The sequence below is a fragment of the Coenobita brevimanus genome, chromosome 63, assembly GCF_032717465.1.
Source record: "Coenobita brevimanus isolate Jiangsu-jjx chromosome 63, ASM3271746v2, whole genome shotgun sequence".
NCBI lineage: Eukaryota > Metazoa > Arthropoda > Malacostraca > Decapoda > Coenobitidae > Coenobita > Coenobita brevimanus.
The window spans coordinates 23,956,875-24,028,963 of record NC_137016.1 but is presented as its reverse complement, the minus strand read 5'-3'; positions in this window follow the sequence as shown (position 1 = coordinate 24,028,963).

Sequence of the window (72,089 nt, the reverse complement as noted above, 5' to 3'; positions counted from 1 at the left end):
AATACCTTTGGGGTAGTAAAGCGACATATTACATTATCTGTTATTGCCTTTGCTACTGTCTCTGCTGTCTTATCTTTAATTGGAGCTAAAATGACATAACGGGAAAAATGATCCGTTGCTACGAATAAGTATAGGTTATTATTGTATGATAATGGCATCTTGAGTAAATCAACAGCGACAACGTCCCATGGTTGATGTGGTACAGGGTAATTACCCATCGGTGCGGGTGTGATTGGGTATCCTTTGTGTTTCGCACATGATTCGCATCTGTCTATATGATTGTTTATATCTCTTCGTAATGAAGGCCAGTAATATAATAGCTGGGCTTGGTTGAATGTCTTATCCTTTCCAGGATGTCCTGCATGTGGGCTGTCGTGTATCATTCGTAATACTTGGGGTATCATGTCATTAGGTACTACCAACAGGTTAGTATTTCTTTGGCGTTTTGGTTGTTTAGAGTTAATTTTCTATAATGTATTATTGACCATTGTGAATTGTTCAAGTGGGAGTGGAAGTTTGACCCACACTGGGTCAAGTCTTTGTGCCTTTGCGATATCCTCGTGGTTTGGGATATTTCCTTTGAGATCTAACGCCGCGACCTGAATTGTGTTCGGGTTCCTAGATAATGCGTCAGCTACTATGTTCATTTTACCTTGTATATAATGAAATTGTACATTGTAGTTTTCAACTGTACATTTCCATCTTGCTCTCCTCCCAGAAAGGAGTTTTTCTTTAAACATACCCACCAGTGGTTTATGGTCGGTGTATAAGTGGATTTCGTAACCATATACCAAATCTCGAAACTTTTTCTATCTATCTATTTATCTATCTATCTATTATGTAGTCCTATACACCTACCCCTACCCACACACTCCCAAAACAGCAAATATTTTTAATGTGAGAGTTGAGTCTGCGATGCCATGGAAACCACTCGTTTTCCAGCCAACAGAGCGACGCCCGTCATCCTGTCTCCTCGGTGGCCAACATAAAAATGACGATATTTTCATTATTTTATCTTTTACGGCTGTTTCTTTGGTGCAGGAAGGTAGGTGTATGGATAGTACAATACTTCTATCTATCTATCTATTGCCAGACGCCTCAGTCCCGTTTGGGGTGGCCACAAACAAATCGCCTCCAAGTCGCCCTGTCCCCCGCCATATCACTCCCCTGCTCCCAACTCACACCCCACTCTCTCATATACCTCTCCACCCCATCCCTCCATCTCATCCTCGGCCTCCCCCTCCCTCTTTCCCCCTCCACCTCACTCACATACACTCTCTTCGTCAGTCTTTCACCCTCCATCCTCTCCACATGGCCAAACCACCTCAGTATGTTCCTCATAACGCTTCCTATCACATCCACATCAACACCACAACGCTCCTTTATATCCTCATTCGTCAGCCTGTCTCTCCATGTGACTCCACAGGCTCCTCTTAAATAACTCATTTCCACTGCTCTCACTCTTGACTTGTGTCCTTCCAACAACGTCCAAGCTTCACTTCCGTACGTTAGAGTTGGTATCACAATACTGTCATGTAGTAACTTTTTCACTTCCATGCTCACTTCCCTGTTTCTTATCACTGCTTTCAAAGAACCAGCAACCTTTCTTCCCTGCTGTACCCTTTCAAGCACTTCACCCTCCAAACCTCCATCCTTACTCATCACACTACCCAAGTACTTAAACGTACTCACATTTTCCAATTCCTCACCATCCAACCTCGCTGTCCATTCACTGACTTCACCTCTCTCAAAGACCATCACTTTACTCTTCCCTACATTCACCTTTAGATTCCGTTTCTTACACACTCTCCCAAACTCATCCACCAAGCCTTGCAGCTCCCCTTCGTCTTCACTCAACAACACAGTATCATCTGCAAACAACAGCACAGGGAGTTTCCAAACACTATCCTCTCTCACCAGGGCCACTCCAACATCCACTACCCTACCTTGTACCTCTTTTATTACCCCATCCATGTACAGATTGAACAACCATGGAGACATGACATCCCTGTTTCAACCCAACTTTCAAAGAGAAAAATTCACTTAGTTCACCATCCACACGCACTGCAGCCTTCGCACCATCGTACATACTCTTCACAGCATTCAACAACTTCCCATCTACTCCATATATTCTTAACACTTTCCACAATCCTAGTCTATCCACCCTGTCATATGCTTTCTCCAAATCCATGAAAGCCGCATACAATTTCTTTCCCTTCTCTAGAAACTTTTCCACTAAAGATCTGAGAATGAATATCTGATCTACACAACCTTTTCCCTTCCTAAAGCCTCCCTGTTCTTCTCCAACAATACTTACACCACTTATTTATTGCAGTCGTTGCGGATAAAGATTATTTACAGCAAAATAATATGCTACACAGTGTTCTCAAGTATAATAAGACCAGTAGCCTGCCGATTCAATCTTAACTCATAGCAAAATTACTGAGGCTGCTTGTTTTTAGTCAACTTAGGGTTCATGAAAATTTAATATTTTCAATAATGACTATTTTTATGCCATTTCCCTTAATTGTATAACTACTCATATTATAATAAAATCAAATTTGGTAAATGGCTAGCACACCTAGATCTGGGAACTGCGTGGTGTTGTGAGACCTCGAGGTGTTGGTTGAACTGACAAATGTCTTTGGTCGAGCTGATTCATTGATTCAGTTCAACGAGGTTAGATAACCTGCGTGTTTGAACTACACTCTCCTATGACTTTATTTTCACTAACACAGCCACAACAGCACATCAGTACGGTTAATTATCATATATTATCAGCGACAAACACCTCAAGCAGCGTTAAAAAACAACCCCTGTTCTGGATCTTGCTGCTGAAATTATGAAGCTAGAATCTGCAGTCTTTGGCATCCATGTTGGGCCAGGGAGACCAACGCAACACAGAAATTACAAGAGTGATATCTTTACCTCTTCCCTTCCTAAAGCCTTTCTGTTCTTCTCCAACTAATTCCTCTGTTCTTTCTCTAACTTTGTCATTAAGTATCCTACCATACACTTTTCCATTATACTAAGAAGACAAATGCCCCTATGATTACCACACACTTCTTTTTCCCCTTTTCCTTTGTACAAGGGAATAATTATACCTGACTTCCAATCCTTCGGGACTCTACCTTCCTCCCAGGCCAATCTGCACATCTTCCACATCCATTCGGCTACTATCTCTCCCTCATGCTTCAGCATTTCACCACACACTTCATCAATTCCTGGGGCTTTCCCCAGTTTAACTTTCTTCATTGCATCCACAACTTCTGTCCTACTAATTTCTTCCTGTCTTCTTCTAGGTGTAGGGTTTTTTAAGATGGTGTTGGATGGTGTAGGTAAGAGTGGGTGGGTGTAGGTTGGTGAGGTTTAATGTGATTAGTTATGCAGTACATGGGTGTAGGTAATTGTGGGTGTAGGTGGTATATGATAAGTGTACGTAACTATGATACTGTGTTGGTGGGACTGAGTGGGTGTGGGCAATTGTGGGTGACTGAGGTTGCATTTGGATGGGTGGGGATGCATATACTGTACAGTAAGTGGGTGTCGATGGCTATTATGTCGGTGTGGTTGGGTGTAGGTGATGGCCCCGCCTTGCCCCCCCCCCCTAGATTAGGACTTGGCCCCACCTTGCCCCCCAGAGATTAGGAAATGGCCCCACCTTGCCCCCCAGATTAGGACATGGCCCCACCTTGCCTCCCAGATTAGGACATGGTCCCACCTTGCCTCCCAGATTAGGACATGGCTCCACCTTGCCCCCCAGATTAGGACATGGCCTCACCTTGCCCCCCAGATTAGGACATGGCCCCACCTTGCCCCCCAGATTAGGACATGGCCCCACCTTGCCTCCCAGATTAGGACATGGTCCCACCTTTGCCTCCCAGATTAGGACATGGCTCCACCTTGCCCCCCAGATTAGGACATGGCCTCACCTTGCCCCCCAGATTAGGACATTTGCCCATCTTGCCTCCCAGATTAGGACATGGCCCCACCTTGCCACCCAGATTAGGACATTTCTCCACCTTGCCTCCCAGATTAGGACAAGGCTCCACCTTGCCTCCCAGATTAGGACATGGTCCCACCTTGCCTCCCAGATTAGGACATGGCTCCACCTTGCCGCCCAGATTAGGACATGGCCTCACCTTGCCCCCAGATTAGGACATGGTCCCACCTTGCCTCCCAGATTAGGACATGTCTCCACCTTGCCCCCCAGATTAGGACATGGCCTCACCTTGCCCCCCAGATTAGGACATGGCCCAACTTGCCCCCCAGATTAGGACATGGCCCCACCTTGCCTCCCAGATTAGGACATGGCTCCACCTTGCCTCCCAGATTAGGACATGGCTCCACCTTGCCCCCCAGATTAGGACATGGCCTCACCTTGCCCCCCAGATTAGGACCTGGGCCCATCTTGCCTCCCAGATTAGGACATGGCCCCACCTTGCCTCCCAGAATAGGACATGACCCCACCTTGCCTCCCAGAATAGGACATGACCCCACCTTGCCTCCCAGATTAGGACATGGCTCCACCTTGCCTCCCAGATTAGGACATGGCCCCACCTTGCCTCCCAGATTAGGACATGGCCCCACCTTGCCTCCCAGATTAGGACAAGGCTCCACCTTGCCTCCCAGATTAGGACATGGCCCCACCTTCCCTCCCAGATTAGGAGATGGCCTCACCTTGCCCCCCAGATTAGGACATGACTCCACCTTGTCTCCCAGATTAGGACAAGGCTCCACCTTGCCTCCCAGATTAGGACATGGCCCCACCTTGCCTCCCAGATTAGGAGATGGCCTCACCTTGCCCCCCAGATTAGGACATGGCCCCACCTTGTCTCCCAGATTAGGACATGGCTCCACCTTGCCTCCCAGATTAGGACATGGCCCCACCTTTCCCCCCAGATTAGGACATGGCCCCACCTTGCCTCCCAGATTAGGACATGGCCCCACCTTGCCTCCCAGATTAGGACATGGCTCCACCTTGCCTCGCAGATTAGGACATGGCCCCACCTTTCCCCCCAGATTAGGACATGGCCCCACCTTGGCCCTCCCAACTATGAAGACCTGCTCCGCCACTGGTCTGACGCTGCATACTGTCAGCAGTGGCCTCGGCTAAACGACTTTTAGAAGCTTTTGTCCCTACTCAGTAACGACCCTGCTTCCCACGGCTCACCACCTCCATCTCATCAGTTCTCTTGCATCTTGTTTCTCCATCTCCTTCTTACTCTTCTTTTCATTTTTTCCACAACCACCTCGCGTTAGCACACTCGTAGTCAGTTTGTCATATACACTTTGTTCTTCGGCTCCCTCTCTTTCTTCCCCCAAACTCCCCACTCTGTAAGCACGCCTACACACCTACTTCCAACTACACCCAGCCATACCCACCATTCCTCACCCATACCCACCTACAACTTATAACTACCCACGCCAAACTACATCCACCTATGCCCTCCCACAGCGACCTACGCCCTCCATACTAACCTACATCTACCTTCATCCATCTACACTCCCTACACTCGTCCATATGCAACTGTACCCAGATACAGACATTTACGCCTACCTACACCAATTTACACCAGTCTACATCCACCCACGCCCACGAACTACCACTCTCACTTACCCATAAACACCCACATCCATCAATGCCCATCTCAGCACTCCTACACCCACTCACACTCATCTACCCCCACCCACACTGACATACACCCATCAGCTCCCATCTACACCTACCCCTACCCACACACTCCCAAAACAGCAAATATTTTTAATGTGAGAGTTGAGTCTGCGTTGCCATGGAAACCACTCGTTTTCCAGCCAACAGAGCGATGCCCGTCATCCTGTCTCCTCGGTGGCCAACATAAAAATGACGATATTTTCATTATTTTATCTTTTACGGCTGTTTCTTTGGTGCAGGAAGGTAGGTGTATGGATAGTACAATACTTACACCACTTATTTATTGCAGTCGTTGCGGATAAAGATTATTTACAGCAAAATAATATGCTACACAGTGTTCTCAAGTATAATAAGACCAGTAGCCTGCCGATTCAATCTTAACTCATAGCAAAATTACTGAGGCTTCTTGTTTTTAGTCAACTTAGGGTTCATGAAAGTTTAATATTTTCAATAATGACTATTTTTATGCCATTTCCCTTAATTGTATAACAACTCATATTATAATAAAATCAAATTTGGTAAATGGCTAGCACACCTAGATCTGGGAACTGCGTGGTGTTGTGAGACCTCGAGGTGTTGGTTGAACTGACAAATGTCTTTGGTCGAGCTGATTCATTGATTCAGTTCAACGAGGTTAGATAACCTGCGTGTTTGAACTACACTCTCCTATGACTTTATTTTCACTAACACAGCCACAACAGCACATCAGTACGGTTAATTACCATATATTATCAGCGACAAACACCTCAAGCAGCGTTAAAAAACAACCCCTGTTCTGGATCTTGCTGCTGAAATTATGAAGCTAGAATCTGCAGTCTTTGGCATCCATGTTGGGCCAGGGAGACCAACGCAACACAGAAATTACAAGAGTGATATCTTTGCGATTTCTTTCATTTAAGAGATAATTTTGTGATATTGCTTGTATAGGCCAAGAGGCCAGTGTGTACCATCTTCAGGCGGACTACCAGCCTCCAGAATGACCTAATAATGATACAAGAGACAGCCATTAAACTTAGATCAGCCAATTAGTTACTTGTAAGGGTTTCTCTTCTTAGTGTTACAACTTGACACTCTCACCAACAACACCCTAAAAATGACATCAGAATTAAAATAATTTTACCTTAGCGCCGTTGATCTATTTTGTATTATTATTATCAACTGATGTGACTGAGAAACTTGCCAATTTGGGTGTAGTAATGTAGTGAAGTTAAGCCAAACATCAAGTGCACATTAGCACCACATTAGCTGACGTGACACATTAAGTTGTAACAAAATATGACGTAATATTCATAACATTTCTCACCTTTACCTGTGTACAGGAGCCTTTTGTTTTCACTGGTATATCCCCCAAACACTTCACAACCATACCAGGCTGAATATTTAGCTGGAAATACCTCCATACACACCGATTTCTGATACCGATTTACTTCCGTAAAGGAATATTTATCGTAAGAAATGGTTAAGATCATTTACGACTACGGTGCTACAGCCATGGCATCCTCGCATCACCCCACATAGTTGCCAGATCACAGGGTGTCTCCAGAAATTGCATGTTATAAATTCAGTTAACAGAGAGACACGAGTATCTCACAGAATGGTTTTGAATTATGACCGCTAAGACAGCAAGGACGAAATATGTAAGAGAAACTAACAGTCTTTATAATATCCCTTTAATCTGGAACCGAAATCAGAGGCCAAGGGTACTTTTACTGTTGGTAACATTGGTATGCACATCATTTTAGCTTTAAATACAATTATTCGACTATACAGGCGAGAACTAAGCTATGTGGGTATTGTAATATCGGTACAGCCACCCGTCTGCACCAAGGAAACAGTCCTACGCGATAAAGCAGTGGAAATATCGTCATTTTTATGTCGGCCACCGAGGCCAGAGGGTGGCTGGGAAGTCGCTCCAGCGGACAGGGAAACAAATGGTTGCCATGGCAACGCAGACGCTGGACTGTATTATTGTTTACATTTCTATAGCGATTTGTTCTGCTCATCACACTCCAGCATCTGCTTAGATTATATCAGTACAAATAATTCCAGTATCAAAATGATATTAATGTCATAGAAGAGAATAATTAGTTAAAATACGAGAAATATATTGCTAAGGAAGAGGTGCGAGGGAAGAGGGTTGGAGTAAGTGGATGTAGGTGGGAGTGGATAGGTCTATCTGTCTATCTATTGCCAGACGCCTCAGTCCCGTTTGGGGTGGCCACAAACAAATCGCCTCCACGTCGTCCTGTCCCCCGCCATTTCACTGCCCTGCTCCCAACTCACACACCCCCTCTCTCATATACCTCTCCACCCCATCCCTCCATCTCATCCTCGGCCTCCCCCTCCCTCTTCCCCTCTCCACCTCACTCATATACACTCTCTTCGTCAGTCTTTCACTCTCCATGCTCTCCACATGGCCAAACCACCTCAGTGTGTTCCTCATAACACTTCCTATCACATCCACATCCACACCACAACGCTCCTTTATATCCTCATTCGTCAACCTGTCTCTTCATGTGACTCCACAGGCTCGTCTTAAATAACTCATTTCCACTGCTCTCACTCTTGACTTGTGTCCCTCCAACAATATCCAAGCTTCACTTCCATACTTTAGAGTTGGTATCATAATACTGTCATGTAGTAACTTTTTCACTTCCATGCTCACTTCCCTGATTCATATCACTGCTTTCAAAGAACCAGCAACCTTTCTTCCCTACTGTACCCTTTCAAGCACTTCACCCTCCAAACCTCCATCCTTACTCATCACACTGCCCAAGTACTTAAACGTACTCACATTTTCCAATTCCTCACCATCCAACCTCGCTGTCCATTCACTGACTTCACCTCTCTCAAAGACCATCACTTTACTCTTCCCTACATTCACCTTTAGATTCCGTTTCTTGCACACTCTCCCAAACTCATCCACCAAGCCTTGCAGCTCCCCTTCGTTTTCACTCAACAACACAGTATCATCTGCAAACAACAGTACAGGGAGTTTCCAAACACTATCCTCTCTCACCAGGGCCACTCCAACATCCACTACCCTACCCTGTACCTCTTTTATTACCCCATCCATGAACAGATTGAACAACCATGGAAACATGACACATCCCTGTTTCAACCCAACTTTCAAAGAGAAAAATTCACTTAGTTCACCATCCACACGCACTGCAGCCTTAGCACCATCATACATACTCTTCACAGCATTCAACAACTTTCCATCTACTCCATATATTCTTAACACTTTCCACAATTCTTGTCTATCCACCCTGTCATATGCTTTCTCCAAATCCATGAAAGCCGCATACAGCTTCTTTCCCTTCTCTAGATACTTTTCCACTAAAGATCTAAGAATGAATATCTGATCTACACAACCTCTTCCCTTCCTAAAGCCTTCCTGTTCTTCTACAACTAATTCCTCTTTCTTTCTCTAACTTTGTCAATAAGTATCCTACTATACAGTTTTCCATTATACTAAGAAGACAAATGCCCATATGATTACCACACACTTCTTTTTCCCCTTTTCCTTTGTACAAGGGAATAATTATACCTGACTTCTAATCCTTCGGGACTCTACCTTCCTCCCAGGCCAATCTGCACATCTTCCACATCCATTCGGCTACTATCTCTCCCTCATGCTTCAGCATTTCACCACACACTTCATCAATTCCTGGAGCTTTCCCCAGTTTAACTTTCTTCATTGCATCCACAACTTCTATCCTACTGATTTCTTCCTGTCTTCTTCTAGGTGTAGGGTTTTTTAAGATGGTGTTGGATGGTGTAGGTAAGAGTGGGTGGGTGTAGGTTGGTGAGGTTTAATGTGATTAGTTATGCAGTACATGGGTGTAGGTAATTGTGGGTGAGGTTAGGTGGGTGTAGGTGGTATATGATAAGTGTACGTAACTATGATACTGTGTTGGTGGGACTGAGTGGGTGTGGGCAATTGTGGGTGACTGAGATTGCATTTGGATGGGTGGGGATGCATATACTGTACAGTAAGTGGGTGTCGATGGCTATTATGTCGGTGTGGTTGGGTGTAGGTGATGGCCCCGCCTTGCCCCCCCCCCTAGATTAGGACTTGGCCCCACCTTGCCCCCCAGAGATTAGGAAATGGCCCCACCTTGCCCCCCAGATTAGGACATGGCCCCACCTTGCCTCCCAGATTAGGACATGGTCCCACCTTGCCTTCCAGATTAGGACGTGGCTCCACCTTGCCCCCCAGATTAGGACATGACCTCACCTTGTCCCCCAGATTAGGACATGGTCCCACCTTGCCTCCCAGATTAGGACATGGTCCCACCTTGCCTCCCAGATTAGGACATGGCTCCACCTTGCCCCCCAGATTAGGACATGGCCTCACCTTGCCCCCCAGATTAGGACATGGCCCCACCTTGCCTCGCAGATTAGGACATGACCCCACCTTGCCTCCCAGATTAGGACATGGCCCCACCTTGCCTCCCAGATTAGGACATGGCCCCACCTTGCCTCCCAGATTAGGACAAGGCTCCACCTTGCCTCCCAGATTAGGACATGGCTCCACCTTGCCTCCCAGATTAGGACATGGCCTCACCTTGCCCCCCAGATTAGGACATGGCCCCACCTTGCCTCCCAGATTAGGACATGGCTCCACCTTGCCTCCCAGATTAGGACATGGCCCCACCTTTCCCCCCAGAGTAGGACATGGCCCCACCTTGCCTCCCAGATTAGGACATGGCTCCACCTTGCCTCCCAGATTAGGACATGGCCCCACCTTTCCCCCCAGATTAGGACATGGCCCCACCTTGGCCCTCCCAACTATGAAGACCTGCTACGCCGCTGGTCTGACGCTGCATACTGTCAGCAGTGGCCTCGGCTAAACGACTTTCAGAAGATTTTGTCCCTACTCAGTAACGACCCTGCTTCCCACGGCTCACCACCTCCATCTCATCAGTTCTCTTGCATCTTGTTTCTCCATCTCCTTCTTACTCTTCTTTTCATTTTTTCCACAACCACCTCGCTTTAGCACACTCGTAGTCAGTTTGTCATATACACTTTGTTCTTCGGCTCCCTCTCTTTCTTCCCCCAAACTCCCCACTCTGTAAGCACGCCTACACACCTACTTCCAACTACACCCAGCCATACCCACCATTCCTCACCCATACCCACCTACAGCTTATAACTACCCACGCCAAACTACATCCACCTATGCCCTCCCACAGCGACCTACGCCCTCCATACTAACCTACATCTACCTTCATCCATCTACACTCCCTACACTCGTCCATATGCAACTGTACCCAGATACACACATTTACGCCTACCTACACCAATTTACACCAGTCTACATCCACCCACGCCCACGAACAACCACTCACACTTACCCATAAACACCCACATCCATCAATGCCCATCTCAGCACTCCTACACCCACTCACACTCATCTACCCCCACCCACACTGACATACACCCATCAGCTCCCATCTACACCTACCCCTACCCACACACTCCCAAAACAGCAAATATTTTTAATGTGAGAGTTGAGTCTGCGTTGCCATGGAAACCACTCGTTTTCCAGCCAACAGAGCGACGCCCGTCATCCTGTCTCCTCGGTGGCCAACATAAAAATGACGATATTTTCATTATTTTATCTTTTACGGCTGTTTCTTTGGTGCAGGAAGGTAGGTGTATGGATAGTACAATACTTACACCACTTATTTATTGCAGTCGTTGCGGATAAAGATTATTTACAGCAAAATAATATGCTACACAGTGTTCTCAAGTATAATAAGACCAGTAGCCTGCCGATTCAATCTTAACTCATAGCAAAATTACTGAGGCTTCTTGTTTTTAGTCAACTTAGGGTTCATGAAAGTTTAATATTTTCAATAATGACTATTTTTATGCCATTTCCCTTAATTGTATAACAACTCATATTATAATAAAATCAAATTTGGTAAATGGCTAGCACACCTAGATCTGGGAACTGCGTGGTGTTGTGAGACCTCGAGGTGTTGGTTGAACTGACAAATGTCTTTGGTCGAGCTGATTCATTGATTCAGTTCAACGAGGTTAGATAACCTGCGTGTTTGAACTACACTCTCCTATGACTTTATTTTCACTAACACAGCCACAACAGCACATCAGTACGGTTAATTACCATATATTATCAGCGACAAACACCTCAAGCAGCGTTAAAAAACAACCCCTGTTCTGGATCTTGCTGCTGAAATTATGAAGCTAGAATCTGCAGTCTTTGGCATCCATGTTGGGCCACGGAGACCAACGCAACACAGAAATTACAAGAGTGATATCTTTGCGATTTCTTTCATTTAAGAGATAATTTTGTGATATTGCTTGTATAGGCCAAGAGGCCAGTGTGTACCATCTTCAGGCGGACTACCAGCCTCCAGAATGACCTAATAATGATACAAGAGTCAGTCATTAAACTTAGATCAACCAATTAGTTACTTGTAAGGGTTTCTCTTCTTAGTGTTACAACTTGACACTCTCACCAACAACATCCTAAAAATGACATCAGAATTAAAATAATTTTACCTTAGCGCCGTTGATCTATTTTGTATTATTATTATCAACTGATGTGACTGAGAAACTTGCCAATTTGGGTGTAGTTATGTAGTGAAGTTAAGGCAGACATGAAGTGCACATTAGCACCACATTAGCTGACGTGACACATTAAGTTCTAACAAAATATGACGTAATATTCATAACATTTCTCACCTTTACCTGTGTACAGGAGCCTTTTGTTTTCACTGGTATATCCCCCAAACACTTCACAACCATACCAGGCTGAATATTTAGCTGGAAATACCTCCATACACACCGATTTCTGATACCGATTTACTTCCGTAAAGGAATATTTATCGTAAGAAATGGTTAAGATCATTTACGACTACGGTGCTACAGCCATGGCATCCTCGCATCACCCCACACAGTTGCCAGATCACAGGGTGTCTCCGGAAATTGCATGTCATAAATTCAGTTAACAGAGAGACACGATTATCTCACAGAATGGTTTTGAATTATGACCGCTAAGACAGCAAGGACGAAATATGTAAGAGAAACTAACAGTCTTTATAATATCCCTTTAATCTGGAACCGAAATCAGAGGCCAAGGGTACTTTTACTGTTGGTAACATTGGTATGCACATCATTTTAGCTTTAAATACAATTATTCGACTATACAGGCGAGAACTAAGCTATGTGGGTATTGTAATATCGGTACAGCCACCCGTCTGCACCAAGGAAACAGTCCTACGCGATAAAGCAGTGGAAATATCGTCATTTTTATGTCGGCCACCGAGGCCAGAGGGTGGCTGGGAAGTCGCTCCAGTGGACAGGGAAACAAATGGTTGCCATGGCAACGCAGACGCTGGACTGTATTATTGTTTACATTTCTATAGCGATTTGTTCTGCTCATCACACTCCAGCATCTGCTTAGATTATATCAGTACAAATAATTCCAGTATCAAAATGATATTAATGTCATAGAAGAGAATAATTAGTTAAAATACGAGAAATATATTGCTAAGGAAGAGGTGCGAGGGAAGAGGGTTGGAGTAAGTGGATGTAGGTGGGAGTGGATAGGTCTATCTGTCTATCTATTGCCAGACGCCTCAGTCCCGTTTGGGGTGGCCACAAACAAATCACCTCCACGTCGTCCTGTCCCCCGCCATTTCACTGCCCTGCTCCCAACTCACACCTCCCCTCTCTCATATACCTCTACACCCCATCCCTCCATCTCATCCTCGGCCTCCCCCTCCCTCTTCCCCTCTCCACCTCACTCATATACACTCTCTTCGTCAGTCTTTCACTCTCCATGCTCTCCACATGGCCAAACCACCTCAGTGTGTTCCTCATAACACTTCCTATCACATCCACATCCACACCACAACGCTCCTTTATATCCTCATTCGTCAACCTGTCTCTTCATGTGACTCCACAGGCTCGTCTTAAATAACTCATTTCCACTGCTCTCACTCTTGACTTGTGTCCCTCCAACAATATCCAAGCTTCACTTCCATACTTTAGAGTTGGTATCATAATACTGTCATGTAGTAACTTTTTCACTTCCATGCTCACTTCCCTGATTCTTATCACTGCTTTCAAAGAACCAGCAACCTTTCTTCCCTACTGTACCCTTTCAAGCACTTCACCCTCCAAACCTCCATCCTTACTCATCACACTACCCAAGTACTTAAACGTACTCACATTTTCCAATTCCTCACCATCCAACCTCGCTGTCCATTCACTGACTTCACCTCTCTCAAAGACCATCACTTTACTCTTCCTTACATTCACCTTTAGATTCCGTTTCTTGCACACTCTCCCAAACTCATCCACCAAGCCTTGCAGCTCCCCTTCGTCTTCACTCAACAACACAGTATCATCTGCAAACAACAGTACAGGGAGTTTCCAAACACTGTCCTCTCTCACCAGGGCCACTCCAACATCCACTACCCTACCCTGTACCTCTTTTATTACCCCATCCATGAACAGATTGAACAACCATGGAGACATGACACATCCCTTTTTCAACCCAACTTTCAAAGAGAAAAATTCACTTAGTTCACCATCCACACGCACTGCAGCCTTAGCACCTTCATACATACTCTTCACAGCATTCAACAACTTTCCATCTACTCCATATATTCTTAACACTTTCCACAATTCTTGTCTATCCACCCTGTCATATGCTTTCTCCAAATCCATGAAAGCCGCATACAACTTCTTTCCCTTCTCTAGATACTTTTCCACTAAAGATCTAAGAATGAATATCTGATCTACACAACCTCTTCCCTTCCTAAAGCCTTCCTGTCCTCCAACTAATTCCTCTGTTCTTTCTCTAACTTTGTCAATAAGTATCCTACTATATACTTTTCCATTATACTAAGAAGACAAATGGACCTATGATTACCACACACTTCTTTTTCCTCTTTTCCTTTGTACAAGAGAATAATTATACCTGACTTCCAATCCTTCGGGACTCTACCTTCCTCCCAGGCCAATCTGCACATCTTCCACATCCATTCGGCTACTATCTCTCCCTCATGCTTCAGCATTTCACCACACACTTCATCAATTCCTGGAGCTTTCCCCAGTTTAACTTTTTTCATTGCATCCACAACTTCTATCCTACTGATTTCTTCCTGTCTTCTTCTAGGTGTAGGGTTTTTTAAGATGGTGTTGGATGGTGTAGGTAAGAGTGGGTGGGTGTAGGTTGGTGAGGTTTAATGTGATTAGTTATGCAGTACATGGGTGTAGGTAATTGTGAGTGAGCTTAGGTGGGTGTAGGTGGTATATGATAAGTGTACGTAACTATGATACTGTGTTGGTGGGACTGAGTGGGTGTGGGCAATTGTGGGTGACTGAGGTTGCATTTGGATGGGTGGGGATGCATATACTGTACAGTAAGTGGGTGTCGATGGCTATTATGTCGGTGTGGTTGGGTGTAGGTGATGGCCCCGCCTTGCCCCCCCCCCCTAGATTAGGACTTGGCCCCACGTTGCCCCCCAGAGATTAGGAAATGGCCCCACCTTGCCCCCCAGATTAGGACATGGCCCCACCTTGCCTCCCAGATTAGGACATGGTCCCACCTTGCCTCCCAGATTAGGACATGGCTCCACCTTGCCCCCCAGATTAGGACATGGCCTCACCTTGCCCCCCAGATTAGGACATGGCCCCACCTTGCCCCCCAGATTAGGACATGGCCCCACCTTGCCTCCCAGATTAGGACATGGTCCCACCTTGCCTCCCAGATTAGGACATGGCTCCACCTTGCCCCCCAGATTAGGACATGGCCTCACCTTGCCCCCCAGATTAGGACATTTGCCCATCTTGCCTCCCAGATTAGGACATGGCCCCACCTTGCCACCCAGATTAGGACATGGCTCCACCTTGCCTCCCAGATTAGGACAAGGCTCCACCTTGCCTCCCAGATTAGGACATGGTCCCACCTTGCCTCCCAGATTAGGACATGGCTCCACCTTGCCGCCCAGATTAGGACATGGCCTCACCTTTGCCCCCCAGATTAGGACATGGTCCCACCTTGCCTCCCAGATTAGGACATGGCTCCACCTTGCCCCCCAGATTAGGACATGGCCTCACCTTTCCCCCCAGATTAGGACATGGCCCCACCTTGCCTCCCAGATTAGGACATGGCCCCACCTTGCCTCCCTGATTAGGACATGGTCCCACCTTGCCTCCCAGATTAGGACATGGCTCCACCTTGCCGCCCAGATTAGGACATGGCCTCACCTTGCCCCCCAGATTAGGACATGGTCCCACCTTGCCTCCCAGATTAGGACATGACCCCACCTTGCCTCCCAGATTAGGACATGGCTCCACCTTGCCTCCCAGATTAGGACATGGCCCCACCTTGCCTCCCAGATTAGGACATGGCCCCACCTTGCCTCCCAGATTAGGACAAGGCTCCACCTTGCCTCCCAGATTAGGACATGGCCCCACCTTCCCTCCCAGATTAGGAGATGGCCTCACCTTGCCCCCCAGATTAGGACATGACCCCACCTTGTCTCCCAGATTAGGACAAGGCTCCACCTTGCCTCCCAGATTAGGACATGGCCCCACCTTGCCTCCCAGATTAGGAGATGGCCTCACCTTGCCCCCCAGATTAGGACATGGCCCCACCTTGTCTCCCAGATTAGGACATGGCTCCACCTTGCCTCCCAGATTAGGACATGGCCCCACCTTTCCCCCAGATTAGGACATGGCCCCACCTTGCCTCCCAGATTAGGACATGGCCCCACCTTGCCTCCCAGATTAGGACATGGCTCCACCTTGCCTCGCAGATTAGGACATGGCCCCACCTTCCCCCCACGAGTAGGACATGGCCCCACCTTGGCCCTCCCAACTATGAAGATCTGCTACGCCACTGGTCTGACGCTGCATACTGTCAGCAGTGGCCTCGGCTAAACGACTTTCAGAAGCTTTTGTCCCTACTCAGTAACGACCCTGCTTCCCACGGCTCACCACCTCCATCTCATCAGTTCTCTTGCATCTTGTTTCTCCATCTCCTTCTTACTCTTCTTTTCATTTTTTCCACAACCACCTCGCGTTAGCACACTCGTAGTCAGTTTGTCATATACACTTTGTTCTTCGGCTCCCTCTCTTTCTTCCCCCAAACTCCCCACTCTGTAAGCACGCCTACACACCTACTTCCAACTACACCCAGCCATACCCACCATTCCTCACCCATACCCACCTACAACTTATAACTACCCACGCCAAACTACATCCACCTATGCCCTCCCACAGCGACCTACGCCCTCCATACTAACCTACATCTACCTTCATCCATCTACACTCCCTACACTCGTCCATATGCAACTGTACCCAGATACACACATTTACGCCTACCTACACCAATTTACACCAGTCTACATCCACCCACGCCCACGAACAACCACTCTCACTTACCCATAAACACCCACATCCATCAATGCCCATCTCAGCACTCCTACACCCACTCACACTCATCTACCCCCACCCACACTGACATACACCCATCAGCTCCCATCTACACCTACCCCTACCCACACACTCCCAAAACAGCAAATATTTTTAATGTGAGAGTTGAGTCTGCGTTGCCATGGAAACCACTCGTTTTCCAGCCAACAGAGCGACGCCCGTCATCCTGTCTCCTCGGTGGCCAACATAAAAATGACGATATTTTCATTATTTTATCTTTTACGGCTGTTTCTTTGGTGCAGGAAGGTAGGTGTATGGATAGTACAATACTTACACCACTTATTTATTGCAGTCGTTGCGGATAAAGATTATTTACAGCAAAATAATATGCTACACAGTGTTCTCAAGTATAATAAGACCAGTAGCCTGCCGATTCAATCTTAACTCATAGCAAAATTACTGAGGCTTCTTGTTTTTAGTCAACTTAGGGTTCATGAAAGTTTAATATTTTCAATAATGACTATTTTTATGCCATTTCCCTTAATTGTATAACAACTCATATTATAATAAAATCAAATTTGGTAAATGGCTAGCACACCTAGATCTGGGAACTGCGTGGTGTTGTGAGACCTCGAGGTGTTGGTTGAACTGACAAATGTCTTTGGTCGAGCTGATTCATTGATTCAGTTCAACGAGGTTAGATAACCTGCGTGTTTGAACTACACTCTCCTATGACTTTATTTTCACTAACACAGCCACAACAGCACATCAGTACGGTTAATTACCATATATTATCAGCAACAAACACCTCAAGCAGCGTTAAAAAACAACCCCTGTTCTGGATCTTGCTGCTGAAATTATGAAGCTAGAATCTGCAGTCTTTGGATCCATGTTGGGCCAGGGAGACCAACGCAACACAGAAATTACAAGAGTGATATCTTTGCGATTTCTTTCATTTAAGAGATAATTTTGTGATATTGCTTGTATAGGCCAAGAGGCCAGTGTGTACCATCTTCAGGCGGACTACCAGCCTCCAGAATGACCTAATAATGATACAAGAGACAGCCATTAAACTTAGATCAGCCAATTAGTTACTTGTAAGGGTTTCTCTTCTTAGTGTTACAACTTGACACTCTCACCAACAACACCCTAAAAATGACATCAGAATTAAAATAATTTTACCTTAGCGCCGTTGATCTATTTTGTATTATTATTATCAACTGATGTGACTGAGAAACTTGCCAATTTGGGTGTAGTTATGTAGTGAAGTTAAGGCAAACATCAAGTGCACATTAGCACCACATTAGCTGACGTGACACATTAAGTTGTAACAAAATATGACGTAATATTCATAACATTTCTCACCTTTACCTGTGTACAGGAGCCTTTTGTTTTCACTGGTATATCCCCCAAACACTTCACAACCATACCAGGCTGAATATTTAGCTGGAAATACCTCCATACACACCGATTTCTGATACCGATTTACTTCCGTAAAGGAATATTTATCGTAAGAAATGGTTAAGATCATTTACGACTACGGTGCTACAGCCATGGCATCCTCGCATCACCCCACATAGTTGCCAGATCACAGGGTGTCTCCAGAAATTGCATGTTATAAATTCAGTTAACAGAGAGACACGAGTATCTCACAGAATGGTTTTGAATTATGACCGCTAAGACAGCAAGGACGAAATATGTAAGAGAAACTAACAGTCTTTATAATATCCCTTTAATCTGGAACCGAAATCAGAGGCCAAGGGTACTTTTACTGTTGGTAACATTGGTATGCACATCATTTTAGCTTTAAATACAATTATTCGACTATACAGGCGAGAACTAAGCTATGTGGGTATTGTAATATCGGTACAGCCACCCGTCTGCACCAAGGAAACAGTCCTACGCGATAAAGCAGTGGAAATATCGTCATTTTTATGTCGGCCACCGAGGCCAGAGGGTGGCTGGGAAGTCGCTCCAGCGGACAGGGAAACAAATGGTTGCCATGGCAACGCAGACGCTGGACTGTATTATTGTTTACATTTTTATAGCGATTTGTTCTGCACATCACACTCCAGCATCTGCTTAGATTATATCAGTACAAATAATTCCAGTATCAAAATGATATTAATGTCATAGAAGAGAATAATTAGTTAAAATACGAGAAACATATTGCTAAGGAAGAGGTGCGAGGGAAGAGGGTTGGAGTAAGTGGATGTAGGTGGGAGTGGATAGGTCTATCTGTCTATCTATTGCCAGACGCCTCAGTCCCGTTTGGGGTGGCCACAAACAAATCGCCTCCACGTCGTCCTGTCCCCCGCCATTTCACTGCCCTGCTCCCAACTCACACACCCCCTCTCTCATATACCTCTCCACCCCATCCCTCCATCTCATCCTCGGCCTCCCCCTCCCTCTTCCCCTCTCCACCTCACTCATATACACTCTCTTCGTCAGTCTTTCACTCTCCATGCTCTCCACATGGCCAAACCACCTCAGTGTGTTCCTCATAACACTTCCTATCACATCCACATCCACACCACAACGCTCCTTTATATCCTCTTTCGTCAACCTGTCTCTTCATGTGACTCCACAGGCTCGTCTTAAATAACTCATTTCCACTGCTCTCACTCTTGACTTGTGTCCCTCCAACAATATCCAAGCTTCACTTCCATACTTTAGAGTTGGTATCATAATACTGTCATGTAGTATCTTTTTCACTTCCATGCTCACTTCCCTGATTCTTATCACTGCTTTCAAAGAACCAGCAACCTTTCTTCCCTACTGTACCCTTTCAAGCACTTCACCCTCCAAACCTCCATCCTTACTCATCACACTACCCAAGTACTTAAACGTACTCACATTTTCCAATTCCTCACCATCCAACCTCGCTGTCCATTCACTGACTTCACCTCTCTCAAAGACCATCACTTTACTCTTCCTTACATTCACCTTTAGATTCCGTTTCTTGCACACTCTCCCAAACTCATCCACCAAGCCTTGCAGCTCCCCTTCGTCTTCACTCAACAACACAGTATCATCTGCAAACAACAGTACAGGGAGTTTCCAAACACTGTCCTCTCTCACCAGGGCCACTCCAACATCCACTACCCTACCCTGTACCTCTTTTATTACCCCATCCATGAACAGATTGAACAACCATGGAGACATGACACATCCCTTTTTCAACCCAACTTTCAAAGAGAAAAATTCACTTAGTTCACCATCCACACGCACTGCAGCCTTAGCACCTTCATACATACTCTTCACAGCATTCAACAACTTTCCATCTACTCCATATATTCTTAACACTTTCCACAATTCTTGTCTATCCACCCTGTCATATGCTTTCTCCAAATCCATGAAAGCCGCATACAACTTCTTTCCCTTCTCTAGATACTTTTCCACTAAAGATCTAAGAATGAATATCTGATCTACACAACCTCTTCCCTTCCTAAAGCCTTCCTGTCCTCCAACTAATTCCTCTGTTCTTTCTCTAACTTTGTCAATAAGTATCCTACTATACACTTTTCCATTATACTAAGAAGACAAATGCCCCTATGATTACCACACACTTCTTTTTCCTCTTTTCCTTTGTACAAGAGAATAATTATACCTGACTTCCAATCCTTCGGGACTCTACCTTCCTCCCAGGCCAATCTGCACATCTTCCACATCCATTCGGCTACTATCTCTCCCTCATGCTTCAGCATTTCACCACACACTTCATCAATTCCTGGAGCTTTCCCCAGTTTAACTTTCTTCATTGCATCCACAACTTCTATCCTACTGATTTCTTCCTGTCTTCTTCTAGGTGTAGGGTTTTTTAAGATGGTGTTGGATGGTGTAGGTAAGAGTGGGTGGGTGTAGGTTGGTGAGGTTTAATGTGATTAGTTATGCAGTACATGGGTGTAGGTAATTGTGAGTGAGTTTAGGTGGGTGTAGGTGGTATATGATAAGTGTACGTAACTATGATACTGTGTTGGTGGGACTGAGTGGGTGTGGGCAATTGTGGGTGACTGAGGTTGCATTTGGATGGGTGGGGATGCATATACTGTACAGTAAGTGGGTGTCGATGGCTATTATGTCGGTGTGGTTGGGTGTAGGTGATGGCCCCACCTTGCCTCCCAGATTAGGACTTGGCCCCACCTTGCCCCCCAGAGATTAGGAAATGGCCCCACCTTGCCCCCCAGATTAGGACATGGCCCCACCTTGCCTCCCAGATTAGGACATGGTCCCACCTTGCCTCCCAGATTAGGACATGGCTCCACCTTGCCCCCCAGATTAGGACATGGCCTCACCTTGCCCCCCAGATTAGGACATGGCCCCACCTTGCACCCCAGATTAGGACATGGCCCCACCTTGCCTCCCAGATTAGGACCTGGTCCCACCTTGCCTCCCAGATTAGGACATGGCTCCACCTTGCCCCCCAGATTAGGACATGGCCTCACCTTGCCCCCAGATTAGGACATGGGCCCATCTTGCCTCCCAGATTAGGACATGGCCCCACCTTGCCACCCAGATTAGGACATGGCTCCACCTTGCCTCCCAGATTAGGACAAGGCTCCACCTTGCCTCCCAGATTAGGACATGGTCCCACCTTGCCTCCCAGATTAATACATGGCTCCACCTTGCCCCCCAGATTAGGACATGGCCTCACCTTGCCCCCCAGATTAGGACATGGTCCCACCTTGCCTCCCAGATTAGGACATGTCTCCACCTTGCCCCCCAGATTAGGACATGGCCTCACCTTGCCCCCCAGATTAGGACATGGCCCCACCTTGCCCCCCAGATTAGGACATGGCCCCACCTTGCCCCCCAGATTAGGACATGGCCCCACCTTGCCTCCCAGATTAGGACATGGCTCCACCTTGCCCCCCAGATTAGGACATGGCCTCACCTTGCCCCCCAGATTAGGACCTGGGCCCATCTTGCCTCCCAGATTAGGACATGGCCCCACCTTGCCTCCCAGATTAGGACATGACCCCACCTTGCCTACCAGATTAGGACATGGCTCCACCTTGCCTCCCAGATTAGGACATGGCCCCACCTTGCCTCCCAGATTAGGACATGGCCCCACCTTGCCTCCCAGATTAGGACAAGGCTCCACCTTGCCTCCCAGATTAGGACATGGCCCCACCTTCCCTCCCAGATTAGGAGATGGCCTCACCTTGCCCCCCAGATTAGGACATGACCCCACCTTGTCTCCCAGATTAGGACAAGGCTCCACCTTGCCTCTCAGATTAGGACATGGCCCCACCTTGCCTCCCAGATTAGGAGATGGCCTCACCTTGCCCCCCAGATTAGGACATGGCCCCACCTTGTCTCCCAGATTAGGACATGGCTCCACCTTGCCTCCCAGATTAGGACATGGCCCCACCTTTCCCCCCAGATTAGGACATGGCCCCACCTTGCCTCCCAGATTAGGACATGGCCCCACCTTGCCTCCCAGATTAGGACATGGCTCCACCTTGCCTCGCAGATTAGGACATGGCCCCACCTTTCCCCCCAGATTAGGACATGGCCCCACCTTGGCCCTCCCAACTATGAAGATCTGCTACGCCACTGGTCTGACGCTGCATACTGTCAGCAGTGGCCTCGGCTAAACGACTTTCAGAAGCTTTTGTCCCTACTCAGTAACGACCCTGCTTCCCACGGCTCACCACCTCCATCTCATCAGTTCTCTTGCATCTTGTTTCTCCATCTCCTTCTTACTCTTCTTTTCATTTTTTCCACAACCACCTCGCGTTAGCACACTCGTAGTCAGTTTGTCATATACACTTTGTTCTTCGGCTCCCTCTCTTTCTTCCCCCAAACTCCCCACTCTGTAAGCACGCCTACACACCTACTTCCAACTACACCCAGCCATACCCACCATTCCTCACCCATACCCACCTACAACTTATAACTACCCACGCCAAACTACATCCACCTATGCCCTCCCACAGCGACCTACGCCCTCCATACTAACCTACATCTACCTTCATCCATCTACACTCCCTACACTCGTCCATATGCAACTGTACCCAGATACAGACATTTACGCCTACCTACACCAATTTACACCAGTCTACATCCACCCACGCCCACGAACTACCACTCTCACTTACCCATAAACACCCACATCCATCAATGCCCATCTCAGCACTCCTACACCCACTCACACTCATCTACCCCCACCCACACTGACATACACCCATCAGCTCCCATCTACACCTACCCCTACCCACACACTCCCAAAACAGCAAATATTTTTAATGTGAGAGTTGAGTCTGCGTTGCCATGGAAACCACTCGTTTTCCAGCCAACAGAGCGACGCCCGTCATCCTGTCTCCTCGGTGGCCAACATAAAAATGACGATATTTTCATTATTTTATCTTTTACGGCTGTTTCTTTGGTGCAGGAAGGTAGGTGTATGGATAGTACAATACTTACACCACTTATTTATTGCAGTCGTTGCGGATAAAGATTATTTACAGCAAAATAATATGCTACACAGTGTTCTCAAGTATAATAAGACCAGTAGCCTGCCGATTCAATCTTAACTCATAGCAAAATTACTGAGGCTTCTTGTTTTTAGTCAACTTAGGGTTCATGAAAGTTTAATATTTTCAATAATGACTATTTTTATGCCATTTCCCTTAATTGTATAACAACTCATATTATAATAAAATCAAATTTGGTAAATGGCTAGCACACCTAGATCTGGGAACTGCGTGGTGTTGTGAGACCTCGAGGTGTTGGTTGAACTGACAAATGTCTTTGGTCGAGCTGATTCATTGATTCAGTTCAACGAGGTTAGATAACCTGCGTGTTTGAACTACACTCTCCTATGACTTTATTTTCACTAACACAGCCACAACAGCACATCAGTACGGTTAATTACCATATATTATCAGCGACAAACACCTCAAGCAGCGTTAAAAAACAACCCCTGTTCTGGATCTTGCTGCTGAAATTATGAAGCTAGAATCTGCAGTCTTTGGCATCCATGTTGGGCCACGGAGACCAACGCAACACAGAAATTACAAGAGTGATATCTTTGCGATTTCTTTCATTTAAGAGATAATTTTGTGATATTGCTTGTATAGGCCAAGAGGCCAGTGTGTACCATCTTCAGGCGGACTACCAGCCTCCAGAATGACCTAATAATGATACAAGAGACAGCCATTAAACTTAGATCAGCCAATTAGTTACTTGTAAGGGTTTCTCTTCTTAGTGTTACAACTTGACACTCTCACCAACAACACCCTAAAAATGACATCAGAATTAAAATAATTTTACCTTAGCGCCGTTGATCTATTTTGTATTATTATTATCAACTGATGTGACTGAGAAACTTGCCAATTTGGGTGTAGTTATGTAGTGAAGTTAAGGCAAACATCAAGTGCACATTAGCACCACATTAGCTGACGTGACACATTAAGTTGTAACAAAATATGACGTAATATTCATAACATTTCTCACCTTTACCTGTGTACAGGAGCCTTTTGTTTTCACTGGTATATCCCCCAAACACTTCACAACCATACCAGGCTGAATATTTAGCTGGAAATACCTCCATACACACCGATTTGTGATACCGATTTACTTCCGTAAAGGAATATTTATCGTAAGAAATGGTTAAGATCATTTACGACTACGGTGCTACAGCCATGGCATCCTCGCATCACCCCACACAGTTGCCAGATCACAGGGTGTCTCCGGAAATTGCATGTCATAAATTCAGTTAACAGAGAGACACGAGTATCTCACAGAATGGTTTTGAATTATGACCGCTAAGACAGCAAGGACGAAATATGTAAGAGAAACTAACAGTCTTTATAATATCCCTTTAATCTGGAACCGAAATCAGAGGCCAAGGGTACTTTTACTGTTGGTAACATTGGTATGCACATCATTTTAGCTTTAAATACAATTATTCGACTATACAGGCGAGAACTAAGCTATGTGGGTATTGTAATATCGGTACAGCCACCCGTCTGCACCAAGGAAACAGTCCTACGCGATAAAGCAGTGGAAATATCGTCATTTTTATGTCGGCCACCGAGGCCAGAGGGTGGCTGGGAAGTCGCTCCAGCGGACAGGGAAACAAATGGTTGCCATGGCAACGCAGACGCTGGACTGTATTATTGTTTACATTTCTATAGCGATTTGTTCTGCTCATCACACTCCAGCATCTGCTTAGATTATATCAGTACAAATAATTCCAGTATCAAAATGATATTAATGTCATAGAAGAGAATAATTAGTTAAAATACGAGAAATATATTGCTAAGGAAGAGGTGCGAGGGAAGAGGGTTGGAGTAAGTGGATGTAGGTGGGAGTGGATAGGTCTATCTGTCTGTCTATTGCCAGACGCCTCAGTCCCGTTTGGGGTGGCCACAAACAAATCGCCTCCACGTCGTCCTGTCCCCCGCCATTTCAATGCCCTGCTCCCAACTCACACCCCCCCCTCTCTCATATATCTCTACACCCCATCCCTCCATCTCATCCTCGGCCTCCCCCTCCCTCTTCCCCTCTCCACCTCACTCATATACACTCTCTTCGTCAGTCTTTCACTCTCCATGCTCTCCACATGGCCAAACCACCTCAGTGTGTTCCTCATAACACTTCCTATCACATCCACATCCACACCACAACGCTCCTTTATATCCTCATTCGTCAACCTGTCTCTTCATGTGACTCCACAGGCTCGTCTTAAATAACTCATTTCCACTGCTCTCACTCTTGACTTGTGTCCCTCCAACAATATCCAAGCTTCACTTCCATACTTTAGAGTTGGTATCATAATACTGTCATGTAGTAACTTTTTCACTTCCATGCTCACTTCCTGATTCTTATCACTGCTTTCAAAGAACCAGCAACCTTTCTTCCCTACTGTACCCTTTCAAGCACTTCACCCTCCAAACCTCCATCCTTACTCATCACACTACCCAAGTACTTAAACGTACTCACATTTTCCAATTCCTCACCATCCAACCTCGCTGTCCATTCACTGACTTCACCTCTCTCAAAGACCATCACTTTACTCTTCCTTACATTCACCTTTAGATTCCGTTTCTTGCACACTCTCCCAAACTCATCCACCAAGCCTTGCAGCTCCCCTTCGTCTTCACTCAACAACACAGTATCATCTGCAAACAACAGTACAGGGAGTTTCCAAACACTGTCCTCTCTCACCAGGGCCACTCCAACATCCACTACCCTACCCTGTACCTCTTTTATTACCCCATCCATGAACAGATTGAACAACCATGGAGACATGACACATCCCTGTTTCAACCCAACTTTCAAAGAGAAAAATTCACTTAGTTCACCATCCACACGCACTGCAGCCTTAGCACCTTCATACATACTCTTCACAGCATTCAACAACTTTCCATCTACTCCATATATTCTTAACACTTTCCACAATTCTTGTCTATCCACCCTGTCATATGCTTTCTCCAAATCCATGAAAGCCGCATACAACTTCTTTCCCTTCTCTAGATACTTTTCCACTAAAGATCTAAGAATGAATATCTGATCTACACAACCTCTTCCCTTCCTAAAGCCTTCCTGTCCTCCAACTAATTCCTCTGTTCTTTCTCTAACTTTGTCAATAAGTATCCTACTATACACTTTTCCATTATACTAAGAAGACAAATGCCCCTATGATTACCACACACTTCTTTTTCCTCTTTTCCTTTGTACAAGAGAATAATTATACCTGACTTCCAATCCTTCGGGACTCTACCTTCCTCCCAGGCCAATCTGCACATCTTCCACATCCATTCGGCTACTATCTCTCCCTCATGCTTCAGCATTTCACCACACACTTCATCAATTCCTGGAGCTTTCCCCAGTTTAACTTTCTTCATTGCATCCACAACTTCTATCCTACTGATTTCTTCCTGTCTTCTTCTAGGTGTAGGGTTTTTTAAGATGGTGTTGGATGGTGTAGGTAAGAGTGGGTGGGTGTAGGTTGGTGAGGTTTAGTGTGATTAGTTATGCAGTACATGGGTGTAGGTAATTGTGGGTGAGTTTAGGTGGGTGTAGGTGGTATATGATAAGTGTACGTAACTATGATACTGTGTTGGTGGGACTGAGTGGGTGTGGGCAATTGTGGGTGACTGAGGTTGCACTTGGATGGGTGGGGATGCATATACTGTACAGTAAGTGGGTGTGGATGGCTATTATGTCGGTGTGGTTGGGTGTAGGTGATGGCCCCACCTTGCCTCCCTCCCCCCCAGAGAATAGGACATGGCCCCACCTTGCCCCCCAGAGATTGGGAAATGGCCCCACCTTGCCCCTCAGATTAGGAAATGGCCCCACCTTGCCCCCCAGATTAGGACATGGTCCCACCTTGCCTCCCAGATTAGGACATGGCTCCACCTTGCCCCCCAGATTAGGACATGGCCTCACCTTGCCCCCAGATTAGGACATGGCCCCACCTTGCCCCCCAGATTAGGACATGGCCCCACCTTGCCTCCCAGATTAGGACATGGTCCCACCTTGCCTCCCAGATTAGGACATGGCTCCACCTTGCCCCCCAGATTAGGACATGGCCTCACCTTGCCCCCCAGATTAGGACATGGGCCCATCTTGCCTCCCAGATTAGGACATGGCCCCACCTTGCCACCCAGATTAGGACATGGCTCCACCTTGCCTCCCAGATTAGGACAAGGCTCCACCTTGCCTCCCAGATTAGGACATGGTCCCACCTTGCCTCCCAGATTAGGACATGGCTCCACCTTGCCGCCCAGATTAGGACATGGCCTCACCTTGCCCCCAGATTAGGACATGGTCCCACCTTGCCTCCCAGATTAGGACATGTCTCCACCTTGCCCCCCAGATTAGGACATGGCCTCACCTTGCCCCCCAGATTAGGACATGGCCCCACCTTGCCCCCCAGATTAGGACATGGCCCCACCTTGCCTCCCAGATTAGGACATGGCCCCACCTTGCCTCCCAGATTAGGACATGGCTCCACCTTGCCCCCCAGATTAGGACATGGCCTCACCTTGCCCCCCAGATTAGGACCTGGGCCCATCTTGCCTCCCAGATTAGGACATGGCCCCACCTTGCCTCCCAGAATAGGACATGACCCCACCTTGCCTCCCAGATTAGGACATGGCTCCACCTTGCCTCCCAGATTAGGACATGGCCCCACCTTGCCTCCCAGATTAGGACATGGCCCCACCTTGCCTCCCAGATTAGGACAAGGCTCCACCTTGCCTCCCAGATTAGGACATGGCCCCACCTTCCCTCCCAGATTAGGAGATGGCCTCACCTTGCCCCCCAGATTAGGACATGACTCCACCTTGTCTCCCAGATTAGGACAAGGCTCCACCTTGCCTCCCAGATTAGGACATGGCCCCACCTTGCCTCCCAGATTAGGAGATGGCCTCACCTTGCCCCCCAGATTAGGACATGGCCCCACCTTGCCTCCCAGATTAGGACATGGCTCCACCTTGCCTCCCAGATTAGGACATGGCCCCACCTTGCCTCCCAGATTAGGACATGGCCCCACCTTGCCTCCCAGATTAGGACATGGCCCCACCTTGCCTCCCAGATTAGGACATGGCTCCACCTTGCCTCCCAGATTAGGACATGGCCCCACCTTGCCTCCCAGATTAGGACATGGCCCCACCTTGGCCCTCCCAACTATGAAGACCTGCTACGCCACTGGTCTGACGCTGCATACTGTCAGCAGTGGCCTCGGCTAAACGACTTTCAGAAGCTTTTGTCCCTACTCAGTAACGACCCTGCTTCCCACGGCTCACCACCTCCATCTCATCAGTTCTCTTGCATCTTGTTTCTCCATCTCCTTCTTACTCTTCTTTTCATTTTTTCCACAACCACCTCGCTTTAGCACACTCGTAGTCAGTTTGTCATATACACTTTGTTCTTCGGCTCCCTCTCTTTCTTCCCCCAAACTCCCCACTCTGTAAGCACGCCTACACACCTACTTCCAACTACACCCAGCCATACCCACCATTCCTCACCCATACCCACCTACAGCTTATAACTACCCACGCCAAACTACATCCACCTATGCCCTCCCACAACGACCTACGCCCTCCATACTAACCTACATCTACCTTCATCCATCTACATTCCCTACAATCGTCCATATGCAACTGTACCCAGATACACACATTTACGCCTACCTACACCAATTTACACCAGTCTACATCCACCCACGCCCACGAACAACCACTCACACTTACCCATAAACACCCACATCCATCAATGCCCATCTCAGCACTCCTACACCCACTCACACTCATCTACCCCCACCCACACTGACATACACCCATCAGCTCCCATCTACACCTACCCCTACCCACACACTCCCAAAACAGCAAATATTTTTAATGTGAGAGTTGAGTCTGCGTTGCCATGGAAACCACTCGTTTTCCAGCCAACAGAGCGATGCCCGTCATCCTGTCTCCTCGGTGGCCAACATAAAAATGACGATATTTTCATTATTTTATCTTTTACGGCTGTTTCTTTGGTGCAAGAAGGTAGGTGTATGGATAGTACAATACTTACACCACTTATTTATTGCAGTCGTTGCGGATAAAGATTATTTACAGCAAAATAATATGCTACACAGTGTTCTCAAGTATAATAAGACCAGTAGCCTGCCGATTCAATCTTAACTCATAGCAAAATTACTGAGGCTTCTTGTTCTTAGTCAACTTAGGGTTCATGAAAGTTTAATATTTTCAATAACGACTATTTTTTTGCCATTTCCCTTAATTGTATAACAACTCATATTATAATAAAATCAAATTTGGTAAATGGCTAGCACACCTAGATCTGGGAACTGCGTGGTGTTGTGAGACCTCGAGGTGTTGGTTGAACTGACAAATGTCTTTGGTCGAGCTGATTCATTGATTCAGTTCAACGAGGTTAGATAACCTGCGTGTTTGAACTACACTCTCCTATGACTTTATTTTCACTAACACAGCCACAACAGCACATCAGTACGGTTAATTACCATATATTATCAGCGACAAACACCTCAAGCAGCGTTAAAAAACAACCCCTGTTCTGGATCTTGCTGCTGAAATTATGAAGCTAGAATCTGCAGTCTTTGGCATCCATGTTGGGCCACGGAGACCAACGCAACACAGAAATTACAAGAGTGATATCTTTGCGATTTCTTTCATTTAAGAGATAATTTTGTGATATTGCTTGTATAGGCCAAGAGGCAAGTGTGTACCATCTTCAGGCGGACTACCAGCCTCCAGAATGACCTAATAATGATACAAGAGACAGCCATTAAACTTAGATCAGCCAATTAATTACGTGCAAGGGTTTCTCTTCTTAGTGTTACAACTTGACACTCTCACCAACAACACCCTAAAAATGACGTCAGAATTAAAATAATTTTACCTTAGCGCCGTTGATCTATTTTGTATTATTATTATCAACTGATGTGACTGAGAAACTTGCCAATTTGGGTGTAGTTATGTAGTGAAGTTAAGGCAGACATTAAGTGCACATTAGCACCGCATTAGCTGACGTGACACATTAAGTTCTAACAAAATATGACGTAATATTCATAACATTTCTCACCTTGACCTGTGTACAGGAGCCTTTTGTTTTCACTGGTATATCCCCCAAACACTTCACAACCATACCAGGCTGAATATTTAGCTGGAAATACCTCCATACACACCGATTTGTGATACCGATTTACCTCTATAAAGGAATATTTATCGTAAGAATTGATTAAGATCATTTACGACTACGGTGCTACAGCCATGGCAGCCTCGCATCACCCCACACAGTTGCCAGATCACAGGGTGTCTCCGTAAGTTGCATGTCAGTAATTCAGTTAACAGAGAGACACGAATGTCTCACAGAATGGTTTTGAATTATGACCGCTAAGACATCAAGGACGAAATATGGAAGAGAAACTAGCAGTCTTTATAATATTCCTTTAATCTGGAACCTAAATCAGAGGCCAAGGGTACTTTTACTGTTGGTAACATTGGTATGCATATTGTTTTAGCTTTAAATACAATTATTCGACTATACAGGCGAGAACTAAGCTATGTGGGTATTGTAGTATCGGTACAGCCACCCGTCTGCACCAAGGAAACAGTCCTACGCGATAAAGCAGTGGAAATATCGTCATTTTTATGTCGGCCACCGAGGCCAGAGGGTGGCTGGGAAGTCGCTCCAGTGGACAGGGAAACAAATGGTTGCCATGGCAACGCAGATGGTGGACTGTATTATTGTTTACATTTCTATAGCGATTTGTTCTGCTCATCACACTCCAGCATCTGCTTAGATTATATCAGTACAAATAATTCCAGTATCAAAATGATATTAATGTCATAGAAGAGAATAATTAGTTAAAATACGAGAAATATATTGCTAAGGAAGAGGTGCGAGGGAAGAGGGTTGGAGTAAGTGGATGTAGGTGGGAGTGGATAGGTCTATCTGTCTATCTATTGCCAGACGCCTCAGTCCCGTTTGGGGTGGCCACAAACAAATCACCTCCACGTCGTCCTGTCCCCCGCCATTTCACTGCCCTGCTCCCAACTCACACCTCCCCTCTCTCATATACCTCTACACCCCATCCCTCCATCTCATCCTCGGCCTCCCCCTCCCTCTTCCCCTCTCCACCTCACTCATATACACTCTCTTCGTCAGTCTTTCTCTCTCCATGCTCTCCACATGGCCAAACCACCTCAGTGTGTTCCTCATAACACTTCCTATCACATCCACATCCACACCACAACGCTCCTTTATATCCTCATTCGTCAACCTGTCTCTTCATGTGACTCCACAGGCTCGTCTTAAATAACTCATTTCCACTGCTCTCACTCTTGACTTGTGTCCCTCCAACAATATCCAAGCTTCACTTCCATACTTTAGAGTTGGTATCATAATACTGTCATGTAGTAACTTTTTCACTTCCATGGTCACTTCCCTGATTCTTATCACTGCTTTCAAAGAACCAGCAACCTTTCTTCCCTACTGTACCCTTTCAAGCACTTCACCCTCCAAACCTCCATCCTTACTCATCACACTACCCAAGTACTTAAACGTACTCACATTTTCCAATTCCTCACCATCCAACCTCGCTGTCCATTCACTGACTTCACCTCTCTCAAAAACCATCACTTTACTCTTCCTTACATTCACCTTTAGATTCCGGTTCTTGCACACTCTCCCAAACTCATCCACCAAGCCTTGCAGCTCCCCTTCGTCTTCACTCAACAACACAGTATCATCTGCAAACAACAGTACAGGGAGTTTCCAAACACTATCCTCTCTCACCAGGGCCACTCCAACATCCACTACCCTACCCTGTACCTCTTTTATTACCCCATCCATGAACAGATTGAACAACCATGGAGACATGACACATCCCTGTTTCAACCCAACTTTCAAAGAGAAAAATTCACTTAGTTCACCATCCACACGCACTGCAGCCTTAGCACCATCATACATACTCTTCACAGCATTCAACAACTTTCCATCTACTCCATATATTCTTAACACTTTCCACAATTCTTGTCTATCCACCCTGTCATATGCTTTCTCCAAATCCATGAAAGCCGCATACAACTTCTTTCCCTTCTCTAGATACTTTTCCACTAAAGATCTAAGAATGAATATCTGATCTACACAACCTCTTCCCTTCCTAAAGCCTTCCTGTTCTTCTACAACTAATTCCTCTGTTCTTTCTCTAACTTTGTCAATAAGTATCCTACCATACACTTTTCCATTATACTAAGAAGACAAATACCCCTATGATTACCACACACTTCTTTTTCCCCTTTTCCTTTGTACAAGGGAATAATTATACCTGACTTCCAATCCTTCGGGACTCTACCTTCCTCCCAGGCCAATCTGCACATCTTCCACATCCATTCGGCTACTATCTCTCCCTCATGCTTCAGCATTTCACCACACACTTCATCAATTCCTGGGGCTTTCCCCAGTTTAACTTTCTTCATTGCATCCACAACTTCTATCCTACTGATTTCTTCCTGTCTTCTTCTAGGTGTAGGGTTTTTTAAGATGGTGTTGGATGGTGTAGGTAAGAGTGGGTGGGTGTAAGTTGGTGAGGTTTAATGTGATTAGTTATGCAGTACATGGGTGTAGGTAATTGTGGGTGAGTTTAGGTGGGTGTAGGTGGTATATGATAAGTGTACGTAACTATGATACTGTGTTGGTGGGACTGAGTGGGTGTGGGCAATTGTGGGTGACTGAGGTTGCATTTGGATGGGTGGGGATGCATATACTGTACAGTAAGTGGGTGTCGATGGCTATTATGTCGGTGTGGTTGGGTGTAGGTGATGGCCCCGCCTTGCCCCCCCCCCCTAGATTAGGACTTGCCCCCACCTTGCCCCCCAAAGATTAGGAAATGGCCCCACCTTGCTCCCCAGATTAGGACATGGCCCCACCTTGCCTCCCAGATTAGGACATGGTCCCACCTTGCCTTCCAGATTAGGACATGGCTCCACCTTGCCCCCCAGATTAGGACATGGCCTCACCTTGCCCACCAGATTAGGACATGGCCCCACCTTGCCTCCCAGATTAGGACATGGTCCCACCTTGCCTCCCAGATTAGGACATGGCTCCACCTTGCCCCCCAGATTAGGACATGGCCTTACCTTGCCCCCCAGATTAGGACATGGCCCCACCTTGCCTCCCAGATTAGGACATGGCCCCACCTTGCCTCCCAGATTAGGACATGGCCCCACCTTGCCTCCCAGATTAGGACATGGCCCCACCTTGCCTCCCAGATTAGGACATGGCCCCACCTTGCCTCCCAGATTAGGACATGGCCCCACCTTGCCTCCCAGATTAGGAAATGGCCCCACCTTGCCTCCCAGATTAGGACAAGGCTCCACCTTGCCTCCCAGATTAGGACATGGCCCCACCTTGCCTCCCAGATTAGGACATGGCCTCACCTTGCCCCCCAGATTAGGACATGGCCCCACCTTGCCTCCCAGATTAGGACATGGCTCCACCTTGCCTCCCAGATTAGGACATGGCCCCACCTTTCCCCCCAGAGTAGGACATGGCCCCACCTTGCCTCCCAGATTAGGACATGGCTCCACCTTGCCTCCCAGATTAGGACATGGCCCCACCTTTCCCCCCAGATTAGGACATGGCCCCACCTTGGCCCTCCCAACTATGAAGACCTGCTACGCCGCTGGTCTGACGCTGCATACTGTCAGCAGTGGCCTCGGCTAAACGACTTTCAGAAGCTTTTGTCCCTACTCAGTAACGACCCTGCTTCCCACGGCTCACCACCTCCATCTCATCAGTTCTCTTGCATCTTGTTTCTCCATCTCCTTCTTACTCTTCTTTTCATTTTTTCCACAACCACCTCGCTTTAGCACACTCGTAGTCAGTTTGTCATATACACTTTGTTCTTCGGCTCCCTCTCTTTCTTCCCCCAAACTCCCCACTCTGTAAGCACGCCTACACACCTACTTCCAACTACACCCAGCCATACCCACCATTCCTCACCCATACCCACCTACAGGTTATAACTACCCACGCCAAACTACATCCACCTATGCCCTCCCACAACGACCTACGCCCTCCATACTAACCTACATCTACCTTCATCCATCTACATTCCCTACAATCGTCCATATGCAACTGTACCCAGATACACACATTTACGCCTACCTACACCAATTTACACCAGTCTACATCCACCCACGCCCACGAACAACCACTCACACTTACCCATAAACACCCACATCCATCAATGCCCATCTCAGCACTCCTACACCCACTCACACTCATCTACCCCCACCCACAGTGACATACACCCATCAGCTCCCATCTACACCTACCCCTACCCACACACTCCCAAAACAGCAAATATTTTTAATGTGAGAGTTGAGTCTGCGTTGCCATGGAAACCACTCGTTTTCCAGCCAACAGAGCGATGCCCGTCATCCTGTCTCCTCGGTGGCCAACATAAAAATGACGATATTTTCATTATTTTATCTTTTACGGCTGTTTCTTTGGTGCAAGAAGGTAGGTGTATGGATAGTACAATACTTACACCACTTATTTATTGCAGTCGTTGCGGATAAAGATTATTTACAGCAAAATAATATGCTACACAGTGTTCTCAAGTATAATAAGACCAGTAGCCTGCCGATTCAATCTTAACTCATAGCAAAATTACTGAGGCTTCTTGTTCTTAGTCAACTTAGGGTTCATGAAAGTTTAATATTTTCAATAACAACAATTTCTTTGCCATTTCCCTTAATTGTATAACAACTCATATTATAATAAAATCAAATTTGGTAAATGGCTAGCACACCTAGATCTGGGAACTGCGTGGTGTTGTGAGACCTCGAGGTGTTGGTTGAACTGACAAATGTCTTTGGTCGAGCTGATTCATTGATTCAGTTCAACGAGGTTAGATAACCTGCGTGTTTGAACTACACTCTCCTATGACTTTATTTTCACTAACACAGCCACAACAGCACATCAGTACGGTTAATTACCATATATTATCAGCGACAAACACCTCAAGCAGCGTTAAAAAACAACCCCTGTTCTGGATCTTGCTGCTGAAATTATGAAGCTAGAATCTGTAGTCTTTGGCATCCATGTTGGGCCAGGGAGACCAACGCAACACAGAAATTACAAGAGTGATATCTTTGCGATTTCTTTCATTTAAGAGATAATTTTGTGATATTGCTTGTATAGGCCAAGAGGCCAGTGTGTACCATCTTCAGGCGGACTACCAGCCTCCAGAATGACCTAATAATGATACAAGAGACAGCCATTAAACTTAGATCAGCCAATTAGTTGCTTGCAAGGGTTTCTCTTCTTAGTGTTACAACTTGACACTCTCACCAACAACACCCTAAAAATGACGTCAGATTTAAAATAATTTTACCTTAGCGCCGTTGATCTATTTTGTATTATTATTATCAACTGATGTGACTGAGAAACTTGCCAATTTGGGTGTAGTTATGTAGTGAAGTTAAGGCAGACATCAAGTGCACATTAGCACCACATTAGCTGACGTGACACATTAAGTTCTAACAAAATATGACGTAATATTCATAACATTTCTCACCTTTACCTGTGTACAGGAGCCTTTTGTTTTCACTGGTATATCCCCCAAACACTTCACAACCATACCAGGCTGAATATTTAGCTGGAAATACCTCCATACACACCGATTTGTGATACCGATTTACCTCTATAAAGGAATATTTATCGTAAGAATTGATTAAGATCATTTACGACTACGGTGCTACAGCCATGGCAGCCTCGCATCACCCCACACAGTTGCCAGATCACAGGGTGTCTCCGTAAGTTGCATGTCAGTAATTCAGTTAACAGAGAGACATGAATATCTCACAGAATGGTTTTGAATTATGACCGCTAAGACATCAAGGACGAAATATGGAAGAGAAACTAGCAGTCTTTATAATATTCCTTTAATCTGGAACCTAAATCAGAGGCTAAGGGTACTTTTACTGTTGGTAACATTGGTATGCACATCATTTTAGCTTTAAATACAATTATTCGACTATACAGGCGAGAACTAAGCTATATGGGTATTGTAATATCGGTATAGCCACCCGTCTGCACCAAGGAAACAGTCCTACGCGATAAAATAGTGGAAATATCGTCATTTTTGTGTCGGCCACCGAGGCCAGAGGGTGGCTGGGAAGTCGCTCCAGTGGACAGGGAAACAAATGGTTGCCATGGCAACGCAGACGCTGGACTGTATTATTGTTTACATTTCTGTAGCGATTTGTTCTGCTCATCACACTCCAGCATCTGCTTAGATTATATCAGTACAAATAATTCCAGTATCAAAATGATATTAATCTCATAGAAGAGAATAATTAGTTAAAATACGAGACATATGTTGCTAAAGAAGACGTGCGAGGGAAGAGGGTGGGTGTAAGTGGGTGTAGGTGGGAGTGGATAGGTGTAGGGTTTTTTTTTAAGATGGTGTTGGATGGTGTAGGTAAGAGTGGGTGGGTGTAGGTTGGTGAGGTTTAGTGTGAGTGGTTATGCAGTAAATGGGTGTAGGTAATTGTGGGTGAGTTTAGGTGGGTGTAGGTGGTATCTGTTAAGCGTACGTAACTATGATTTGGTGTTGGTGAGACTGAGTGGGTGTGGGCAATTGTGGGTGACTGTGGTTGCACTTGGATGGGTTGGGATGCATATACAGTAAGTGGGTGTGGGTGGCTATTACTGTATGTCAATGTGGTTGGGTGTAGCTGATGGCCCCCCCCCCCCCAAGATTAGGACTTGGCCCCACCTTGCCCCCCCAAGATTAGGACATGGCCTCACCTTGACCCCCCCCCCCAGATTAGGACTTGGCCCCACCTTGCCCCCCCCAGATTAGGACTTGGCCCCACCTTGCCCCCCCCCCCAAGATTAGGACTTGGCCCCACCTTGCCCCCCCCCTCTCAACCCAAGATTAGGACATGGCCTCACCTTGCCCCCTCCTCTCAACCCAAGATTAGGACATGGCCTCACCTTGACCCCCCCCCTCTCAACCCAAGATTAGGACATGGCCTCACCTTGACCCCTCTCTCAACCCAAGATTAGGACATGGCCCCACCTTGCCTCCCCCAAGATTAGGACATGGCCTCACCTTGCCCTCCCCCTCTCAACCCAAGATTAGGACATGGCCCCACCTTGGCCCGCCAGATTAGGACATGGTTCCACCTTGTCCCCCCAGATTAGGACATGGCCCCACCTTGGCCACACCAGATTAGGACATGGCCCCACCTTGGCCCCCAGATTTGGACATGGCCCCACCTTGGCCCCCCAACTGTGATGACTTGAGCCTCGCCACTGGTCTGACGCTGCATGCTGTCAGCAGTGGCCTCAGCTAAACGACTTTCAGAAGCTTTTGTCCCTACTCAGTAACGACCCTGCTTCCCACGGCTCACCACCTCCCTCTCATCAGTTCCCCCGCATCTTGTCTCTCCATCTCCTTCTCACTCTTCTTTTCATTTTTTCCACAACCACCTCGCTTTAGCACACTCCTAGTCAGCTTGTCATTTACACCTCGTTCCTGGGCTCCCTCTCCTTCCCCCAAACACCCCACTTCATAACAGGCCTACACTTACCCACTCCCAACTACACTCAGCCATACCCACCATTCCTCACCCATACCCACGTACAGCCTATAACTACCCACACCAACCTACATCCTAAGGAAGTAGCTGACTATTTTAATAATTACTTTGGCAGTGTTGGTAAGAAACTTGCTGAGTCTGTTGGAGAGTCTGAGGTTAATTTCTATTCATATTTACGCAATAGGTAAGACAGTGTATTCGTTTTGTCACCTACTACTGAACATGAAGTTACTCAGACTATAAAAAATCTACGGAATGTTGGTCCCGGATATGACGATATCCCTATGTCCATCATTAAGGAAATAATGGCCTATCTAGTTCCTGTACTTGTCTTCCTCTTTAATTTATCTTTTGAAACTGGAAAGTTTCCTGACATGTTGAAATTGGCCAAAGTCATTCCAGTTTTTAAAGCTGGTGATCGTAAGCTGTTAAGCAATAATCGCCCTATCTCAGTCCTGCCAGCAATCAGTAAGATAATAGAGAAATTGGTTTATGGTAGGTTAATTCAATTTTGCACCAACAACACTGATTCACAATTTGGATTTAGGGAAAAATTGTCTACCGAGAGTGCTTTGCTGGTTCTACCGAGAGTGCTTTGCTGTCATTCACCAAGGACGTGCTGACTTCATTTGATGAAAATAAATTTACTATGGGTGTATTTCTAGATCTGGCCCACTCTTGTTTATTTTGTACGTAAATGACATCGTGTACGCTACCTCACATATGAAGCCAGTACTATTTGCTGATGATAGTACCTTTTATGCCAGCACCAAAATCTCAATGAACTATCAAATGTTGTAAATAGCAGCCTAACAGATATTAAAAAATGGATAACAAGCAACAAACTCACGCTAAACGTAAGCAAATCTCATTACATTATATTTAGAAGGAAAGAAAGCACTGCAAATCAACCCAACATCTACATAGGTGCCCAGTCAATTGAAAGAGTGGACAGTATAAAATTCCTTGGTGTTATAATTGATGCACGTTTGTCATGGCATTTACATATCCAGTATCTCCATACAAAGATTAGCAAACAGTGTGGTATCATGTACCAAATTCGTAATCAACTAACAACACGGTCTTTTAAGCTCATTTATTACTCGCTGATTTTTCCTTTATTGTTTTAATGTAACAATGTATGGAGTGGTGCTTATAAGACACAACTAAACCGCTTATTTATAGCCCAAAAGAAATCGGTCCGTATAATGGAAAACTTACGCAAATATGACCACACTAATCCATCTATCAAGAAATTGGGTATCCTAAAATTGCCTGATATAAAGTCCTACTGCACTGCTTTGTTTACAAGTCTCTGCACAACATGTCATTTAACAATTACTTTGATTTTAATATGAGTGATCGTTATAATCTCCGAAATAACTGTAATCTAAAAATACCGCTCATGGCTTCAACCCAGTCCCAGTCACATATCACTTATCAGGGACCCAAAGTTTGGAACGGTATCCCAATGGCCATTCGGGAACTAAGCCAGGCTGTATTTTTCAAATCTGCTTATAAATCCTACTTACTATCAAAGTACTAATTCTTTAAATTAGTTGACTTTCATTATTATTATTATTATTATTGTTATTGTTATTGTGGTAGTTATTAATATTGTTACTAGTATTACTGGTATTAATATAAAATTACCTCTGTTTTGTTGTACTGCTATCTTATATATACCCTTTATTAAAATCTTAAACTATTGTCATTCGGGGATGACCATTATTACTTAAAAGTCATGCAGCTGATTTAGTCAAATCGTAGTTTTAGCCTTACTAGACAGTTGATGTTTACCTAAAGTGCAAGAAATACAAAGTGCCTTTAAAGAGAGTTCCTGGACTGTCAAAAGGCTCAGCCGCTAGTAGACTAAGTGTTATGTCAACTATTGTAATCTCTATGGCTAAATAAACATTTGAATTTGACTTTGAACATCCACCTCTGCCCTCCCACACCGACCTACACCCCCCACACTAACCTACACCTACCTTCGTCCATCTACACTCCCTACACGCGTCCATATGCAACTGTACGCAGTTACACACATTTACACCTACCTACACCCATTCACATTAGTCTGCATCCACCCACGCCCACCAACAACCACTCACCCACACCCACAAACACCCACATCCATCACCGCCCATCCCAGCACTCCTACACCCACTCACACCCATCTAACACCACCTACACTGACATACACCCATCAACTCCCATCTACACCTACCCCTACCCATACACTCCCAAAACAGCAAATATTTAGTATGTGCCAGTTGAGTCTGCGTTACCATGGAAACCACTCGTTTTCCCGCCAACCATAGCGACCTCCATGTCCTCTCTCCTCTGTGGCCAACATAAAAATGACGATATTTCCATTATTTTATCTTTCTCGGCGGTTTCTGTGGGGCAGGAGGGTGGGTGTATGGATAGTACAATACTTACACCACTTATTTATTGCAGTCGTTGCGAATAGAGATTATTTACAGCAAAATAATATGCTACACATTGTTCTCAAGTATAATAAGACCAGTAGCCTGCCGAGTCAATCTTAACTCATAGCAAAATTACTGAGGCTTCTTGTTTTTAGTCAACTTAGGGTTCATGAAAGTTTAATATTTTCAATAATGACTATTTTTATGCCATTTCCCTTAATTGTATAACAACTCATATTATAATAAAATCAAATTTGGTAAATGGCTAGCACACCTAGATCTGGGAACTGCGTGGTGTTTTGAGACCTCGAGGTGTTGGTTGAACTGACAAATGTCTTTGGTCGAGCTGATTCATTGATTCAGTTCAACGAGGTTAGATAACCTGCGTGTTTGAACTACACTCTCCTATGACTTTATTTTCACTAACACAGCCACAACAGCACATCAGTACGGTTAATTATCATATATTATCAGCGACAAACACCTCAAGCAGCGTTAAAAAACAACCCCTGTTCTGGATCTTGCTGTTGAAATTATGAAGCTAGAATCTGTAGTCTTTGGCATCCATGTTGGGCCAGGGAGACCAACGCAACACAGAAATTACAAGAGTGATATCTTTGCGATTTCTTTCATTTAAGAGATAATTTTGTGATATTGCTTGTATAGGCCAAGAGGCCAGTGTGTACCATCTTCAGGCGGACTACCAGCCTCCAGAATGACCTAATAATGATACAAGAGACAGCCATTAAACTTAGATCATCCAATTAGTTACTTGTAAGGGTTTCTCTTCTTAGTGTTACAACTTGACACTCTCACCAACAACACCCTAAAAATGACATCAGAATTAAAATAATTTTACCTTAGCGCCGTTGATCTATTTTGTATTATTATTATCAACTGATGTGACTGAGAAACTTGCCAATTTGGGTGTAGTTATGTAGTGAAGTTAAGGCAGACATCAAGTGCGCATTAGCACCACATTAGCTGACGTGACACATTAAGTTCTAACAAAATATGACGTAATATTCATAACATTTCTCACCTTTACTTGTGTACAGGAGCCTTTTGTTTTCACTGGTATATCCCCCAAACAATTCACCACCAAACCAGGCTGAATATTTAGCTGGAAATACCTCCATACACACCGATTTCTGATACCGATTTACTTCCGTAAAGGAATATTTATCGTAAGAAATGGTTAAGATCATTTACGACTACGGTGCTACAGCCATGGCAGCCTCGCATCACCCCACACAGTTGCCTGATCACAGGATGTCTCCGGAAGTTGCATGTCATAAATTCAGTTAACAGAGAGACACGAATATCTCACAGAATGGTTTTGAATTATGACCGCTAAGACAGCAAGGACGAAATATGGAAGAGAAACTAACAGTCTTTATAATATTCCTTTAATCTGGAACCGAAATCAGAGGCCAAGGGTACTTTTACTGTTGGTAACATTGGTATGCACATCATTTTAGCTTTAAATACAATTATTCGACTATACAGGCGAGAACTAAGCTATGTGGGTATTGTAATATCGGTACAGCCACCCGTCTGCACCAAGGAAACAGTCCTACGCGATAAAGCAGTGGAAATATCGTCATTTTTATGTCGGCCACCGAGGCCAGAGGGTGGCTGGGAAGTCGCTCCAGTGGACACGGAAACAAATGGTCGCCATGGCAACGCAGACGGTGGACTGTATTATTGTTTACATTTTCTCTAGTGATTAATTCTGCACGTATTTGTTTGTATGATATTGATGCAAATGATCCTAGTATCAAAATGATATTAATGTCGTGGAAGAGATTAATGAGCTGAATTACGAGAAATATATTGTTAAGGAAGAGGTGCGAGGGAAGAGGGTGGGTGTAAGTGGGTGTAGGTAGGAGTGGCTAGGTGTAGGGTTTTTATAAGACTGAATTACGTGTTGGCCAAGTCTGGATTTTACCACCAGGATAATAAGAAAATAAAGGAGATATACCATAGGAAATATAGTTACTTGTAATATTAACACCATACAAACCATCACTTTATTACAAACTAGGAAGTAAAGCCGTTTTTATTTGTCTTAAGAGTGTAACTGGGATGGTACGTTTCCTCCTTATATTGACAATACTGAAAGAATATTATTTTTGGCCTAAATAATGTTGTTCAGGTACACAGGCGATACATAAGTGATCCAGTGTTGTAATAACCATATACACACACCCGCCTGTACCAAAAACACACAGCTGGCAGGTGAAGTTAGTGAAATATCGCCATTTTTATGCTGGTCACCGCGGAGTGACGATGACAGCGACTTTGCTCGTGTCAGACGTGGGGTAAGAGTAATATGTAATAGTAATAGTAATAGACTATTACAGGGTTTTCAAAGTAATAGTAATAATAGAGCACAAGTTCCTGGCTGTAATAGTAATTGTAATAGTAATAGAAGGCATAGTAATGGATAATTGTATATTACTTTCCCATTACAGACACTTCTTCAATACCGTTTACCCTAATCAGTCATAACAGCCTTCTCACCTTGGTTACCTGTTGGCTGCTCTCCAAGCTGCAGGTACACCACAGGAGACCGTGCAGAATGGAGAGTGGTCAACAGGCCATCAGGTGATCTAGACACACTTGTGCCTTCAGTGCAACAGCCTCCCAACGATAATGAAAATAAAAAACATTGTCAATTTAATTAATACCGTTATAATAGATAATATGTTAATAGTAATAGTAATACTCTTAGATGACCAAGTCATAGTAATAGTAATAGATGACTACTAAAGTAATTATAGTAGTAATATAATAGAGAGCAATTGATATTAATAGTAATAGTAATAGAAACCCAGTAGTAGACCCCATGTCTGGCTCGTGTGAGGGGTAAGACCAGTGGTATCCATGGCAACGCAGACTCACCCTTGTATTCCTAGTGGACCTGGAGATTCGTAACACGCTTTCCTTAGCCATTTATTCTGCACATTACACCTCAGTAGCATCTCTAATGTTACTGACGCAGCCTATATCTACACAAAAATGATAAATAGCATGTTTAGTTCTAATACATTTAATTCGTAAAGTTTCCTCGGTGGCGATTTACTCTGTTCATTTTGCCTCATTATCTTGTCATGTTAATACAAGCATTGATGTCGAAAGAGATAAATTACTTAAAAAAAAAAAAGGCTGAGATGTAATAGTGGAATAAGTCGCTGTGAAAAATGTTACAAGACCTAAAGGAAGACCTGCCCCAGTAACAAGTACAAACATTTGAAGTTAGCAAGAGTAAAGTAAATGCTACGTTATAGTAGTACTTGTATTATTTATCTTTAGTGATAGTAAAGTAAATGCTACGTTATAGTAGTACTTGTATTATTTATCTTTAGTGATAGTAAAGTAAATGCTACGTTATAGTAGTACTTGTATTATTTATCTTTAGTGATATAAGCTTACAGCAGCCTGGGTTAGCAAGAGTAAAGTAAATGCTACCTTATAGTAGTACTTGTATTATTTATCTTTAGTGATATCAGCTTACAGCAGCCTGGGTTGGACTCCCCTAACACTGTATATTACGAGTACTTGGCCTGTGTCTCCTGGCATGTCTTTATCTGTGTCTACATCTATCTATGTCTAATTATCTATCTGTATCGCTACACGCTGGATTGCCATCAAGGTTGGCCACAAACGCATTATCCTCTGCCATCTGACTGGCCTCTCTCCAGCTCACATATCCCCTTCTCGTCTGTATGCCATCCCTCCGTCTCATCCTGGGTCTGCCCTTCCCTGTCCCTCCCGTGTCACCTTACTTACACACTCCTAGTCAGTGTCTTTTTCTCCGTCCTCTCCACTTGGCCAAACCATCTCAAAATCTATCTTTTCCTGTGCGTACCACCTCCACATCAAGACCTCTACGCTCCTTCACTTCTCAGTCGTCTCTCTCACGTAAGGGTGTGCACAGATATTTTGTTATTGCTATTTCCCTTACTTATTTAGTTTAGGCCAGACATTTGGTGCTGAAGGAGTGGCATACAGTCTACATCAACCCTTGTACTAATCAAAGACTCCTTAACTAGTGTGCTGGTAGGACGAGTCAGGTAACGAAACACATGATGAGGCATAAACAGCATGCAATAGGGTGTTAAGGTGTGTGTGTGTGTGTGTGTGTGTGTGTGTGTGTGTGTAATTAATAGGTATATAATTTACTATTGCCTCATTTCAGCACCCGCACTGCCACACCCACGCCCACACCAGCAGACTAAGCCGCCCTGGAACACAACACACCTCTAGGTGAGTTGCCTCCTTCCTCCTCAGTGCCAACCTCCAAATCCTAATCCTACCCACTCTCAGTGCCAACCTCCTCCTCCTCCTCCTCTCCCTCAGTGCTAGCTTCCTCCTCCTCCTCTCCCTGAGTGCCAACCTCCTCCTCCTCCTCCTCTCCCTCAGTGCCAACCTCCTCCTCCTCTCCCTCAGTGCCAACTTCCTCCTCCTCCTCTCCCTCAGTGCCAACCTCCTCCTCCTCCTCCTCTCCCTCAGTGCCAACTTCCTCCTCCTCCTCTCCCTCAGTGCCAACCTCCCCCTCCTCCTCCTCTCCCTCAGTGCTAGCTTCCTCCTCCTCCTCCTCCTCTCCCTCAGTGCTACCTTCCTCCTCCTCCTCTCCCTCAGTGTCAGCCTCCTCCTCCTCTCCCTCAGCGTCAACCTATTTCTCCTCTCCCTCAGTGCCAGCCTCCTCCTCCTCTCCCTCAGTGCCAACCTCCTCCTCCTCTCCCTCAGTGTCAACCTCCTCCTCCTCCTCTCCCTCAGTGCCAACCTCCTCTTCTCCCTCAGTGCCAGCCTCCTTCTCCTCCTCTTCTCCCTCAGTGCCAACCTTCTCCTCTTCTCCCTAAGTGCCAACTTCCTCCTCCTCCTCTCCCTCAGTGCCAACCTCTTCCTCCTGTTCTCCCTCAGTGCCAGCCTCCTCCTCCTCTTCTCCCTCAGTGCCAAGCTTCCTCCTCTTCTCCCTCAGTGCCAACCTTCCTCCTCTTCTCCCTCAGTGCCAACCTTCCTCCTCTTCTCCCTCAGTGCCAACCTTCCTCCTCTTCTCCCTCAGTGCCAGCCTCCTCCTCCTCTTCTCCCTCAGTGCCAACCTCCTCCTCCTCCTCTTCTCCCTCACTGCCAACCTCCTCCTCCTCCTCTTCTCCCTCACTGCCAACCTCCTCCTCCTCCTCTCCCTCAATGCCAACCTCCTCCTCCTCCTCTCCCTCAGCGCCAACCTCCTCCTTCTCTCCCTCAGTGCCAACCTCCTCCTCCTCCTCTCCCTCAGTGCCAACCTCCTCCTCCTCCTCCTCCTCTCCCTCAGTGCCAACCTCCTCCTCCTCCTCTCCCTCAGTGCCAACCTCCTCCTCCTCCTCTCCCTCAGTGCCAACCTCCTCCTCTTCTCCCTCGGTGCCAACCTTCCTCCTCCTCCTCTTCCTCCACCTCTCAGTGCCAACTTCCTCCCCCTCTTCCCCTTCTCATCGTCCCCCCTCCCCATCTCCTCCTCCTCCTTGTCTCCCCTCCCCCTTCTCTTCTTCCCCCCATCCCCATCTCCTCGTCCTCCTTCCCCCTTCTCCTCCTCTTCCTCCTCGTCCACATCATCGGCCTGAAGAGCCGATGATGTGATATGTATTCTATTCCAGCTTTTCCAGCGGTTTTGTGTATTTTTTTTTTTTTTATGTAGTCTTTTTTGAATAATATTTTCGCCTGTGCAAATAAAGTCGTCTTCTGTGTTTCAATTCCAAAATATGGGAGAGCGAAAAAAAAATTTGGTGAGCTGCGGGATTTAGCAATAGGGCATCATAAGGCCCAGGTGTTCAGCAGTGGTACAAGCTTGCGATTTTCCCCACCAGGTGGCAGCACCAGTCTCCTCAGGAACAGCAGAACATAAGCCCCCTTCCCTGTGCAACCAAAGATAGTTCAAAGGATGACCAATAGATGGCAGCACCATTGTTAGTGCTGCCATCTATTGGTCATTCTTTGAACTATTTTTGGTTGCACAGGGAAGGGGGCTTATGTTTCGCTGTTCCTGAGAAGACTGGTGCTGCCACCTGGTGGCAAAAATTGGAAGCTTGTACCACTGCTCAACACCCGGGCCTTATGATGCCCTATTGATGGCCCTCCCCTGATTTTTAGCCTGGTAGATGGCGCCACCGTCGCCTATCGGATTCGACGGTGGCGCCATCTGTTGGCAACTATGTGAACTAATTTTACCAGTGTTGCCATCTATTGGTCATCCTTTGAACTAATGTTGGTTGCACAGGGAAGGGGGCTTATGTTTTGCTGTTCCTGAGAAGACTGGTGCTGCCATCTGGTAGAAAATATGTGAACTAACCAGTGCTGCCATCTGGTAGAAAATGTGAACTAATTTTACCAGTGGTGAACACCAAGGCCTCATTCCCCCCTGTTCATCCCTGGGCCTGGTAAGTATTGTCTTGTACACTACTACAGAGGATACAGGAAACAGGGTCGGTAGTATTGCCACCACTTTATTTTGTACTCCAGTGTTCAACACGTTACGTTTGAGATTCAAGTTACATTGTATATGAGGTTCATTGCTGTGAAAAAGCATGTAAATAATGAAGGGGGAGATGTGTTAGTGGAGAGAGAGAGAGAGTCACACGGGGGGGGGGGGATTCTTTTCTCAATTCATGACAAAAAAAAATCAAAGATACTTTCTGTGGACTCGACCACTCCATATAAAGACAATACTGGATGGTTTTAGGAGTAGTAGTAGTAGTAGTAGTTGTTCTAGCCACAAGTTCATCTGAAATGTGAACCCAGTGGGCTAAAGGCTGCAATTATTGTGTAACATTATTTTCCAATCTCGGTATTGATAAAGGGAAGACAGTATGGGTAGGAGAGTGAGAGAGGGGGTGTGAGGGCAGGATAGACAGGGTGACGGGGGTATGGGGTATGGGGAGGACATCTGAGACAATGTAGTGATAAATTACTGGTGATTGATGGGAATATAATAATCAGCAGTGCACAATAATTCCAGCCTGCAGTCCACTGGGTTCACATTTCAGATGAACTACTATTACTACTACTACTGCTACTACTACTGCTACTACCACTACCACTGCTACTACTACTGCTACTACCACTACTACTGCTACTACTACTACTACTAAACCATCCAGTATTATATCTTCATATGGCGTGGGTGAGTGCACGGAAAGCATTTTGTATTTTATCTGGGCCATAAATTGAGTAAAGAACCCCACCCCTTGTAACTCTCTCTCCCCTTATCATACCTGACCCCCATAATTCTCTCTCTCTCTCTCTCTCTCTCTCTCATATCCCTTTATCATACATCTCCCCCTTAACACACACACACACACACACACATTCTCATTATATGTACCCTTCAACCCCCCTTCTCTCTGTCTCTCTCTCACACACACACACACACACACACATTCTCATTATATGTACCCTTCAACCCCCCTTCTCTCTGTCTCTCTCACACACACACACACACACACACACACACACACACACACACACACAAAACCATCTCCTCCTACTAATGGTATGTGCTCTCTCTCTCTCTCACACACACACACACACACACACACACACACACACACACTAACGTTCTCGCTTGCCATCTGGTAGACGGGAGTTCGCGCCTCGCTCAGGTTGTGAAAGGTTCACTGACGATGTGGGTGGTTACTGTCCCCCTAGAGCAAGAGGATGGATGTGTCCGTGTGTGAAGGTCACAGCCTTGCCCTTACATTGGACTATATGAGCTCTCGGCTCCCTTCCGGGAGAGTAAAAGCTGACCATCACGACCATCAGGTGATCCTGACCGACCCGGTGAATTACACACACACACACACACACACACATCCCATTTCCCCTTCTGTGTACCCTGCCACTCTCTCCTGCATAAGGTGCAGGAGGTAAACTTATTAACACAGTGTAAAGGTCTAACTGAACAGTGTGTAATATGTAATGCTAAAGATGCCACTGTAATATAATTATTTGGTCCACAATATATATATATTTTTATGCATAAATTCTGTAAGTTTTGATGTCTTTCCATATGCTAATACTATTTTGCTGCCAGCTTTAGTAATGGCAACTTCAGTGTTACATTATACACTAATACTTACATTATACAGTGATACAGAACAATGGTATAACTGACTGACAATACCAACATCACATACGGCTGTACTCCAAACAGTACTTAGCACAAAGACAGAAGACTGAAAGAAATTTGGACCAAGTTAAGGCAAAAAGGGTATAGACAGGCAACTGAAACAAGATTGTGGAAATGTATACACAAAAATTTATTTTTACAAAGTAACATTCATTTACTATACATATATGGTACATGCCTATACTCTCTTCACCTTAACCTGGCTGAATTTTCATAATTTTGTGGCTGAAATTCTTATTCAATGCCAGAAACATCATTTTCATAGCACTTCCTCATGACTAGCACAATATTCTAGATAATGTCTTGTTACAAGTACTGTACAGTGATAATGTAAAAGATGTTAATTTTAGGCCAAGTTAGAGTGCCGGTAAAAACTGTATAGTAATATTAGTTGTGCATTCAGACAAACTATTATTCTGACACTTGAAGCCTTTGTGGATCTATTTTATACTCACTTATTCAGGCCATCACAAGAAACTAATGGCAAACTGTCTGGCTTTTGCAGTGTTGTCTCTGAAAGCAAACATTTTGTGCCCCATACTGAATGGCCTCGGTAAACATCCAGTGTGAGGTGGTTACAGCTACTTTAATTTTTTGTCTGCACACATCAATGGCTTAGCATCAACTAACTACCAGTAATATCTATTGCCAGATGCCTCAATCCCATTCAGGGTGGCCACAAACAAATTGCCTCCACGTCGCCCTGTCCCCCGCCATTTCGCTGCCCTGCTCCCAACTCACACTACCAGTAATAGCTTTAGAAAATTGTCCTCCTGATGCAGAGGGTAATAGAAATTCACATAATGGAGCATTTAGAAAAAGATCCACTGATCCAACTCTACTCATGTCTGTGTCTAAGAAACAGGCTGAGCATTAAGCATAAGTCCATTTTTATATATGTACTACAACTCTAACCTGGGATTTAAAAAGAAAAAAAAAAAAAAAAAATGATAGTCCCCCCACCCACACAAAACCTTCAGTGTAAAAATGTCCTGTACATAATCACTTTCGTCCAGTTCAATTAATATACAACCATTTATATGTACAAAACACACCTACAGTATTTGCATGACCATCTTCTACCTATGGTTAATAAATAAAACTTCAGCAAGTGATGTGACAGATGTTGGAAGCAGTGAGTTGAGGAGCTTGGACAACAGGGAGGGTGGATTGCTGCAGCCTGGTGGGGAGAGAGACACTGTGTTACTAGAGATATAAGCAAAATAACTGCATAGGTAGAGATATTAGGATGTTTACTGATGACAATATGGGCCCTAAGTGTTTTAGTACAGCAGGAAAAACATCATATGATCATAACTGATCCTCAGCATAGTAAGAAATACTGCCATCATATTCATCATCTTTATGATGTTTTTCCTGCTGCTGTAGTCCCAGGCTCCTCTGAAGGTGAACCAGTGAACTTCATGCTCTTATCTTGCAGTCAATTCTCATTCTTTTCGGGGGATAACAAGACTGGGTACATGGTTATATCAGTGCCACTGCATGAAGGCATCCCTCTATACTGGCTACATGGTTATATCAGTGCCACTGCATGAAGGCATCCCTCTATACTGGCTACATGGTTATATCAGTGCCACTGCATGAAGGCATCCCTCTATACTGGCTACATGGTTATATCAGTGCCACTGCATGAAGGCATCCCTCTATACTGGCTACTTGGTTATATCAGTGCCACTGCATGAAGGCATCCTTCAATAGCATCTTGATACAACAAAATAACAAAATACTACTTATATACTTTCTCTTTCTGGATTCTACCTAACCTGATGTTGTAATGGAATTAGGGTTATCCATCAATCCATCATCCAACCCTATGTTGCCCCATGAAGAATGTAGGGGCCTAGGGCTAGGCAAGATGGTCCTAACACATAAGATGAGAGTGACCAGCCTCACTCATCCCTGCATGGCATTACATGTGCATTATACCCCAGCCATCCCTTGGATATTAACCTACATAGGCCCAATCTGACTGGGGTGCCTGAATTACCCACTAAACCACCAGATGCCATAATTTGGTTATATGGTTACCACCCAGCACAGTAAATGGTTTCCTGGTGTACAGGAAACCATTTGGCTTGTCACTCAGTGTAGAGTCACCCACAGGGAGAAGAAAGAGGAAAGAATGAAGGAAGGCAAGACAGAAGAGGAAGGAAGGAGGACAGGAAAGGGCAGACACCCAAAGCAGCACTACACAGTGAGTGGATGGTGAGTGCCCCCACCTACCAACAAGTTAGGGTAATAAGGATGCAGGGGGGGGGGGGATAGTAATCATCTCAACCCTATCTTTAAAAAAAAAAAAAAAAAAAAAAAAAAAAGTTGGGTGGACAGTAGGATTGGAGGGGGAAAGGGGATGACCAAGGCCCATCAGTAAGAAACTGCCTAATATCTTTCCTAAGTGATTATTCTGCTTATTACTCCTTACTATCCTCTTGTGTCATTTAAATCATTACAATACCTCCATACTCAGCATAAATAACATACAAATTGACAGTAGGCAGCCCTATCCAAAAATAATTAGCTAAGGAAAAGATGCTAGGCAGCCTCCTTAAGTTACAAGAATATGGACCCAGGGGTTATGCTGATACAATGACAATTAATGCTATTTTGTGGCCTATTACACAGGCAGCTGGAACGACTCAGTGCCAACGGTATAACGGTTACCAGCCTCACTTGCCCACCCCTCAGATGAAACCCTTACAGTGTCCATCCAGCTGGAGCATCTTAACCCACTAATCCACCACCCAACATAGCAGATGATTTGGGATATAGCAAACCATTTCACTTGTCACTCAGAGGCACTACACAGGAGACAGGGAAGGATGGGGACAACATGAGGTAGAGAGAGAGGGGACGGGGACTACAAGCAGAGAGGGGGATTGAGGATGGGGACATCAAGGAGAGGGGGAGATGGGGATTGCATCAAGGGGGGGGACTACATCAAGTAGAGCATAGAGGAGGGGAGAGGCACTACACTGCATGGGGGAAGAGAGGGGGTCACTATCAAGTGGAAGGAGGGGGAAGGGGTGGGGACAGAGAAAATGGGGGAAGGGAGAGAGGGTGACTGCACCCCCACCTTCCACTATTGTACTATAATTTTTTTATGATAAATACAACCACCATTACAACCAATGCTTCACCTTTCACAAACAAGACAAATGATAAAGAAGGAATAAGATAAGTTTTAATCAAGTGGACATAAAATGTATTTTACTCATAATAAAAACAATTGTAACCTTCAATACATTAAATTACCTTGGCCATCAAGAAGGGTGAGTATGATGGCACACTTAGGTGTCAACTGGCAGTCTGTCTCACCCTTAAAGTAGTTGATCACGTGTCCTCGCACCTCTGTTGTGAATGGGATCAGAACAAAATTGGTTAAAAATAATAATAAAATTGTTAAAAACCACTTCTTCAACCATTATACAACCCTCCAGTGTCCCATCAGGAGCACAGGTGCCTGGGTCTACACACCTTAGTCCACGCTGGATTACGAGGCAAGTGACCAGTTGCTCTTTCTTGAATAAGGGAAGTGTTGGCAGAAAGGAAGGAGGAGGAGGCTGGAACTAAGAGAGAAGATGAGAATGAAATGGAAGTGGAGGAAAAGGCTGGCATTATGAGAAAAGGAGGGGGGGGTGGAGCTGACACTGAGAGAGGAGAATGGAGGAAGAAGGGGTTGGCAATGTGATAGATGGAAAGGAGGAGGACTATTGAGCTGGCACACACACACAAAGGAGAAGGCAGAGGCTGGCTCAGAGATGAAGAGGAGAGGAGGAGGAAGGGGCTGGCATTGAGACGGAGAAGAGGAGGAATAAGGAGCTGGCAGAGACAGACAGACAGACAGAAAGGAGTAGGCACTGTGAAATGAAGGGGAGGAGGAGTAGGGGGCTACAAGTGAGAGGGAGGGAGGGAGAAGGAGGTGTAGGGGATGTGCACTGAGAAAGGAGGAAGCTAGGTGTAAGGGACAAGGGACTGAGGAGGGAGCAAGGTGTAAGGGACAAGGGACTGAGGAGGGAGCAAGATGTAAGGGAAGTGCACTGAGAAAGGAGGGGGATGAGGAGAAGGCTGCAGATGAGAGATATGGGGAAGGGGATAAGTCTCTGTGAAGATAGAGAGTGGTGGTGGAGGGGGGAGAACGGGGCTGGCACTGAGAGAGAGAGGGATGAGAAGGAAATTACTAACACTGGGGGAAGAGAGAGAGAGAGGGGGGGCTGGCATTACGAGAGGAGGAGGAGGAGGAGGAAGAGGCTGGCACTGAGGGAGGAAGAGTAATGAAAACTGTTTACGGGAAAGTTACCGGTAAAGATGTTTCAATCCTAAGATCAGATGATAAAGATTTTTCATTGTGTGGGTACCAATAAATTACAACCATATACCGGTACCTGGCCCTTTCAGTATGAGGCTTTTAAAGTATTTATTTTCATTATCCACAGACAATTAACGTTAATTGTACAGTAATCACTCCAATATCCGACGTAATAGAGCCATAGGTAGGTCCGGATATTGGGCCCCAGCTTATGGACTTGTACTTATGGACCCTAACTCAGAGAAACACCTATACAACTCCCTCTGGACATGCATAGCACCTATTTAAGACCCAAATCACACCAATAAGGCACATAAATGACTGAAATAAATGCAAAAAAAACATAAAATGAGGGTTTAGAAGTATGTTCATACATTAATAAACATTCTGGTTACTTGCTCCTGGACTGGTACTTATGGACCCTAAGCTAGCCTAACTCAGAAAAACACCTTCCTACTGCACATGCATAGCTCCTAACACCCTATTCACACCAATAAAGGACATTAAAGAGTGAAATGAGGTAAGTATAGCATGGAAAAAAGTACAGTATGAAACGGGCGGGAAAAAATCGGTTTTATTTTTTATGTTTTGGACCATTTTAGGAATATTGGATCCCAGGACGATTATGTCCGGGTAGTGGGGATGTTCGGATATTGGGCGTCCGGATATTGGAGTGATTACTGTATTTTACTCTGGAGAGAGTACTATCAGCATCTTGGTTACAGGAAGTCATCCCAGTTCAATAAAATTGTCAGAGAAATTTTAAAAATAAATAAAAATTTACACCAGTATCATACTGAAAGGTTTAGGTCCAAATCACAAAACGTTATCCACAGACAGTTTAAATTTATTGTATTTTTTAAGAGAGTACTTGCATCTTGGCTGTATGTGGTTCATCACAATGCAATAAAATTGTTAGAAGAATGAATTTTAAAAAATACATCATACTGAAAGGTTTAATGGATCCAAAGCACAAAAGGTTAAACTTCAGTGGTTTCTTTAAATATACGCTCACTATTGCCAGATTATTTACTTCAGCATTATAGGAACCTCTAATAATGAAGTGTCTGAAATTCATACTTAACTCCTCCAGTTACATCCCTTGATATCTTGGCTGGAGGTAGAGAATTAAAAATATATATATATATAAACCAATTAAGAAGATACAATTACATAATAATAACTCTCATCTTAAATGTCGGGACCAACAGCCTAGCCCCGGGCTCCTACGCTCCTCATGGGGCAATGTAGGATTGGATGAAGGCTGGATGGATGGAACAGTAATAATAAAAACTAAGCCAAAAATTACATGCCAGATTTGTCAGTAATATAAATCCACCTGACAAACACTGCATCATCCAGATATCAGTGGAGTTTCGTTACCTCGTGATAAATACACAGCTGGACACATACAGACAAACAAAGGTAAATACATACAATGACAGCAAACACAGGCAGATATGACTAACCTTGCATCATCCAAGTATCGGTGAGTGACTGGAGGCATTTACCAAGAGACAGTGCATGTTTGGGCAACACTAGAGGCCTTGCGTGTTGCTGCTGCCCCTCCAATGTGGATGATGGGCAGGCCAGGGGATGAGGGGTGGGATGGAGGAAGTGGGAGGCTCGGCTGATCAGTTTTGCCTGCCACACTAACAATCTTGCTCACTGGCTCAGATCTGACACTTGCCGAATGCCCTGTGGGAGAACGAGTCACTTTAACTCCTCTGCAATTACTCTGATTTTCAGTACTGTATAATCCTGCTATATACAGACCTGATTCTGCTTGGGTAAATATAAAAACCTGAGAGGTCTGACATACCACCAGACTGCCTGTTCATACATAGCATCCCAATATTTCTCCCCCAATTCTTATCAGAGAAAAGGGATGAGGTAGGATCCCCACCACACCTCCCCACCAGAAAGAGAGAGTATAACAATCAAACAGCATACCCAGTGACATATGCCAGTTGTTAACATATCACCAAACAATGAAATCATGGCTCCACCTTATAAGTACTCCCTTTAGCATTTCTTAAATCCTGTAACACCTACACTTATAAAGTATTAAAGGTACCACTCACCCTTTTCTCTACCATCCACACATGCACTGCTTAAAATGACGTGGTTACTCATACAAAACCCTAATACACATGGGCTCCTGATGGTACCAGTAGTTATGTTTATGGAAATATGTTCATATGAAAGAGTACATAACCTGTGGGCAAAAATGGGGACTGGGTGTATAACCACCACCAACATACACCTGTTATGCTATATATGAGGCAGTTTTATACAAGAAGAAGGGTTACTTATATCTAAAACACACAAAATTAACATAAGACCTATAATAATGCATACCTATTGTAATGGTTGCATAATGATCCCAAGAAAAGCTATTGGAATTGAAACCACATCCTCAAACTCCTGACTCTGGCTATTGATTGCAAACAACAATCATAAACAAGTGAAGTAACCCTTAAAAGGATTATGCTGCTGGCAATACATAGGAATAATTTATCTTACTATTTCCAGAAGCCTTAATCCTGTAGGGAATGACCAAAAACAAACTGCTTCCACATTGCCCTGTCCTTTGGCTGCCCTCCCTCCAACTCATATCCTCCTCTCTCATTTATCTTTCCAGTTCATCCTCCCATCTTATCCCTGGTCTCCCCCTCCACCTCATGCACACACACTGTCCTAACCAGTCTCTCATTCTTCATCCTCCCCACATGGCTAGTAATTTATGCCCTTAATTAACCCACCAGTTCACAGAAAACTATTCCTAACATGTAACGAAAATCCAGGATACTTGATATCTTAATTCTGTCTCAACTGTTGTAATGTCTGAGGTGATACACTGGCAAGTATTTATAATGGTCCCAACCCAAGTAACAGCATGAACAAACCTCCCTAAGTTTACTAAAAAATGGTTTAGTTTTCGTTACTCTGGTATTCCATCTAAATGACTTTCTTATGAAGTGTTTGTTAACACTGAGTGAAGACAGATGTACACACGCCATTTTACAAACAATTTAAGCTTTGTAAAGTATATAAAGAGGGATGCCTTCATGTGTTGTACTGGTCAGCTCCACCGCCAGGTTTGACAAACATTCCTCGGCTCCTTCCCTATCCCCAGAAAAGTGGATGGTGAACTGCAGGAGGAGGGCAGCTGCAGCCCACAGTTCATTGGGTTCACATTGCAGATGTGCTTTAGGACACTACTACATGTGTTGTGTGGTGCTGGTGCAGGATTTGTGCATTACACTGACAATATAATAAATACCACCTGTAGTGCTGCCAGCCAGGTGGGTATGGCCTGGGGCATTCCAACAGACAGGTACTTGTACGGTATATAATAATTACACTGATAAAATATAATAATTACACTGACAATATAATAAATATCACCTGTAGTGCTGCCAGCCAGTTGGGTACGGCCTGGGGCATTCCAACAGAAAGGTATTTGTATATAATAAGTACGCTGACAAAATATAATAATTACACTAACAAAATATAGTAAATATCACCTGTAGTGCTGCCAGGGGGTTGGGTATGGCCTCGGGCATTCCAACAGAAAGGTATTTGTATATAATAATTACTCTGACAAAATATAATAATTACACTAACAAAATATAATAAACATCACCTGTAGTGCTGCCAGGGGGTTGGGTTCGGCCTGGGGCATTCCAACAGACAGGTACTTGTATACAATTGTCGTAAGTGCTGCAGTGAACCCATTTTCATTGTCCTCTTCTCTCCTCTCATTGCTGCAGCCTTCAGTGACCCCAGTGACCTGGATGATGCTGAAGATGGTTTGGCTGATGACCAGGATGACGTATTGGTTGAGGCTGTTGACGATGAGGGTGATGATCCTCCAACTAGCGCATGTACCAGCTGAGCAGAGCAGCCACTGACCTCAGTACACAGCTCTGGAAGTGTTGGGAAAGATATAGTGTATGACAAATAAATAAATAACTACATCAATTCATCCCAACTCTTATTCAGCCATTAAGTTAAACAAATAAACTGAAGTGTCAATGAAAGTGTTAAAGCGATGCATAAAAGTGCATACAAGATTTTTCATGTTAGGAAAAAAAAATGAATGAACACCAATATTATTAACATGAATGAACACCAGGACTATTAACATGAATGAACACCAATATTATTAACATGAATGAACACCAATATTATTAACATGAATGAACACCAATATTATTAACATGAGTGAACACCAATATTATTAACATGAGTGAACACCAATATTATTAACATGAATGAACATCAAGATTATTAATAAAGTTTGCATAAAAGTACATATGAGATTTTCACATAAGGATAGGGAATAGATGAGGAACTGTACAGACTGAATATGCAAGGGACAACCTCAGTGAGAAGACCAAATGTGTCTGTCACAGTTTACAAACCAACATACCTTAATGGTCCAACGAACAGTGGGATCAGTTGTAAATAAAGGTGTGGTAGATTAGCAGCAGCAGCAGCAGCAGCAGGGTGAGGGGTGGCAGTTCTGGTATGGGGGTGGCAGCCATCTCAAAGTTTAACCACTACACCTGGCCCAGATCCCAGCAGCCAAGCCAGGACGTCCCTGCTGGCGTGGCCTCGGGTCAAGGTGATAAGCCAATAGTGGTGGTCAGGGGTGTCTGATAGCTCAGTCAATTCTGGAAGCCAGCGTTGGCACCACCACCTCGTACTTCACTCCAGGATATTCACACACTCCTTGAAATCTGGATGGGATGGTAGTGGAGTGTGAATGTTATATACAGTAGGCTGTTTGTGTGTCAACTTTCCTGACAGCACAACAACAAAGGTCACTGCTAGTGTGTGTTTCTCAAAAAAAAAATCATACATGACTGCTTAAAAACCCAACTGTCACAATGAAAATCTTCAGACTCAGAGGTAAACTGAGAGGAGAAAAAGTTTTGGCATAAAAATAAATTGAACAGAGTCCTCTCCAAGTTTTTTTTTTACCTCTAGAATGTAAACCTGTCCAGACCACCAATTCATCACCCAAACACCACCAGCACCAACATTCTCTGCCAATTTTTGTGGTGGCCCTGTCAATGCAACCACATGGCAAATCATATGCAAATACCTAAATCCAAACTCAAACACACAACCAACATTGCATACATTTCATCTGATACATAATGTTAAATATAGTTTATTTTGTACACCATGTAACACTTCCTGCTATTTTGTTACATTACACTAAACATGGTAGTAGGTGGGGGTGCCCATCATCCACTCATTTGATGCAGTGCTGCCTACTGCTTCCCTAATGTCTACCATTCTTTTTCTGTGTCTGTCCTCGTCTCTTCCTATTTCTTCCATCCCTGCCACCACTATTTACAGTAGTACTCTTCCTTCCACTTGACGTGGCTTTACACTGAGTGACAAGCCAAATGGTTTCCTGGTACTCAAGGAACCATTTACAATTATTTTATAAATACTGTATAGGGAAAGCTATGGTGCAAGCAATCATGGCACCACCAACTGACTTTTACGTGTACAGTATCTTGGAAATAGAAACACATATTAACTAACACTCCCTCCAGCTCCATAAGGCGAATTCTTCATATCATCCAGCAGTTTAAAATTACAGCACCAGGGTATGATGATATCCCTATGGGCATTATCATGGAAGTTGCCTTGATTATTATTCCTATCATTCTGCATCTATGTACCACTACTATCAGGAACCTTCCCAGAAAAGCTAAAAACTGCCAAAGTTATCCCCATTTACAAATCAGGTGATACAAAATTAATGAGTAACTATCAGCCGGAGTCAGTTTCGCCAGCACTGAGCAAAATATTAGAGAAATTAGTTTATAATAAACCTGATGCATTTTGTACTAACAATACCATCATTTGTAACTCCCAATTTGGTTTTCATAAGAACAGAACTGAGACAGCACTTCTGACACTTACTGATGATATTATAAATGCAATGGACAACAAAGACTTTACTGCAGCCATATTTCCTGATTTATCAAAAGCTTTTGATACAGCTGATCGCCATATCCTCCTCTCTAAGCTTGAACATTACAGGATAAGAGGTTAATGGTTTGAATCTTAGTTAACAAACCGACAACAACATCCACTGTCCTACCTTGTACCTCTTTTATAACACCATCCATATACAGACTGAACAACCATGGAGACATGACACATCCCTTTGTTTCAATCCAACCTTCAAACAGAAAAATTCACTCAGTTCACTACCCACATGCACTGCAGCCTTAGCACCCTCATATATACTCTTCACAGCATTCAACAACTTTCCATTTACTCCATATATTCTTAACACTTTCCACAATCCTTGTCTATCCACCCTGTCATTTGCTCTCTCCAAATCCATGAAGGCTGCATACAACTTCTTTCCCTTCTCTAGAAACTTTTCCACTAAAGATCTAAGAATGAATATCTGATCTACACAACCTCTTCCCTTCTTAAAGCCTCCCTGTTCTTCTCCAACTAATTCCTCACACCTCAGGTTTGTAGTCTCGTTGGTTAGGTATGGAAGCTCCCCAACACCTCTACCTTAGTGATTTATTTTGGGATATGGCTGGTTGAAACCCATTTGTAAGTTATTTATAGAGTATGGTGGTAAAGAAGGGATTTTTGTAAAACGGAAGAGGACAGTAAGGTGTAATAAACAAAATAAATTACTTAGGAAGAGGTGTTAGGTAGCTTGATGCAGAGTATGGTGATAGTTACTGGAAGAATTTATACAACACTGAAAAGGAGAGTATGGTGTAATAAACAAAATGAACTTGGGAAGAAGTGTTAGGGAGCTTTAGGCTATGCAGAGTATGGTAATACTGAAAGAATTTATGTAGCACAGAAGAGGACAGTTAGGTGTAAAAGGCAAAATTAATCACTTAGGAAGAGGTGTTAGGGAGCTTCCTTAACTGATGAGAATACTGACCAATCTCCTATACTCAACAGAATACAGTAAAATCATCAGATATCAGGTGAACAGAATCCTAGACTTGTCCTAAGCATGAGAGGGTTAGAAACAGAGAAGACAAACTGGAGGGAGCTTTTTTTTATGGAAGGAAGAAGGAACCAAAGGCCAGGAGCCCTCAAACTGCTCCCTCCAAGAAAAAACAAACACAAGACAACAGACAGCCAAATTCTAGATTCGTACAGTACATTTTGAGATGCTAGGACACACTGTGCTTGAAAGACTGGAGATCATAGGCAGTAGGAAAAACAGACATGGAAAGACAGTTCTAGATCTGACCTGTTGCATATATGATGGACTGGAAGTAATGGTTGTTAACTCTTGCATTAAGGAGCTGGAGAGAAAAGGGATGAGAGTTTGTTGCTAGATGGGTACCATGTGCCCATCGTAATGGTGAAGGGATGCAAGCAGACAGTTCAGAGAAGCAGTGACCATTGAAGTAGCGACAGAAAAGAGATAAAGATGCAACAGTGCGGCGAAGAGACAGAGGTTGAAGGGAGCCAGTAAGAGGAGGAGTGTTAATGAGACAAAAAGCCTTTGAGAAGAGCTGTATATGGGGAGCCTCCCCACACATGAGAGCTGTACTCTACACAGGGGTGAATAAAACCAGTGTATAAAGTCAACAACTGTGCAGGGGTAAAGAAGGTACAGAGTTGGCTTAGCACATCTAACCTCATGGAAGCAGATTTTACAAGAGGTAATATGATCTTTCCAAGATAAATGCCAAGAGAATGAAACCCCAAGTATGTTTAAAGATGATGCAGGATTAAGCTGGATATTGTTAAAAATTAGAGGGTACTCCTGTGGAAGATTCTGTTGGGCTGATAGATGTAAGAACTGTGTTTCTAATAAATTAAAAACAACCAGATTACCTTGACCCCAATCAGAGATATGAGCTGATGTGGGTGCCTGATACATCCAGGACGCCATGACCCCCAAGCACTGTCTCTGAGGTGTGAAGGAACCGCATGTCAGCCACTGTGTGGGTGCCTCATACATCCAGGACGCCATGACCCCCAAGCACTGTCTCTGAGGTGTGAAGGAACCGCATGTCAGCCACTGTTGGCCAGTCTCTCGGCTCCATCCACACATTGATGGATGGGCAGGCCAGGCTCAGTAAATGCCAGTTCAGTCTGAAAGATTACATTCTATATTACTGTGCTATCTATTTATCTATCATCTGCCTCTATATATCCTATTGTCTATCTATCATCTACTCCTACAAAATACTAATCTGTCTATCTATTTTCCACCTCTACAATAATCTGTCTATCTATCATTCACTCTTAAAATACTAGTGTCTCTAACTGTTACAGATTTTTTATGAATGGAGGACACCTGTAATCTGGTGTCTGGAATTTTCTATTTAAAAAAAAAAAAAAATCTTCCACTGTTCATCTTTGTATCAATCGTATCATATTGTTTATAAAGGCTCCAACATGCTGCCATGCGTTGGTCTTGGTCACCTAATGGCAGCTCTCCACACTGCTCAATCTCTGGCAGCCTCCCTATTCAGTTCCTTGTCCCTGAGGTCACACTATGACCTCATCCCAGGTCTTCTTTGGTCTGCCTTTCGCAATCCAACCCCCGACATTCACACTTCTCACTTTCCACACCCATATGTCATCCTCCATCCCCACAACATGCCCAAACCACCTCAGCCTACCCCTCCTCAGCACAACACTAATACTAATACAAACTATTTCTATGTTAAAAAAACCTAAACAGCAAATGAAGGAGTGTTAGGGTGCAATATGCCAGACAAAGAACTGAGGAATAGGCCTTATGAAGTCTGCTATGCCACTCACAATACAGACTTAATCAATGCATGGCTGGTGTTAAGGCTCTAACCTGGTATACTCCATTTTTGTGGTGATGGTGGCGTGTGGTGGTGATGGTGGTGTGTGGTGGGGCAGCCATGCTGAACCACATTGTCAGTTCAGCCACAAGGCAGGCCATAGCCAGCTGGCCACTCCATCTGTCAACACAATATTACACTGTACATATAGGCTGCCCAACACCAGCTGGCCACTCCATCTGTCAGCACAATATAACACTGAACATATAGGCTCCCTAGCATCTCTTCCTTATTGATTTGTTTTTGGATATGGCTGGTTAATGTAGTTTTTTACACTATTTATGGAGAGTATGGTGAGATTGGGATGAGTTAAATATGGCAGAAGAGGAAAGCTAAGAGAAATAAGTAAAACAAATCACTTAGGAAGAGGTGTTTGGGAGACTCCTTAAGTAACAAAAATACAGGCCATGGTATCATACTTAAGTAAGGGTTAGGTATCTCAAGACATTATGTCAAATGGATTTTTATGTAAAATGGAGCCAGGCAAAAACCATAATAAGATGTTACTCCATATAAACATACTCCAACTTTTTTTTTTTTAACGTGTCCAACTCTGGGCATAGGCTTTACAGCCTGCTCTCATGGCCCAGTAGTCCTCCTCCTACATACCATACACCTCTACATGTCACCACTTCGGCGCTAACACCCACCATCAATACTGAATACATGCTAGGGCTGTCTCATGCAGGACTGGTGTATTGGTATTAGCGGGGGTATTTTTACGACATGTAGGCGGGTCTTCTGGTAGATCAGTAAAGTCTGTTTTTATTAAATTCAAACCCTTAAACTGTTCCCTGCCCCAGCAGGGATTTGAATCTGAGTCCGGTAGGACTGCAGGCCACTCTCTACTGACTGAGCCACTGCCTCCCCCAAAGAAAACAACCCTAAAGCCCTCCATGCCACTACTCATGCAACACTTTCAAATCTTCTCTAACCACACACACTGCATGGGGGGGAGGAGAGGGAAGGGGAGGACGAGGATGAGATGGAGGGATGGAGTGGAGAGGTACTGTATATGAGAGTGGGGGATGTGGGTTTGGGGGAGGGCAGTGAAATGGCGGGGGACAGGGCAACACGGAGGTGATCCGTTTGTGGCCACCCGTCACAGGATTAAGGTGTCTGGCGATAGAGACATAGACAGAACAAAGTACGGGTAACATCCCTCAGCCTGACACATTACTTACTCTTCAGGACCCGTAGCCAACGTTTTGTTACATTATCCAATGTTATATTATTGCAGGCTTGTTTTAACCTGTGAAGATTTACAACCTCTTTCAGCCAAGTTCATGGCTGGGCCTGTAGTCTTGTCAGTGGAGGAAGCTCCCTCACACAGCCATAGGCCACTTAGCGTCCACAATACTTCATGAAAAACAGAACGTTAATTGATCTGGACGTTAAGCAACCACTGTAACTCATGCACTGTATACTGTATAGTGCATTATATGTACTGTACAGGCATACAGTATATACTGTACTGTATATTACTTTTACAGTACAGTACAGTACAAAAAGCCCAAATTAAGGCAATAATACAATATGTAATGTTATGTAAACCTAATGCATGGATGTGCAAGGACACTCAAAAGCAGCGGTACACATGTGACTGAACACGGCTGCCTGCCGCTGGTGTTGATGACACTGTTATGGCTACAGTAAACTTTTTACTGATTGTTAATAGACTTTTTACTGTTTTTTGGTGTATTTTTTTATGCTTTTGTGTAAACAGAGTAAAAAAGAAAAATATTAAGACATATGAACAGTATTACAGTGTACAGGTATACCCCAATATACGATACCCCTAGATGCGATACCCCAGCTTAACAATGGGGGTAGAAATACCACCATACCCTGAGTAACAATGGCCAAACCCTGGTTCAGAGATGGGTTTAGATATATTTTACTGATACTGATATTTTAGACTTAAATTTTGTTTAGGTTGATTTATAAACTGTTTTTAGACTTACATTAACGTGTTTTAGTCATAGGTGGGGTGAACATTGTCATTTTGGGGTACAGTTTACTAAGCTTGATTTTTTTCCAGACCTATTTGATGATTTTCAGATTCTATTTTTGGGTTTAGGTGATTTATAAACTGCTTTTAGGCTTAGTTTAGCTTGTTTTAAAGTAATTTGAGAGTTCATGTGACTTAAAAACTTGTTTTTGGACTTACTTAGGTCGGTTTAGGACTGGGTTGGGGGGAAACCCAAAGGTCAAAAACGCAATCTATACTTTACATGTTACATCTACCCCGATATACCATACCTCGCCAAGCGATGGGCTTTTACCTAACCAATTGCATCGTTAAATCGGGAAATAGCCTACTTTTAACTGTATTGGTTATATCATACAGCTGGCAGCGTAATCGCTTTGTTTTGGGATGCTGGCTGGCCATCAGTGATGCTGCAACACAGCTTTGCACCCACATACGCTCGCTACGTCCCGTTCTTCAGATGGGTTTTTAATTTCTATTATATTCTTGTGGGTCACCCAACGTTAAAGTTAACGGACGTTGTGCAGGACATTAAGCTGTGCATGATTGTACACAGTCAACAACTGTATAGAAAGGCCTGACTGTACTGCTTATAAAACTAAACAAACAGTTCTTCTGTGAGTCTGTGGGTAGCCTAATTATTCTCTTCAAGGTGTAAGGACCCTTGGCCTGGCTATTATTGTCAAGTACATTTAAGAGATGATGAGATGCCTACTTCTCTTGATGACATTATGTGATTGAAAATCCTCCAGCCACACCACAAACAAACGTACAGCGAGGCCTGACTGTGCTGCCCATAAAACTAAACATATGGTTCCTCTGTGAGTCCAACTGGGATGTTATAACCACTACACTACCTGGCATCTATGATAAAAACTGAATACAGTATACAGAACTATGCCTATTGACCTGAGAGACCTGGAGTTTAGGATGAGAGGGTGCTGAGTGGCTTGATGTATTTCAGTTATGCTAAATACTGATCCCTGGTGTGGCCTGGGTGTGCCTGAAGGTAGCCTCAGTGTGTCTGAGGGTAGCCTGGGCGTGCCTGGGAGTGGCCTAGGTGTGCCTGGGAGTGGCCTGGGTGTGCCTGTGAGTGGCCTGGGTGTGCCTGGGCATGGCCTGCATGTGGCTGAGAGTGGCGTAGGAGATGTGTCAGTGGCAATGCTGGGGAAAGAACCAGTGGTGGGGCTGGGTCCACTGCCAGCTGAGACTGTGTTGCCACATAGGTACACCACCATCCTGATGCCCACACTCTTCTTATGATGCCTAATGTCCTCTTCACTGTCCTGACTAAGACAACAAATACACATTAAGCAGCACACACCACACACTTATGATGCCGTATGTCCTCTTCACTGCCCTGACCAAGACAACAAATACACATTAAGCAGCACACACCACACACTTATGATGCCGTATGTCCTCTTCACTGCCCTGACCAAGACAACAAATACACATTAAGCAGCACACACCACACACTTTTGATGCCGTATGTCCTCTTCACTGCCCTGACCAAGACAACAAATACACATTAAGCAGCACACACCACACACTTATGATGCCATATGTTCTCTTCACTGCCCTGACCAAGACAACAAATACACATTAAGCAGCACACACCATACAAAGTTAATGTAATGCTGACACTACAGCAAAATTCCCAAAATTCAAAACGGTTGGCATCAAGAGGCTTTTGGAAAATTGTGAAAATCAGGAACTCAAATTATTGGAACTGCACTGTAGCTACTGTTTTAATGCTTTCAGGTTCTTAGCTACATTCCCTATTAGCAGAACATAAAAATCTAATATTTGCTGCAACAGCATCCTTGGCCTCCCCCTCCTTCCACCTCACTCAAATACACTCTCCCTGTTAGTCTCTCACTCTCCATCAGTCATAGTATTCAAATAACTCAGAACTCAGTGCCTGTCTGAGGATCAATTTGAAAAGTCCTATTTCTTCCAGCTCAACAACCGAGGAAGGTAGGGAGTTGCAAAGGTGCACAACACAGACAGAGAAAAATGCTTACAACAGTCACGGGAGCAGTGAGTATGTGCTAACTTATATATATGACCACTAGTTCCCACAACTGGAGAAAACCACAACAAACTACAGCATCAACAGATGTCTGGCCAGGCATTATCTTCCAGCATCTACAAGATCAGCAATAACCCTCCATCAACAGAAAAGAAACCCAAGGCTACAAGTCTTGCATGATAGGGTAAGTGCTCCATATCTGAGATACATTTCGTCCACCTACGTTGAACAGACTCAAGCAGTTTGATATCACCAATAAAGCCTGTATTCGATACCTCACAACAATAATCCATTGAAGGTCTAACATGAGTTGTGCACAGTCACATCATGAACTTGCAGGAACGGCACACGGTGGATTTAAAAATTTTTTTAGCCACACCCCAGCTTTACCAGCTGGATATGGTCATCTATCTATCTATAGCCCGACGCCCTAATCCCGCAAAGGGTGGCCGCAGACAAAACGCCTCCAAGTCACTCTGTCACCCACCATTTGACTACCCTTCCCCCAACTCACCCTCCCCCTCCCTCATATACCTCTCAACTCCATCCCTCCATCTCATTCTCGGTCTACCCCTCCCTCTCCCTCCCTCCACCTCACCTACATACACCCTCTTAGTCAGTCTTTCATTCTCCATTCTCTCCACATGTCCAAACCACCTCAGTGTATTTCTCCTAATCTTCTCAACCACATCCACATCTACCCCACAACGTTCCTTCACTTCTTCATTCGTCAACCTGTCCCTCCACGTCACTCCACATGCTCCTCTCAAGTAACTCATTTCCACTGCTCTCACTCTTGACTTGTTCCCCTCTTGCAAGGTCCACGCCTCGCTTCCATACGACAGGGTAGGGATCACAATGCCACCATGCAGTGACTTCTTAACTTCCATACGCACCTCCCTATTTCTCATCACTGCTTTCAGTGTACCAACAACCTTCCTTCCCTGCTGTACCCTTTCACGTACTTCATCCCCCAAAGTTCCATCCTTACTCATCACACTACCCAAGTACTTGAATGCACTCACATTCTCCATATCCTCACCATCCAACCTCACTGCACACTCTGTGACTTCATTCCTCTCAAACACCATAACTTTACTTTTGTTTACATTAACTTTCAGCTTCCTCCTCTTACACACTGTCCCAAATTCATTCACCAAACCTTGCAACTCCCATTCATCTTCACTCAACAATACTGTATCATCAGCAAACAGCAACACCGGAAGCTTCCAAATCTCACCCTCATTCATTAGGGCCAGCCCCACATCCACTGCCCTACCTTGCACCTCCTTTACAACTCCATCCATATATATATTAAACAGCCATGGAGACATCACACACCCCTGTTTCAGTCCCACACTGAGATCAAAGAACTCACTCAGCTCACCATCCACTCGCACTGTAGCCCTAGCTCCCTCGTACATATTCTTCACAGCACTCAACAATTTTCCCTCCACTCCATATATTCTTAATACCTTCCACATACCTTGCCTATCTATTCTGTCATAAGCTTTCTCCAAGTCCATGAAGGCAGCATACACTTTCCTTCCCTTCTCTAGATACTTCTCTACTAAACATCTTAGAACAAATATCTGATTTACACACCCTTTTCCCTTCCTAAATCCCCCTTGTTCTTCTCCAACTAGCTCCTCTGTCATATGCCTAACCCTATCAATGAGTATTCTACCATATATTTTACCAGTCACACTAAGAAGGCAAATACCCCTATGGTTACCACATACTTCTCTCTCCCCTTTTCCTTTGTACAGAGGAACAATTATACCTGATTTCCAGTCCTCTGGAACCCTTCCCTCTTCCCAAGCCAATCTACACAACTTCCATATCCACTCCACAACAATCTCACCCCCATACCTCAGCATTTCACCACACACTCCATCAATTCCTGGGGCCTTTCCCAGCTTAATCTTCTTCATCGCTTCCACTACTTCCGCCTTACTGATCTCTTCCTTCCTCCTCTCATCTCTTCTTCTCCCAGCCATTCCCCAACCACTTATACTCTCACTGCTCTCACTCTCTACATTCAACAAATCCTCAAAGTGCTCCTTCCATCTCCTCAATTTCTCTCTCTTCTCCACCAACAATCTATTATTCCTATCTTTCACTCCCCTATTATTTCCCCTTTCACACTACCTTACTTTCTTTACCTCCTTCCAAAACAATTTTTTACTCTCCCTCCATTTCACACTCAGATTCCTCCCAAACTCTTCATCCACTTTTTTCTTACTCTCCTTCTCCAGTCTCTTAGCCTCCCTTCTCCTGCTCACATATACCTCTCTCTTATCTCTCTCATCTTCTCCCCTACCTCTACTCGCCAACCATTCACCATATGCCTTCTTCTTTTGTTCCACAGCTCGTTTCACCTCATCATTCCACCATGCTGTCCCTTGTACACCCTTGCATCTCCTCCTCACTCCACAAACCGCCTCACACGCTGCGCCTATCTCTTCCGTGAATATCTTACATACGTCTTCCACCCCTTCCATCTGCTCTAGCTCATACCTTCCCAATCTTTCTTCCACTATGCTCTTATACTCTGTCATTTTCTCACTATCTTGCAATTTCTCCACTCTTCTCACAGGAGCTGCTTCCTCCTGTCTTCCCCTTCGCCTCCTCAACCACTTTCTTTGCATCTTTACCTTGGCCATCACTAAGTGATGGTCCGAGACTCCATTCCCACACCCTCTCCACACTCTTGCATCCAACACTTGTCTTCTCATTCGCTCATCCACACACACGTAGTCTATCATTGCCTTTCGTTCAACAAGTTCACCATCCATCCTCCTCATTACTCTCCATGTATACCGGTGGATCATCTTATGACGAAAGTAGGTGTTGGCTATTGCCAACCCCTTACAAGCACAGATGTCCACCAAAGCACTACCATTCCCATCTACTTCAGCTGGCACACCCCACTGACCAACCACTCCATCCACTCGTACATTCCCAACTTTGCCATTCATGTCTCCAATCAACAGCACTCTCTCGCTCCTCTCAAACTTGTCCATACATGCTTCAACTCTCGCTTAAAACTCATCTTTAACTCTTGCCACTCGATCCTCTGTTGGAGCATACACACATACAATCGCCCATGCTTGTATACCTACTTTCATCCTCACCCATACAATCCTTGCACCCACTGTTCCATACTCTCTTATATTCTCCTTCCACTTCTTGCTTATCATCAGACATACTCCCTCTCTTGCCCTCTCATTCTCACTGACTCCCGCACATATACCTACACCATATTCCCATTCTCTCACCCTTTCACCTTGCCATTTAGTTTCAGTCAATCCACATATATCCACTTTTGCATCCTCAAGCACCTGAACAATCTCTCTCTCTTTCACTTCATCATTCACTCCTCTCACATTCCATGTTCCCACCCTAAGAATGTCCTTTGTCCGTTCCTTAGTCGTCAACGTATGATCCGTCCGGGTCCGAGGCGCTTTGTTCGCTTTTTTAGTTAGTTGTTTTTACGGGGTGGGGCGCTAACCCACCACTTTTAGTTGCCTCGTACGACAAGCAGGGATACTGGGGGAGTATTCTTGAAACCCCCCTACCCCCAGGGGGGAATACTGCGAGGATTCGAAGCAGCGCTTACAACTGCGTGAGTACAGCAGCTTACCAGAACGGCCAGGTCTTTACTTGCTGTTGTTAATGGGACAGGATGATTACCTATACAATATTGGCCAAAAGGCTGAGGCACAATCCAGTTCCTGCCAAACCTAAGTGTAACACACTTGTCTGGGTGAAGGTGTAGGCCCCAAGACTCGCCAATACTGTTCACCATGTCTATATCATGTTGAGAGGGCTGCTGGGTGAGAGAGTCGTAGCGTACGGACGTTTCGGAGATCTGGTCCCGGTACCCGGAGTGACGTTGCTCTTACATCTTACCATAGAGTGTGATATACAGGGTGGAGTGTTTAGTACCTCTTGTGTGGAGGGAAGGTGCGTGCGTGTGTGTGTGTAGTGGTGAATAATGGAAGGGGAGAGTGGAGGAGCAGATATGGACACCGGCTGGCAGGGCGGAAAAAGACCCCACCATATGTCAACCTCGGGTGAGGAAAAGTCTTCGGGATCGACTGAGAAGGCCAGGAAAACGTTGCCTCAGTCCAAGCCCGTCACTCAAGCTCCAGAGGAAGGTGTGGCAGTGCAGACAAGGGTGACTTACATAGTGCAGACCCAGGACCGATCCAGAGTGTTTTGTCACCCACAGAGGGTGACAGATGCCCTCAATGAATCTCCTTTTGCTAAATACATTGTGGAGGGATCCACCAAGCCACTGGGGGATGGATCGTGCCTATCCTTTACAATCTTTTCAGCTAACTTGACCAAGCTCGAACAACAGCCCGAGGAAATGGTGAATTTGGGACCTTGGGCTGTGGTGTGCAGGCGCGCCAGTTATGAACCCGGAGGTGCTGTAAAAGTGGGCAAGATTGGGCCGATTTCCCCAGAACTGGACGTCTCAGTGATAGCAGAGAGGCTGCGCCCTGCAGACAACCATGCCTCTCAACTCTTGGAGGTTACCAGGATTCCGGTTCGCTTTCCGGCCCCCAGTGCTTCCAGCCAGTCACAATGGGTAAGACTCGTCTATCGTGGCCCCCTTCCCTCCAGGGTCTTCTTCGGGTACTTGTCGTTCCCGGTTGGTGAGTACACCCGTCCCATATTACGTTGCCATAATTGCCATCTGTTTGGTCATACCCGACTTACTTGTAGAAACAAGGTTAGGTGCTCCATGTGTAGTGGCTACCACCCCTTTAGGGCAGGATCAGAGGACAACCAGAAATGCACCAGAGACCCTAGGTGTTTTATTTGTGGGAGTGATGAACACAGGGTGGTGTCCAAGGTCTGCCCCATCTACAGGAGGGCCAGCGATATATACATGACCATGAGGAAGGCAGGTGCCAGCTCTGCGGAGACCAACAAATGCCTTCGTGAACTACACACTGCGTCCCATAGCACCCCGACTCCCAGTGGGCCAGGTCGACTGACACCTTCCCAGGCCCCCCGCAGTGCCCTCGTTCAGCAAGGTAAGACTTATGCTAACTGTGTATCCTCAAACCGCTATGCAGTCCTTGCTGATGATGTTCAGGAGGAGGACCTAGGACTGACTGATGTATTGGGAGTCTCCACCCACCCCGCATCAGGGGCAGAGGTCATTATCCACGCAGACACCACTGTGAATAAGGCACCATCACGCCCCCACACTGCTTTTCACAACCGTCACCGCACTGCCAGCCCTCAAGCCCAGGGGGTGCCTCCACAGGATCCAGATATGGCTACCATTGGGAATGATGGTACCTCACAACAGTGTTCCTCTGGCCCCATCCCTGCCCTGCCTTTGTTGGGCCGACGGAGACTTCACCCTACCCATCCAGGACATCAACGAAATTCAGAGCCTCTGTCTTCCATTGATGAGGGTCCAGGTTCTGGGAACTCTTTTATAACACTTCTCACCGAGGCACTGGCATTACACCAACAGGGGAAGTCCTTCATAGAAATCTGTTCCCTCCTTTGGCCGCGGCTATTGTCCCTGATACTGTCATGGGGGGTACAGGTGGCTTAAGAATCCTGCTGTGGAATTCTCATTCACTAGTCCACAAGTCACAGGATTTTAAAATTTTAGTGGCTGAAAAGGAACCAAATGTGGTAGGGGTGTGTGAGACCTGGCTACAACCCCGCATCCGCCTCACCCTGGGGGGTTTTATAGTCTATAGGTCCGACCGCCCTCAGGGGAGGGGTGGGGGCCTATTACTGGCTGTTCGGGAGACCTCCCAGAATGTGAGTTTGCCTCTTACCCAATATCCCAGTGGCCTGATGGAAGTCTTGGCGGTAAGGGTGGCTCTTAGATCTGGATGGGCGTCAGTGCTGTTATGTTACAACCCATGTCAGGATGTGTCCCGGGAGGAATTAGTACATTACTTTCATCAGCTGCCGGCCCCTGCCTTCATCATGGGGGATTTTAACGCCCATCATCACCTCTGGGATCCTTCACTAACCATCAATAATGTATCAGGATCGTCTCTTTTTCAGGCACTCTTAGACTCCCCACGCATCGGTCTT